At 45.8% G+C, this 60,948-nt stretch overlaps 1 protein-coding gene and 1 long non-coding RNA gene across 2 annotated transcripts in view; both read left to right on the plus strand.

Moving 5' to 3' along the window:
- Window positions 1-8,907, plus strand: part of NTMT2 (N-terminal Xaa-Pro-Lys N-methyltransferase 2) — a 16,733-nt gene extending 7,826 nt beyond the window's left edge. The window contains exons 3-4 of the mRNA XM_042031067.1: window positions 5,473-5,722; window positions 8,108-8,907. Of these exons, the coding sequence (XP_041887001.1) occupies window positions 5,473-5,722; window positions 8,108-8,382 (525 nt within the window). The 3' untranslated portion in view covers window positions 8,383-8,907. The remainder of the gene's footprint in view (window positions 1-5,472; window positions 5,723-8,107) is intronic.
- Window positions 8,908-19,309: 10,402 nt separating this feature from the next.
- LOC121666014 lies at window positions 19,310-37,891 on the plus strand. The gene is made up of 4 exons (XR_006016533.1): window positions 19,310-19,430; window positions 32,863-33,031; window positions 35,972-36,029; window positions 36,138-37,891. It is a non-coding gene; the product is annotated as an uncharacterized LOC121666014 (long non-coding RNA).
- Window positions 37,892-60,948: the final 23,057 nt, after the last annotated feature.

Genomic DNA, 60,948 nt, shown 5'->3' on the forward strand with positions numbered 1-60,948 from the left:
CATTTAATCTCATCTTCTGCAAGAAGCAGTGGATGTGTCAAAAATTATGTGCACGGTGTCCAGCCACATCTAATTTAAGTGGCACCATGTGTCACATTTGATTCGCAGTCACAGGTCACCACTGTTGTTGGGTCTAGTTGTGTTCTCCCAGGTCATGCATCAGCATGAATGCACATTTTGCCTGGTCTTACATCATTATTTACCTGTTTTACTTCCTTTCCTAATTCTCCAAAGCTGCAATGAGGATTGTGCAAGGAGTTCTTGTAGCTGGGTCTGGGTGAGGGATTAATTCTCAGTGCAGGACTGGGACCTTTCATGATAAAATCTTTGTTGGCTTCAGTGGCAGATTTGTCTGTGAAAATTCCTGCAGTCCATTTGGGAAACTAGATGAGACTGAATGCCCAGTTTCTGGTTTGTCTATTCATAGACATTTCTGAGAATGTTGCAACAAACCCCCCCATATCCCACACACTGGAATTATATAGAATAAGTTACACACTAGGCATAATATTTTTCCTTAAATATTCCAGTGTCACTGAACACCTTTTCAGGCAGATTACTAAAGGTCTGTAAACATCTTCAAAGGTCTGCTTTGACCTGAATTGTGAGGAGATGCCAAGTGGGATTTTAAGAGCAGTATCACTTTGGTCCTTAGGTTTCTGGAAATCCTGTTGAGTCCTAAATGCGTCTTTGGAAATCTGAAAATCTTTAGAAGTGTGGTCTGATGGTTTTCTGACTGCCCTTCCCTCCTCCCAGGGAAAGAGCCCACTAAACAGCTCGATAACAGTATTAAATGTTAAAGAATCCACAAAACTACAGCAAAACAAATTTGTTAAGTTCTCCTGCTGACAAAATGACTAGTTCTATATAATGCTACCATAGATCTTTAATTTCCTTCTCAAATGTACAAATTTGGGATAGCCAGATAACTTTTTTTTAGCCTTAATGATCCACTGTGGGAAGAAAGCTCAATAGGTTAATTAGATGTTGTGGATGGAAATAAAAAAGGCACAGTTTAAATGGATTGGGATGGAAAATGAGTGTGGCTTGACAACAGATAGAAATCATGCAGAGCAGTGAAGGCCAAGTGATGGCAAAGTTTGCTGTACCTGATAGAGGGAGACTTTGGGGCTGTGAGTCAGCAAAACACAAGTGAATGGCTGCATTTTTTAGTATCAACAGTCATTTGTATTAATGCTGATGCAAAAAAGGCTTCTCAGAGCCTCACTGTATCATGCTGTCAACAAACACAAAATGTGAAAATAAAAAAGGAGGTTCAGTAAGGAGATGAACCTGATGTTTTCTGAATGACATTTCTGAAAATGGCATTTTCAGAAAAAAATGAAATGCAGTCGAGGCACATTCCTTAAATTTTATTTAAGTCTTGATTTAAGGACATTTGGGGAATTCAAGTGGTACATAAGTGTGTACTCAGGGGAAGATTTCACCCTGCCTAGACATCACATAGATGCAGTTTCCTGCAGCAGGTCTGTGTCACACTGTTACACCTTCTCCTCTCCAAGACCCAAAAAGGAAAGAAGTACAGTCTGTAAGAGAGTTTCACATATGAAAGAGGAATCATACCCAATGCATCAGGTGTGATGACAGATACAAAATACTCCAGAGCAGAACTCCTACTCCTATAATTAGCCAGGGATAGAAAGGATACTCTGAATGGCCAAGATCAAACAAGACAAAAAATAAAAAAGGAACACAAAGGAGTCTGCACTTTTTGCTAATTCTGATTTAGTTTGTTAAAGCCTCTCTTGAGATGCAGTCAATTGATTATGCTATTTGTGGTTTATTTTCCTTTCTTATGACTGAAATTGGAATCCTGCTCAACCAGATACAAATATTTAGTGTCTTTCTGCAGCAGTGACTTTATAATAAAGCTAATGAATTGTCTTTCCAAGTTTATGGCTCTATGAATATTTTTTTTAACCAATAGGGTGATCAAGATAGAAAAAACCAATTGCTCTAATATACTTTCTCTTTTTTTAAGAGAAGTTTAAGAAAATTGGAAACTAGGAAAATTAGTTTCAGATCAACTGAACAATTTTTTATTGTTTCACCCTCTGAAAAACTTCTCCCTTTGTTTTCAAGAGTTCAAGTTAGCTCCAAAATAAAAAATGCTCTTTAGAAATGAAAAGTTGACAAGTTTGGTTTCTTTTTTCCTTGAAAGTTATGAAAAAAGAAGTACTTTGACATTTTCAACATTCTTTCCCATGTTTTTTTGGCTAAAACTATTCTCTAGATTTGAAATACCAATTTCACAGAGAGTTTTATTCATCTAAAACTTTATATTCTGGCAAAACCAGTGTTCCCTAAAAAAAAAAACTAGTTGCCCGGTTCCACTCAAATTACTCCTCTTGAGTTAGTTTGGCTGGCGTGGAAATGCCACACAGTGACATTTCCCTTACATGACTGATGTTGCATACCTTCAGGTATGGCATTTCTTAGCATGATTCTTAGCACCACTGTAAACTGAGCTACAGATTTCTTTACCATTGGAGAATTTATCTTGCCTGGGCACATGGAAGGAATTACAGAAAGGACTAAGGACTTTACTTATATTTTAGCCTGTCTCCTTCCCAGGCAAGTCAAACAGAGTTGAAAGTGCCACTGTGTTCGAGTTAAGAGGTTTTATGTGTGTGTGGGCAGAACTCAAACCAAAAGCAACATGGCTTGAGCCAACAGTGCTGTGCAGACAAGCTCAAGGCTGTCTCAGGTACAGCCATGGGGAAGGGTTATCAGCAGAGCTACAGCCCTGCATATTTATGGCAGTGTGCTAATGCCTTGATGTCCACACAGACACTGTGTTTCCAAGCGCCTAATCTGGAGGTAGCGAGTAAAAAAGAAAATTAAAAAAAACAAAGAAAGCATTAATTCAGGATCAGGTGTGAGCTGTAGGTGTGTAAAATTATACAGATGGAGATTATATTGACTTTACAGCTCCCTCTCTGCCCTAAATGCTTTATCCCTTTCTTGCCCCCAACTCACCTGCATGATTGGTCACTTGCTGAATGAAAACATCTTGAAAGTGATTTTTCTCCTGTTTGGTCAGGGTGATAGAAGAGATGTTGTTGAAAACATGCTCTTTTAAAATTTATTTAGAAGGAAAACCACTGTGATTTTTATCTGTTTCTTGAACTCTGATTCCTTTTTTTTGTCCTGCTTAGCTTCGCTGCCTTCCTGCTCTTCCAAGACCTGAAGTAGCCCCAGGAACATATCCCACAGCTCTTTTATTCCGAATGAAATTTATGAGTGCCCTATTCAGCTTTACAGAACAATCTTGGGGTGTATATGTGTCCTAAAGGACAGTGATTCTGAGTAATGGGAAGCAAATAGTCAGAGGAGCAGTCAGTCTTAAATTTTGAAGCCTGTTCTGGCTTACAGTTTTCACTTATACTGTTTTTTTAAATAAGGAGTCTGATTTTCAACTCAATTAGACTTTTGGGAAAATGTTTGCCTTCCAAAGAAAATGTTAATACTCTGTCAAAGCCCTGAGCACTTCCAAACTGAAAATATATTAGCTGAACATGGAATTATGTCAACATTTTCATTACAAATGGACCTGTGGTGTTTCACAGGGGTTCTCAACTGACTGCCCGAAGCTCTCGCTCCTTTTCAGCCAGCGAAGTGTGGGATCGAACTTCATCTCCCATGACTGTTCCCTTTCCTTCTTCTCAATGGCACACGGAGATGTGTCATTGGAGGTCCTTGCTGTGATGTATCATGGGAGATGAATTCCCTGTTTTGAGCAAGGTCCTGTGGCTGTCGATTCTGTGAAACACAAATGTTGGAGGAGATACCTGGCTTTTTGTCGAATTCTGTTGATGGTTTTGGTAAATCATCCTGATTTTCTCACCAGCTTTCTCAAAGATTTTTAGTTAATCCCATCAGTGTAGACCTGTATGTATGCGCCAGCCAGCAATGTGGAAATCCACCTTGTAAAGATCCAAGACACAGTTCCTTCGCCTTTCCTGAACTCCTTGTTACTTCTTAGTCTGGTCCTCAGTAAAAGCCATGTGCTCCTAAGTGCAGCCTGTGGATGAGGAATGGCTCCCATTTTCCAGCTAACTACGAACAGGTAGTCTCCAGAGTCCAATAGGGTTGAAGGTTTGTGGACTCTTGCACACATCAGGAGATTAATCTTCCTGGGTATACAAATTGGGAGCAGCAGCCCTGGAGACTGGTGAGAGCCCTTGAGGGCCGTGTGCTCTTTCTACAGTTACTCCGTGTAATCAGATGCTCGGCTGGGCTATTCATAGTCATGTCATTGACAGTACTGTCCTTTGACCTTAATAATCTACTGAATTACCCACTGAAGCCAGGCCAAAAAAGTGTGAGTTACATGATTTATGCTTGGTTCATTACAAAGGGGGGGTCTCCCAATAAGCAGGAAGAGCAAGACCCTTCCTGGGCTTATTTCCTTTGAGAGCACTGAAGTTGCCGCAGGGACTTTGGCCCATAGCTTTCACTTCAACACTCAGTTCCAGGGGACAGGGAAAAGGTGTTTACATTTGCTTTTAATATATTTGTTTAACAGATAACTTTGGCCAGGGGAGCTCCTATCCCACAGTCAGTGCATTTGTAGACTTGGAATTTCTGTTTTACAGAACAGCAGCAGGCTCTTAAGAGCCTTTTTATAGCTAGAATGGAAGCTTTAGGGGTGAAATACAGCTTTCATTATAAAGCTTCTTTTACAGCCCCTCATTATTTTCTCATAGTCACAGCCTTTGTGCCATGTTTCTTTGTGTCTGATCTCTGTCCAAAGATGACATTTATGAAGAAAAAAGGAACAGTTAAGCAAAATCTAGTCAATCATCTTTCTTGTCTCTATGCCTAAAAGAGAAATTCTGTATATGCTCCAGCCCAAACTTCTTGAGTTGTCATAAGTTACCTACCACTCCAAGATCTTTGTTCAAACACAATTTGTTTTGAGAACTGCACTTTGATCCCAGGGATTCTATGTATCTACAGAAATGCCTGTGGGCACCTTGGGAGTTCTGCGCTGCAGAAGTTACTGCCTGAATGCAGTATTTGGTGTATGCTTCCTTTTTTATTAGGCCTTCACAGGGTGCAGAATGAGGCTTATCTAGCCAAGCAGTTGCTTTTGAGGTGTGAATATTTGAAGTTGCAAGGACTTTACAAAGAGCTGTGGATCTTCTGAGAAAGCTAGGAGCTTGTGAAAGACTCTGTCTCTTCTTACACCAAGCAAAAACTTACTGTACAGCAGTAAATGCAGTAAGAAGTCCCAGCAGCAGCAGCCTGGGAATGTGACAGCCCAGCTCAGCTCAGACAATGGTACCCAAAGCCGTGCTGATTCTTATCAATCTTGCAACAGCCCTGCACAGATAAGGAGAGAAGACACTAGGCTGGCTGGACTAAAGGCTGTAGTGGGTAACACGTTTGCTGTGATTTTTCAGGTGGTATTTTTCAGATTTCAGATGATTTTCTTGTATCCCACAGGGGGTGGGGAAAGCTGGCACCAACCGCGCCCTGGACTGTGGCTCTGGGATAGGTCGGATCAGCAAGCACGTCCTGTTGCCGGTTTTCAAGAGTGTGGAACTGGTGGATATGATGGAGAATTTCCTGGCTGAGGTCCCAAACTACCTGCAGGGCAAGGAGGACAGAGTGGAGATGTATTACTGCAAAAGCCTCCAGGAATTCACACCAGCCCCACAAAGATACGATGTCATCTGGATTCAGTGGGTTTCAGGTTAGTTCTGTGTGATTCTTCTAGCCTGACATCTCACAGAATAGACAGCCTGTGGTCAAAGGAAGTTCTCAAATCTTTGGGACTGCTTCCTAAAACATCACAAGAGACTTCTGAGAGTTCCCCCAAGCCACATGCACAGTGGGTACAAATCAAGTTGTTTTTGTCAGGTCATGTGTTGGAGAAAAGTACCAGTTCCTGGAGAGCAGCCTGCATGCAAAGGTGCAGCTGAGGAGGAGGCTTTACATGTGGATTTTCTTGAGCAGGAATACTCTTTCTTAGTTACCAGTGGTGCAGAGAGAAACACGGGGCTGGCCTCACTTGTGAACAATGATTTCTGAGTCAGCTGATTATCCAGACTTGGAGGTATTTCAGGAAACAATCAGGAAAAAAGCCAGAGTGGAATCGCCATTACCTGTAAATCAGATCATGTCTTATTACATGCACTGATGTTTATCAAACAGGTTCCCTTAGCTATGTCCCACAGTAGCCCCTCTTATAAGGAATATCTGCTTCTTCTCCTGCAGCCACCCCAGTGAATACCCTGCAGCATTTACAGCAACAGACTGGCAATCAGATAATGCAGGTTATGTACCTTACCAAAAAAAAAAAAAAAAAAATCTGCTGCAGTGGAAAGAAGGTTTTCTCCTAATCTGTGAACCAAAGTGCCCATGGTGCAGTTTCAGAAGGCAGAAGGAATTATTTAAGAGGCGGTCTGAACAAATTGCTTTAGACCAGCATAATTTTCCTTTGTATTTTTGCTTTTCTTTAATAATGAGTCATTGCAGTAAACATAACTCCTGCCTCAGCTTTTGAGCAAATCCAAGTCAAAATGAGGATGAATGAGCTCAGACCTGTGTAAGGCTGTGTTGGTCAGATATGTGGCTCCTAATTAAGGGAACATATCCTCTTCTCAGCATAGACACAGATCTGAATCTTCTTTCTCCATCGATGTCAAGGAAATAGGGAGTGATCTTAATAAGTAATCAAACTTCTACCCCATCTTGAATTTGGCTGAAATATGCTAACAAGTTCATTTGATAGAGCGAGGGCAGGACTGTCTGCTAGAGAGCAACACCTTGAAGATCTCATTTTCTTAGGAAACTACACTAAAAGCCAAGAGAAAAATAAGTTCCAAATTAGGTGTTCAAAAGCTTCAGTGAATCTTGCCAATGAAATCTTGATTTGTCTTATGCATGCATAAGTATGTGAACCCTGGCAGTCATTTTGTAAAAAAAATAAAAGTGCAATCTTACATTTCATATAGAAATTACCATTTTCCTTCATCTTGAAAGGTATTCAGCTTTAGGTTTTGGGGATTTTTTATTTTTAGGGTTTTTTGTTAGGAGTGGTTAAAGAAACTTGACATGCTATGTCAGAATGTGGTTTTGATGACAACTTCCATTTCTAGAAGTTTAAATCTTCCATCAAGAAAATGAAATATTTTGAGTAGAAAATACAAATGATGATTTTTTTCCAAGTTTTTCATTCAGTTTCTGATCACTTGTCCTTGTTAATTCATGTTAGATGTTTCACACATGGGAGTTCTCATTTTGCTCTTCTCTGAGCTCTACACCACTGTTCTTAACGTAACAGAAGTCCTGATCTTTGAGAAGGAAGGATAAGAAACGGAATCTCAATAACATATTGACAAAAGTACTATTTTAAAATATAAACATACCTGCAAAAATCCCATGGGGTATGGAGTAACACAAGGAGTTTAACTGGCATTGTGGAAGGTCTAGCACTCTTTGCTGGATCTTTGATCCAGAACTCCTTTGGTGGGTACATAGTGCTACACAAAGTTACAGAGATTTTTAGCAATAAAAGACAGAGGGGACTGTGATTATCTAGTTTGACCTACTCCATATCACAAGCTCTTCTATTCATTCCTTTACCCTTATGCCAAGCCTGTGGTTTGTGTTCAATTAAAACATATCTTGAGAGATTCAACCACACTTGGTTCGAGAACTTCAAGAGGTGGTAAACCCCAGTGTTGGTAGTTTCCAATGGGTAATTGCTTACACTGTTAAACAGTTGTCACTTATTCCCAATATGAATTTGTTTGGCTCCAGCTTCCTGCCACTGATTCTTATTATGACTTAAACCACCAGATTGAAGAACCCTTCAGCACCCAGTATTTTCTCCACTCTCCTCAGTGGCTTCTGTCCACATCTCTTGCTGCTACCAATATGGATCCTAAATATTGATTGGAGTTTGTATTTATTGATCTTGTTGATTTGCCCAAGATTTCATAGTTAAATCTGGCAGGACTAGAACTTCTGCAGTGAACAGGGTATGGAGACTCAGATCAAGGCACTGTTCTGACATGTACAGAGGGAGTCTGAATAGTTAATAGTGATCTATTTTCCATCTTTTCATCTGTAGGATATCTGACAGATAAAGATCTCCTGGAGTTTCTCATCCGGTGCCAGGATGGCTTGAAGGATAATGGTGTTATCATTCTGAAGGACAATGTGGCCAGGGAGGGCTGTACCCTGGACTGTCTGGACAGCAGCGTGATCCGAGACCTGAACATCCTGCACAGCCTTATTGAAATGAGCGGACTCACCGTCCTTCGAGAGGAGAGGCAGGAGGGGTTCCCTGAGCAATGTGTCCCTGTCTGGATGCTAGCCATGCAGAAAGGCCCTGCCCATTCCTGATTGCCCAATGACACTGCAGAGACTGGACTATGGATGAACCATGGGACCGGGAAGGAGAAAAGCGCCCACTGGAATCCTCCTAACCATGCACTGGTCTAGGGCAGCAACTCCTAAAGGGTCAAGAGAGAATGGCAATGGAGCCAGCTCCTCCCAAGAATAGTCTGCTTCTAAATCCTGCCTGCTTCATCACTCTTTCCATTTTTAAAAGCTTTCCTAACCTCCTTGTCGGATCTCTCTCTCATTAAGGAGTCAATACTGGACAAAACTCATCTAGTAGAAAATAATTAGGTCTGAAGTTTCTGTAGTAGTTAATTCATTTTGGAGTGTTCTGTATGAAGTGTTAACAAACGAGCCTGGTTTTTACTATGGCACTTAAATCTTCTTGGAATTCAAAAAGGATCTGTCAGATCATTGAAGCAGGAAATCCAAGTAACTTCTGGAAAACTTCACCCAAATTTTGACTGTCCTCTCTACCTGTACTTTAAAATATTTGAACCAAGAATATAAGGAAAGTTTTATCTTTTTATTGGCATCAGCTATGCAGTTTGGTTTTTGTTTGTTTGCGTGTTTTGTTGGGGGTTTTTTTTGCATTTCTGTCAATTTGGACAATAAAGCGACCTGGTTAATTTTCCATTTTTAGGAGCTACTTAATCTTCCTGATGTTTCTGCCATAGAACAATAGTGGTACATAAGGGATTTCACACTCTGGGGGAAAACATGGCTGACAAATATCTGCATGTTTGCATTGAAATTTTGTGAAAAGCTTGCCCCACATATTACATTCTGGAAAATATTTTTTTTCAGAATGTTCACAGTGGAAACCACTTGAAAGCCTCTCTTTATTATTCATACCACTGTACATTTCTTTCTTTCCCACATTCAGAACAAGTCTGGCACCATATGCAGAGCTAATGGGATTTCACGGAGCGTTAATAGTAAGACTGTAAAAAGAACTAATACAGTATTGTATTAATTAACAACTGTGCTAAACTGCAGAGAGTGTTAGTGTAACCCAAAAGCTATGATTTATATTCAAAGAGCAGCTGTATAAGCCTGGATTTGAAAATACTAACATGCAGCCCATCTCCTTAAGGCTCACAGAAATTATACATTAAGCTTCTTGCCCTCTTGGTTGAGGCACAGAAAGTGCTGTGGAAGGACAGAAGTTCATTTTGCAAACAAATTCAGAATTTGAAATTCTGCTTCATTCTAAATGAAGATGTAAAGGGGGAATTTTGAAATTTGTTATGAGGGAAAGCCGCACAACCACAGTTTTCCAAATTGCTTAAAATTTTTTATCCAGACAAAATCCAATGTTTCTTTTGAATTGAACTTTTGACATAATTTGCACTTAAAATGTTATTAAGGCTTGTTCAAAAACCTAGAAATTAATGATAACATTAGAAACGTTCTGACTCTGTCAGAATTTTTATCACATCTTACTCCCCTGAGATGCAATTCTGGCAAAGGTTTTCAGACTTTGTAAAGAGTTGCACTATGACAAATCTCTGTGTGCTAGTGGAAAAGAGTTCTATAAAACATCCCTCACATGACTGGAGGCAGAACTGGCTGTGTCAAATATTGTCAGCTGTGTTAGATTAACTAAAAAAGAAGCCTGAAGATAACAAGACAAGGGAGCCTCTCAGCTGGGTTTTAGTACACATTGCTGTCCTTTGATAACAAATCTCCAATTTTAATTTTAATTGCACAACTCATCTTCTCTAGCAATATGTTTGCACATGTTGAGAATTACCAGTTTATGGCAGAAGGCTTTCTGCCATCAAATCTTATCCAGTAACTCTTCTGTTAATGTTCCATCGCTAATTGTAGCATTAAGGAAAACCACACTGGTGATTTGGTGAATATTCTGGCGTGTCTTGTAGCCTAGAAACCTATGGTTCCCATGACACATATGCTTCTGGAATGTTTTGACTAATTCTTCCACTCCAATCAGCTGGTATTGGATGCAAATTGAGTATATAACATTGTCAGAAACCTTAGGTGAACACTTGCATTCAGGATTTTTTCCCAGAACTAAAGACTTCAAATTCCCTCCAAGCCACCTACATTGCTTTCATTCTACCGAGGCTGCTAAAAACTGATGTGGTGTTTGTGTGCACAGGAGTATGTGTAGATACCTGAAGGAGTCTTAGCATCATAGAATATCCTGAGTTGGAAGTGACCCACAAGAGTCATCAAAATCCAAGTCCTGGCCCTGCACAGGACAGTCCCAAGAATCCTACCATGTGCCTGAGAGCATTGTCCAAATGTTTCTTGAACTCTGGCAGCCTTGGTCACTTGTTTTTTTCAGGAAACAGGCATCAGTCCTATAATTAGTAACACTGATTAGCAAAAAGAGAGGAATATTTATGTATTTTCCTTTACATGTATTAAAAATTAATATGACCTTCACCACTTTTTCTTCCAGCCAGAGGCATCTGCCATGGTACAGAATACTTGGGGACTACTGGAGATCCTTGTACAGTGGTGTCTGTGCCAGGCAGACCTGAGTGGTGTTGGTCACTGCAATGGTGAAAGAATGGCATTGTGGAAACAGGGGAATAAAGAATTTTATACAAATCTAAACAGCTGCCACAGCTTACAGGGCACAATATATCAGCTGGCCATATGTACACCAGAGTGGGTGCAGTTCAGTAATGAGAGACGTGGTTCCAAGATGGATATCAAATGCAAAGTGGTTCAAGATGAAAAATGGAATATAAATGGTTGGTGTGGTTACCAGTGAAATACATTTTTCAATGTAAAAATGTTCTTCCTGTGTTTTGTATATCTTTCCTATCAGAATTTCCAGAATGTATATACATAAATATATAATGAAAATTGGTTCCCTTACCTATGTGAGAAGAGAGAAAAGTAAAATCTTAATTTAGTAGAAAAACCCATATTTCATGGTTTCCACATTCCTGGAAATTAATGTTTCGTGGTTGTGTTGCTTCCACAGTAAAATAGTGAAGCTTTTCTGGTGACATAATGAACCTCAAGAGTAAAGAAACACAAGCCCTTCAGGAGCTTAAATGCATGAGATTGCTTCAGACTGAATAATATTTTGGTTTCCTCCCTTTCTGAGGCATATTTTAATTCAAGAACTCCCAGTCATCCAGTACAGGCCACCCTTAAATGTTCCTTAATTTGGGTAAGGGCCATTCTTGGCTTAGAAATTCAGGGCTATCTGCATTTTACCAATAGTATATAATAATAAGTAATCACAAATTTCAAACAGAAGATTTTGCTTAGAAATCATCTATGTATCAGTTGTTCTTTGGTGTTCAAAGACTGGATAGTCAATTCAATGGCTCTGCCTCAACTTCCATTTAAATGATAATTTTAAAGAAGTTTTTAGCTTCTTGGGTTGCAGAGGGGGTTTGAATCCCATTTGTTTGGTGCTCATTTAAGACTTGTTCCCAATCTTGATGTTACCAGAAATTTAATCCAAGATCAAGACCCCATCTGCGTCAAGGCTCACAGAATACTGAGGGTCCTTCAAGCTCAAGTCCTCATTCACCACTAATCACAGGTGATTAGGGAAATACCCAACTTGCCCTTCAATCAGATCTTTCTCCCCAGCAACCACATCAAGTAAAGGCTTAGCCAAAGCACAGTAAATCCCATTTCTGCCATGCCTGGTGTCACTTGGTTTCCCCGTATCAGGTCCAGTGCTTCTATTCTGTGTGACTGAAGGTCAAGTATTACCTTTATTACTTGAATATGAGCCTCAAACCCTGACCGTAGCCTCCAAATGCCACTGCAGCCCAACAAAATGTAGGGGAACAATTGTTGCAGCATTCTGACAATCAATCCCTGCCATGCAGCTCCAGCAACCATCACAGCTCAAGCTGTTCATGTTCCAAAGGCAATTCAGACATTGCAAATGTCCTTTCATTCCTAACTGGAAGAGAGCACCATAGTTTTGAAACATACAGCTGAATGAATGTGCTAAAACGCTTCATTTCAGAAGTACTAAAATGATATTAGATATTTTTAGTTTGACTTTCTTGTTTGGATGTTTATATAAGCTAGTTTGAACGGACATGTTATGTGAGATGACGATGTAATACATTATATAGTATTGAAATAGTTGAAGTGAAACATCAGTTTCCTACGGAATACACTAATAAAATCAGCACATTCCCAGTCCCTAAATTTAGTGAAACAAGTCAGCAATTTCCAGAGGAAACTGATTTCAAGAGGAACAGCCCTGTCAAGAAGCCTTTCCCCAAGCTCACTTTGTCCAAATCTATTCCATCCACTCAGGCATCTCAGTATGCCTGGTCTAGGAAGCAGCTACTGCAGGCTCTTTGACACGTAAGACGAAGCTGACACCTCCAGAGCACTCTGACTACCTCCAAACTGGACTGGACTGAAATTAGAGCTTCCCCTCTCTCCAGGGGCTGTGCAGTGACAGTGCATCCTTGTTACAACCAATTCAGCATCCTCATTGTTAATGTCAAACAGGAGTGCAGTGTGTTCTGAGAAGCTGTGGCTGTCAAAAAGAAGGCATGGACTCGGATAACTAAACACCCACTGAAAATCAAAGTCGTGAAACCAGGATACTGCATTAAAGGGACAGTATAGCGCTGCCTAATGCCAAGTGGCAAAAGCTTTGCCAGTTAGTCTGCCAAAGAACCCTGAGTACCTTTGTGCCATTCACTTGGTTTAATCCATGCTCTTAATCCAGGCTCCCCAGAGCATTTACAATGGCATATCAGACATAGGCCTGTCTAGAGGAACTTCACTCTTATGTGTGATTAAAGCCATTTGTGCTGCGTGCCATCCTTCCCTTCCTTTGATGCTTCTTCCAACTTGCCAAAAATTATTTGTTTTCTGGGGACATCACCACATCTCACTGAAGTAAAACAGATTACCTTTGATTTTAAGAGGAGGTAATTCTGTTTGTCTGAGAGCAATAACAACATGCTGCATTTCAAACATGCAGGTTAATTCCTGTCTTTTCCAAAATAATGGCAAGTAGGCACCCCCAGACCACTGTACCATGCAAAGCTCACGTTCTCATCACCATAAATAATAATATTTGTATGACACTATGCACTCCTAGGCCATGACGAATGGGTTTTATTGTGTTTGGGAAAAGAAAACTGAGGTGCAAAAAGGTGATCTGGGCAGCATTACAGCTTTATCTAAGTGGTAGCTGTGAGTAGCACGTCTACAAACCAGGCCAGAATGTTTTGCAGGCGGACATAAACTCATACTGGCTGTGCTGGGAACAAATTGAAACAGCACAGTTGTGGTTAGCCTGCTTACTTGCCCAACCTGGAATGGTCTTCAAACAGAGGGCTCAGGCCTCTGATTGTGCTCAGGAATAGTAACAGCTTCTTTTCCTTTCAAAGCATTGAAACAGCAACCAAGTTTCAAGTTTTTTGCCTGCAGCAAAAATAAAAACATAAAATTGGTGAAAAGTCTCTCTTCCCTGTATCTCTCTTCAAAGAAATGTTGGATTTGCAGGCATTTCAACCTGTTGTGGTATCTTCAGACTCCTGAGATTAAGATTTTTAGAGGCCTTTGAAAATGCACAAGTCTCGTAAATGCACTGTGGCTTAGCAGATACCCATTGGCATCGTTGGATGCCTGTAAGGCTCTGAAGGATTGGCTTGTAGGAACCTCAGCTTCACACAAGACCACATTTTCAGAATTTTCTAGGAGACCATGTTTGAAAGCCATTAAGTGCCTGTCAGTGAAGGCTGGCATCTAGAGATATTTCATTTAGAGGTCTTTCTAAAGCATTTGGCCAATTCAATCTGAGTTTAGCACTAGCATGTCTTTGCAAACCCCTCAGGGAGATGTAGGCATCTTAGGTACAAGTAATCTCACTTGATTTAAGACATCTAAATACAGATATCTCATCTAAGGTAATTGTTTAGGCCCTCTTTGCAGTCAGTGGAGAAGAACAGGGACATGCAGGAGACCTGGCAGGCCTGTGTGTTCATCCCTTTCTAAACAGATGTATTAAAGATCCCAGTGATAGCAAAGTCCTTCTGAAAGCTCCATTCTACTGTGCCTCTTCACAGTGACTTGAATTGATTAGTAGGTACATTGTGCCTGATTGTTCCTTTCTCCCTCATCAAGTCAAAAATCACAGATCTAGGTTCAAAATCTTTGGATTATTCCCCTCTGTGGGCACAGACATGGTAACAGTTTTACCTATGTACACCCCTATACATAGAATATATGCAGTTTGTACTGGCCAAGGTGACCTGTGGTCCTGGGAATACGTGTGGCTTGCCAGCTTTTCACAAGGCATCTGCTGCAGTGGAACAGGGACTGCTGCGTGACCTGGATCCCCAGCCATGCAAAGTAATGGTCCAGAACTGTTTGCCAAGGGAACTGTTGCTGGATGAGCATGGGATGTCATCTGCTCAACCTGGCTCCATCCCAGGACTCCATGGCAAATCCCCTGGGTGAAAGCTGACATGTCTCACTTGTAAAACCCCCTCAGATCTGTCTCAGCCTCTTTGAATTAAGGCTGCTTGCATCTTAAGCCTCTCAGTCATGTGAGGATTTTGTAATGTGGGACACAGCATCAGCTAAATTGACCTGAGCACCTTGTGGCTCCCTTCCCCATGGGTGCACGTGGTCACTGGGCACACCAGGGGGGAGGTGCTTCTCACCTGATTTGGACATCTAAGAGAAACTCATCTGGGGTTAAGGCAATTGTCAAGATTTCCCACAATTTTCATTGGGGAGTAATCAGCTCCTCCCAGAAAGCTGCTTCCCTCCTATGATGGCTGTCCCAAGGTTATCCCATACATGCAGCTGTAGAAGAAGCCCAAGGAACTGTCTTAGGTCCAGACAAGTAATTCTTAGGTGTCTAAGAGAGGTGAGGTGAATTTCAGCTCCAGTGTATGGAAATTCAGGGACCCTGCTGTGAGACTTCAGTGCATTCAAGTCTGTTCTTTCTCCCACAGATGCAAACTTGGATCTGCAGCCCCAGCTGTAAAAATCTTGCAACTCTGAAAGTCTCTCCAGAGGTCTGAAGTAAAGGCTGTTAGAAATTACTCCATCTTGGACCTTTTAGCATTTTTCTTTCGGAAGGTATGGGCACAGAAACTCCTGAAAACTCAGTGGAGTACAAATCACACTGATATTTGGCTGGTACCTCCCTCAGGTAGACATGATGAGTTTCCTTAGAGGTGCTTTTTGCACTCTGGATTGATCAGTTTACCAGTGAACCAGGGCTGACCTTCTGTTGGGTCTTATTAAATAACACTCTAGTTTTCTTTATGGATCAGTATGTGAGTGCATTGCTAAATAAACAAATGACTTCTCCTAAAATTGGGGTACAATTGGCAAACTCTTAAAAATCCAACCCATAAAATAAACAGACTCCAGGAGTTACCTCTTACTCCCCCCGCTGCAGGAACTTCAAGGTAACAAGAAGTCAATAAACCCCCATCAACAAAATCCCCACCGGGATCCAGGCAACTGAGACTCTGAAGCAGCACTCATCAAGAGAAACTAAGTGATCCAGTAAAACATTAGAGTTCCCAGAGGACCCATATTTGCCTTGGTTTGAGGCAGTCCTGACCACTTACCAAGGGCAAGGAGGCTCCTGTTGGATGGTGTCTGTAGAGTCACTCTGCTTTCTGATGTGCTCCCTGCCTGTGATTAGTCTGTGTTTCACCCATAACTGTCTGGATGCCAAGGCAGAGGGACCCTGAACAATGAGAGCTTTCTCACACCAAATCATTTCACTGCTCAGGTAGGATTCAGTCCCTGTTGCTCTGTTCTCCTCAGTCTTGTAGACCCTCAAGTTGATGTCTGATAACACCTTCAGTTTGTAACATGAAGCAATGCTGGTTTCTATAGGCAGAGCAAACCTGGCCTTGGCCCTATTGCAGCTGAGATCAGGAACTAATGATCCTCTTTTTCTGGGCTCTTTCAGCACAGGCAGCTTCATCCTGCCTCCCCCAATAGACTGTAATCTCTACAGCAAGGAGAGAAATACCACTTCACAAAAGATGGCATAGAGCACCATGGAGATCCAAATCAGTTATACAACAGCCAGGACAGGTATATGTACCAAACAGAAAGGATTTAGGAATCAGTGGATTACTTTCCACCACTGCCTTCTCAGGTAGGGAGATCTGCTTCCAGTCAGGCTTTTATAGCCTTCAGCATTTCAGCATTAGAACAGGTTGTAATAATTAGGATCTTTTCCACCCCACTGTCAGGTGGGGAAGGACTAGGTAGCTTCATTGCATGTATGGGAAGCCCAAAAAGCAGAGTACATTCTTCTTGTCTTAATTCAGCTGTTTAGTCCAACGGGTTATTACAGCTGCCTAATAATCAGGGAAGCAAGGCCAGTTCCTTTGCAAGACTTGTCAGTACGTCTGGTGCTATTGGACAAATCTGACATTAGGAATATCCTGTCTTTCACTGCTGATGAGTGGTTTGGTCTTCAGCTGGGACCAAATTCAACCAAATGGGTTTAATCTCATCTTGAGGGAAGAAAGGCCTGAGAGAGCTGTATGAGTTAGAGCAGGGAACAAACCTAGCTCTCCTTAGTCACAGCCATGTGCTCATGCCACTGAGCCATTTTCTCTTTATTTGTGTAAACCAAAGGGATTTGGGTTTCCAAGATGGTAAACAAGGATTTAATTACTTCCTCCCTTTTCCCAAATAACTTTCCCTGAAACTAACATGGTAAACAGAGCCCCTGTTCTCAAAAAAAGCCTTTCTGCTTGGTGTTGTTTTTGTAACTGATCTTCTGCTGGAAAACAAGCAGAAGATTCACATTTCTGCTAAAAACAACCCAAGGGAACCTTTTAATAATAACATTACATGCAGTCTTACACCCTGCTCCACTGGGCCCTGTGGCAAAAGAATGGATACCCATCCATGGATGGGTTTGCAATCCTGTGGAATAAAGAAGCTGTGGGGCAGCTGGCAGCACACAGCACTCGCTCCCCTCCTGCTTTGTGCCTTGTTTGGCAGTCAGAGTGGACAGAACAGCATCTATCTCCTGGCATTAGGAGTCAGAAAGAAAAAGTGGCCTCATGCCATGTGTGAATTGCAAATATGGTGGTGGGAAAGGAGGGGGATGTTTGATGTAGAAAGCCAGAGAGTTGACAGGCTGGAGTATTTTCATCCTCAAACACCCTATGGTAATAACGGCTTTCACATAATGACATTTTAGAAGATAATTATCTTGTGTTTTTAGTTAACACCATTTAAGGCTTAATTCCATGGTGAAGGTTAGAAAAGTGTTCTTTCAAAATGAAAATTCTTATATAACTCGAGAATGCAGAAGTGGATCCAACTGGCCTTTGCAGATTGTCCTTCCTTACTGTCCCATAACTGTGAGTGCACACAAGTAGCCTGATGTATCCATAGAAACACAGTGGCAGAAAACAAAGATCAAGACAAAATGGAGGAAAAGGCAGAGTCATAGATGAGAAAAACAGGACTGTGCTACTCCTTTTACCTGGAGAATAATGAGAAACTTCCTGTCTATCACATAGTCTAGGAATATGTTTGGAACTGTGCCTTCTAAATGTCTTTACTTAAGACTAGGCCTAAAAGCACAGAGTAGCTTACAGTGATTTCATACATAGGTCTCAAAGGTGCAGTGCAGAGAGAAGCAAAAGTAATCCCTACTGTGGAAGGGAAACTGATAGCCCAGAGCATCAGATCACTGAGCAGGCAAGCTGGGAATCCCTCCTGAATCAATCCTGCCTCCAGACAAAGCTGTTCCTTCCTTATGTGTACAACAGGTAAGTTTTTCACAGACTAGGGCTGGGTTTTCTTTGACATACTATGCACCTTTCCTTCCCGAGGGAGCTGAAATGAGAGCACACAACCAGCCCTCGGCCAGGGCCTCACTGCTGTGAGAGGCAGAGCAGGGCCTGCAAGGAGAGTGTCTTGGTATGGTAGGACAGCAGCTCCAGCCAGGACAGCTGAGGTGAAAATCCTGCACAAATCCATATGAGACACCCTTGCACCTCAAGACATCCATCAGCTAATCCTCCCCTTGGCAATCTCCCCACTTCCATCAAAGGAGTTTGGATTACGACAGCTGCTGTCTTAATGAGTGTGATTCTGAGGAGGATGACTTCTCCAGGACAAAAATAGAGTACTTTACACTGCCTTGGTCACCTTGCCTCTTAAGAGAACTGGGCACTTAACAAACTGCTGCTGAGCCTCAGGAGGGAGGCGAGTCCTCACCCAGGGAGCTGTGCATGCAGAGGAGTTGGGATGGAGGGAAGCCAAGTGCCTGCCCCATGCTGCAAAGTAATCCTGACCTGAACTGTGCATCTCCCGCCTTGCAGATTTTTAAGCAGTTTGTGAGGCCAAGGCCCTGGCCCAGGCCATTCACTGTCACACAGACCTAGTAGTGTTCTTACTTTGGTAGACGGACGGTGGCTAACTCCCGTTTCCTGGCCACACTTAAATTTGGCTGACTGTATTTTTACTTTCTGATACTCCTGCCCCACCCAACCAACCAGTTTGACCATTTGCTAATTCCCCTCATCACTTGTTCCTGTTGGTTGTGGAGTGGCTCCTCTTTCACCCTGGAGCTCACTGCATTGTGCTGCATAAATGACCTCAGGTTCTAAGCTTACCTACAGTGACATTCCCCGTTCCGGAGAAGCAAGTTTGCGAGATGGGTTCCCCCCATTCCTTTCCAACCCTTAGAAGTATAGCTGTCACAAGAAGGGTGGTGGAATGGGGTGGTCTCGTGTTGCAGAGCTGATGTGCTTTGAGAGGGCTTTCCAGTTTCTCATTCCTTTTTTCCCTGTAACTATTGGAACAAACTGGCCATGCCCCTCTAATCAAAGAAATGTGAGGTTAGCAAGAGGCTCCAAAAACATTTCCTGGCAACAAGACAAAAGTAAGTCTACTGAGAAGTTTATGCAGAGGGAATATTTCTATTATATACAGTTGTGTCTTGTTCTCAGATGCCCATACCAAAGCAATTACTCTATGGGAGATGCCGACTGGCTGGAAGAACCTGTTCATTCTGGGTCTGTAATGGAGTCTGTGAGGAGCTCAGCTTCCTGGGGTGGAAGAAGGTAAGTGTGTGTGAGGAAGGGAGGCTGGGACATGTTTATTTGGGAGGGTAACCTTTCTGGGCTGGGAGCCTACTTCTTAATTTATTTGGTGGTCCAGGAAAATTTGTCACATCACATTCTTCAGCTCCCATTTGCACTGAGGTGATTACATCACCCCAGAGCCTTAGGTAGCTAACAGGGATACAGCTGTATAAAGAGCAGGCTGGCCCTCTCATGATGGCAGTGATGTGGTTTGTCCCTAAGACAAACAAAGTTGCACAGGAAAGGTACAAGTCTGGGTCCAGTCAAGGAACTGCAGATTCAAGGCCAACTCTGAACTTTGAGCCAGCTCACAGTTGGTATTTTTCATGTGTACTTTTACCCCACTCATGAGCTCCTCACATGAGATTCACAGACACATTATGGCCTCTATGTTCCTGCAAGCACAAGGGCTGTCATTTCTGGGTTCTTGGAAGAAATGCCAGCACCAGTACCAAGGCTTTCCCAATGATAACGCCAATGGTCTGAGCAGCATTTTGGTGGTCTGGAGTTGCAAGGCATCTTGGCTTCTTTACAGCACTGTATTTTGCAAAACAAGAGCAAAGGATCAAGGTCCATAGGAGTTGGGGCAAAAACAGACACAGAGCTGTGGAAAAGTGCTGAGGACAGCGGAAAGGGAGAGCTCCAGAGTGTGGAGTTTCCATGGCAGAGAATCTGTGGCTCTCCCATCACATACTCCCTTTTTGGTGTCATCCCGTATACAAGTGGGAATACAGAACACTTAGTGTTCTTGGGTCACAAGCCTTTGCTTTGGCAAGCTTGGGATTGGACTCAGTGATCAAAGGGACATTGGGGTATTTACTCATGGAGTCCCACAGCACCTCTGAGAGGTGTACAAGTATTTCACCCCTGATTTGCTCACAGCAGTGGTAAAGCAGTGCAGGGAATCGCCTTTCACAGCAGAAAGTGCAGCAGTGTCAGAGCCAGGCTGCCTGATGCTCAGCTCACTGTGTTCTCCTCCAGATCCTATGCTTCCTCTGTGGAATGCTGCATCTCTCATGTTTCTGGTCTATCTCTACACCAAATCTTAACTGCTGTTTAAAACTGGCATAATCGGTTTTGATAAAATGTACCTCCAAGATCTTCCAGGCAGGGATTCTGCAAGACATCCAAGATTTTGGATATCTCCAAAAGCTGAACCATTCCTCTTGCCACACAAAGCAACTGTACTTTCAGAGAGTTAATAAATCCATGCAAGCTCTTTAAAAGAAGAAATCAGGAGGATTTTTTTAGACATTTTTAGACAAAGGTTCTTTTTTTTCCATGCAGCCTCCTTGGTAACCAGCTAAAACAAATTCCTCCAGACTGTAAACTAGAGATAATGGAGTGCCCCTTTAATCTCTGTCCGCTACAGATCAAGTTACCTCTTACTTATCCTGGCCAAGCAAATGAATTGGAATTGATGTTCTTAATTGTTTTCTAAATTGCTGTTCCCCACTCCCTTCCTCCCCTTCTCTGCACACAGCTGTTTTGCATCAGAGTCTAGTCTAATGGGTACTGTCACTCACACGAGGGGGTGAAGTCATGTGGTCATAAAAGAGAAAGATTGGGGGAAGAGAAGGAAATACCACCCAGTGCATTATCTGGCTGTGACACACACAAACTGAATAGAAATAATTCCTCCTAGGGGGCTAGTCCCAACAATGGACACAGTGCTGTCTTGGGCTAGAAAAATGTGGGGACTCACTGCGTTCTCTGATATTTGTTTCTCTCTCATAGAGAAGGAAGATGATTAAAGTGCTAGTTTGGGACACAGGAAACCTGAGTTGAAACTGCTGACTCTGCAGCAATCTCCTTTGTCTGGTTTTGTGCAAGTTGCTTTGTTTATGCCTTAGTGGCTGCAATTGTAATGCATAAATAATACAATTCCCTTCCATTCTCCTCGGGGCAACAGTGGTCTTTCATTAGCTGTATCTTACAGAACAGCTTAACCTGCTTGCCCTCTCCAAAATGTGCTCCAGTGCTCCTGTGTTTATAGATATTAGTCTCCATTTCACTTGGAACTTGCACTGCAGAGCCTTTGGGCTCTGGGAGCATCAGGCCAGGACTTAACACCAGAATCCCATTCCTCTCTATCCTCTAAAGTGGGCACAGATCTCAAGTCTTAAGCAGGACTCATCCCCTGAAGACATTTTGCTCCTATAAAATTCATTCTTGCATGTGAAATGTATGCAAACAAATTATTCCACCAACTTCCCTGTCCTGACGCTATGTTCTCTCCCAACCTATAAATGACCAATAATTCCAGTTTTGCTGCCAGCAGTTTTCCAGAACTCAGCTGTTCCCTTTTAGACCTTGTAGTTCCATGGACTAATGACTGTTTGCATGGACTGACAACTCTCTGCTCATCAGTCCATCCAGAGTAGAACCCAAAAGAACAGTGGTTGTCCACTTCTTACTGTCTCCCAGAAGGTCTTTCTTGACAAACAACAGTCTACCACTTACTCTTGTTATAATGTCAGATCAGTTTTCTGAGGGAGATCAGAGATTCAGAGAATTTGCTGCCCACATAAAGTCCTGAAATGCCTGCTGGAAAAGCAGCAGACTCTTGGATACCGGCTTGTAATATCTGAGAACACTGTGTAGGATAGATCTGAGATAAAATGGCAGGAAAGGAGTTTGATACAGAATGAGTTAAAAATCATGCTAACTGCTGCTAATGGTGAGGAAACCTGACTATGTCAGGGTGAAGTTTCTTCCCCTCCTGTTCAGTAAGGAAAACACAGATTTCTGAGCTGGTCACTGTGCTGGAAGGGAGGGATTTAAATGTGCAGGTGTTGGGTGTTGTGAGTGAGATTTTCAAAAGACTGAATATGAGTTAGGAGCACAGCTTCCAAGTTGTGTGAATCAGGTACACCTAATTGTCTAAGTGTAGGGTTCATTCAGCTGCCCAATAGGTTAAGTGCCCGGTTCAAAGCTAGGAAGAAAAGCAGACAAAAGGTGTTTAGAGCAATGCTCAGGAAGGGACTCTGACCTTCTCATCACAGCTTCCTCTTATCGCAGGAGGATTTTCATAGCTGTTGGAGCTATAAGCTGAGCTCCTGTACTTTTTGCTTCTTATCACACTAGCAGTAATGAAGAATCTGCAATCTGCATTTCGTTGGAGAGGTGCCAGGAAGAAAGGATCCTGACGTGCTTTGTCTGTAGCAGCGTGTGCTAATAGGAGAAAAAACTCATTTATGTCAATGGAGAGAACAGCTGTGAGCCTTAGATGGTGCTACCCTTGCTGACATGAGGTACTTGCTGACTCCTTGAATAGCTCCATTCAAATCAATATAACTGCTCTTGGAGTGAGGTTCTGCTCAGTGTTAATGAAGATGTCAGAATCTGGCCCACAGGGAATAAATGCATTGAGCAAGAAGGAGCTCTTTTATAACCTCTTTCCTAGAACGTGTTTGGAGGCCTACATTTGCAGCTGGTTCCTATCTCAAAGCCAGGCCAAACCAAGCTCCCCCTCACCAGAAGATGCAAGCATGCCCAGACTTTTGGAAGTTCAGCTCCAGATCCAAACATAGGCCTGATCCAAAGCTGATAGACTCCCACTGACCTAAACAGACACTTGGCCTGAGTCCCATTACTTGGGCCCATCTTGCCACAAAGCAATACACCACACACCAACACTACTGGCATGTCTGGACTCATGTCTGTATGAATATGATCCCTTTTCTCTTTTTATCCCTCTTGCTTTAACATTTTTTTAGGGAAGGGATTGGTCTCAGGGAGGCATAAACTCCCTTCTTTTCCATCCCTGACAGAGTATCAAACTCCTCCACTGAGATTTCTCCATGGAGACATTGGGTTTTCCTGGCAGGCAGGGCTGCAAACTACTCAGCGGAATGTCTACAGCTCTGCAGCTCAAGAGGAGCCAGGAGGCTGGGCATCCCAGCCAAGGGAAATACTGCTGTCGTCCCAAGAACACTTTCATGGAGACTGAGGTGCATACTGGATTAGAGGCAGCTAAGCTGGGGTCTTGTGTTTTTTTCTCGGTTTCCTTTTCCCCCTTGAAAACCTAAAGCACGGGGAAGAGAAGTCCACAGACAAGAAATCTGGGCATCCTGGTGGATGTTGAAAAATGTGGTTTGTTAATGGATCTTTTTATTTCTGGTACTTCTGGCTTGTTCAACACATACACACACAAACACACATACAGAGAATAACTTGGCAAGCTCATGTTTTCGTGGCACAGCACCAGGAAATGGGAGTTCCCCTCCCAACAGAGAAGATCAGGGCCATGAGGCAAAGGTGGGGAATCAGACCCAGCCTGAGTCTCAGTGGAGCGCCGGCCCGGACAACTCTTACACAAATAATCTCCAGGAGCTCTGAACCCATGCTTCATTGTGGACACAGACAGTGCTGTAGAAAAAACAGACTGAAATTGCTTCTTTTTCATGGCATCTGTAGTGTAAAAACGGTTTTCGTCCAAGACATTTGTGGTCGGAAAATCCTGACACCTCATAAATTATCTTAGAGGCGCAACAAAGCTTCAAAAAGATGAAACTCAATGCTGAGGTCAGCAGGAATTTTTTTTGCATCTTCTGCAGTGGAGGAGCGTTTTCAGTCTCAGGAAAACCACCACAAAAAGAGGCAGCAAGAAGCAAGAATATTTCTTGGCATGAGAGCCTCAGTGCTCAGGGGAGTCAGGCATCTTCTAGTATTTATTTTTGGCCACCTTTGTGTTCACACATCATCAGAACATGATCCAAGCAACCAGGGGTACCCGATAGTGAGGTGGCTGCTGCAGTTACGCGACACCTCCAGGTCCACCCAAACACTCAGGCTAATTACCCTTGCATAGTGCTGGGGGCTGCACAGGTTGAGCACCTCCAGGATTGGTCTGACAACACTTTATAGGTGAGGTGGGTGTGGGATAGGGCTGAAGTACTGCAAAACCACAGTCACCTTCAGTGTGAGCTTGCAGAGAGCATGGAACAGTGTTGTGAGGAATGGTTTATGGTCCCTATCAGCTCATACCCACAAGCAGACAGCTGGCGTTTTTTAAAGCTGTTTTCCTATTCCTCCTGACTACAAATGCAACCCCACTGCTGGAGCTCTGCTGCCCTGCTGTGTGAGGTTGAACAGGCTGCTTAATCCCTCACACCTCCCCAGACTACAGCTAGTCTGAATGAGGATGACTGCCTAGCATCTTCCTTTGCTCTCTGCTTGGATATTTCTTCTTTGTTACACAGAGGAGAGTTTCCTTCTACCAGACAAGAACTAGGCGGAGAAAGATGACCCTGAGGGCGAAGTTACACACAGCCTTTTTTGACACAAGAGCCTCTGCAGCTTAGTTACCACACGTGGTATTAGGGTGACACCCAAATGTCCTCTGCAGCACATTAAACCCCAAGTTGCTCAAAACAGAGGAAAACTGAGGTGGTGTTTGAAAGAAGAACAGAAACATGACATCCAGGATGGCCTGTGGTTCCCCTGCTGTGGTGTGTGGCAGGAAGGACCTAGCCAAAGCCAGGGAGTTCAGGAAAGAAGGGCTTTTTCTGCAGGGTGAAAAGTGGAAGAGATGTTTCTAAGAAGGCAGAGACCCTTGTCTCTGTCAGGAAGAAATCATCTGTCCTGTAGCAGGCCCTGTCGCTGCTCCCAACCGCTGCCATCCTTATCCATGCCTGGCCTTGCCCTGCAGTGCTCCTGGCAGGAGGTCTGGAGTGCTGCAGCGTGCTGGAGCTGTGCCTGCAGCCTCCTGAGGGCTGCTTGGGAAAGGCAGTGCCCAGGCTGTGACAGCCAGCCCTCCTGCAGGGCCCCAGAGCAGGGGGAATGCTGCCAATGGAAAGCCAGTTTTGCAGACAGACCCAGTCCCTTCTGGGACACACAGTGGGGTTTTGGGTCGTTCTTTATCCCCTTTACTGAGAAGTCATCAAAATGGCTCCATTTAATCTCTAGCATTGCTTTTATGCGTCTTAGTTTGGAGAGTGAAGTTACAAGGTAAGATATGAACTGCTCTCCACTTCTGTGGGTGGACAAAACTTTCAGATTTAAAACTTCTCTCCATCTGTTCAGCTCTCTGAGTCCCTTGCAGGATCTGACCTCCCTGCCCACTTAGTAAATCAACGGTTTCTAAGGCATGTATAACTGATTTTATGGCAGCAAGATGCATTTCACTAGATTTATGTTATTAAACTGGAGGGGGGAAGCCTCCTTTTATTTGGGGCAGTCCTTGAGTTTTACAGGCTTGTTTGAGTAAGTAATTATTTTGGTAATGCTGGGGCCTCCTTTATTGAATCGTAAATGCATCCTGAACAGCTCTCGGAATATAACAAGCAGACCTTTCCCTGAAAGGCTAAGGATTGCCTTGATTAGCAAATCTGAACATTACTAGTTTACTTTGCGATTAGCTTTGCTGCTGAGAGCTGCCTTGGTTCATTTCTCTGGGACTACGCACAGGATTAAGAGTGTGTGTAAATGTTTGCAGGATCAGTGTCACAAATGAAAAAAACCCAACCCAAAAGCCGTTTCTTTGGAAACATCCTCTCTGACCATGTTAGGGAAAAGGATCAGATAATTGGGATCTTTATGCTGCTTATTATAAAAAATGCTTTGGAACTAGTTCAAGCACCAATCAGAAACCACATTGTTCCACTAAATCACTTTCAGATGCCATTTCAGATACGGAATACAATTACTCCTAGTTTAAAAATGTAAATGTTCCCTTCATAAAACACACACACTCACACACTCACACACAACTATTTAAATTTCTTTTATTTTTATCTGTCTTGGCTGGAGTTCAGGCCTTCCACAGATGATCTATCAACACTTTTTGTGCCATTTCTTTCTGCCAGGCGTCGCGCAGAGCCCATGTACAGTGCAGAAGAGCTGTGACGTGGACTTTAGGGCTTTACAGTCAAAAGAGCTCTTGCACAAGCCGGGAAGCTGGAGGCCCAGGCTTGGATGTCTGTGTGCTTAAGAAATCATTTCAAAGCAAAACCTGGAACAAAAATTCTGCCTGAGTGTTGCATTAAAAACCCACCCGAGATGCCTGGAGGGGTTCCTGGCCTGTCACTTTTGGTTATTGGATAGCTATGGGTTTGGGGAAGCAAACTCTATGGGGTGGCTGCCGCCCACGTGCTCTCCTGATTGTTGGGGGAGCATGAGGCCCTTCTGTGATTAGATCAAACTGGGAGTCTGGCCCTGCTGGTGATGGGGACCCACGTGCCGGCCCTGCTGCTCATGTGTGAGCACAGGCTCAAGGGGAGGTGGGAAAAAGCTGGAGAAGGAAAAGGCTGTTCCACTGGGGGCTGGATGGGCCAGGCACCCTCTGCTCGCTGGAGTCAGCACAGCATGAGCACTGCCCCAGCACAGCCCCCGGGTAAGACGTTTAGTGTTGGCAGCACACATATCTCCTTCCTTCTGAGCCAACACCCAGGCAACTCCAGAGGATTCCTCAGCCTCTCTGTAAGGTGTGACTCATTTCACAGGAGGCAGCATCCCTGCAGAGAGGTAGGGAGGGAGCCAGAATAACAGCTGACCCCAAGTCTTGGGCAGGCAGTAGGAGGCTTGGCAAAGGTCCCAGTCTGCCCAGCAGCAGCCTTGAGGCAGGGTCCTGAGCCCCAGGCTCTCATGGTGTAGCTGCTGGGCTGTGCAGAGAACTTTTTCACCTCTGCCAGCACACCATGTTGACTCTAGGCTGGGACTGTCTGGAACATGGGTAATGGAAATCTCTCATTGTTGTCAGGAAGTTATCCTTCGTCACTGCTGAAATCCTCTAGAGTGGTTCTGTTTTGGTGAGCCCAGCCATGAGTCTGTGGGAGCGCAGCCCGCGCTCCTGGCAGACGGATGCTGTGTTTTCCAGGGCTTGGGGCCCCTGTGCTGTGTTCAGTCCTGCTGTGGGACAGGAAGCCCACAGACACCCGGGAGTGTTGCCCTAGAATCCAGACAAAACCCCCAGAGATGCCAGACCCCCAACAACCTGGCAAGAAGCCGTGGGAACCTGGGATCAAAACAGGGATAACAAGGCTTCGGGATGCTTGAAGATGCTGCCGTTTTTCAGACAGTCCATGGGCCGTCTTTTTTTTTTTAATTTTTCTGGGGCAAGCAGAGGGATTTCTCAGCATCAGAGCAACATGAGACTCTTGAGGGCTGAATTTTGGAAAAAGTATATGGAAACATTTTCATACTTTCCAAAACAAAAGATGCTAAGGGCTTTGCTACTAAGGGAAAATTCCTTCACTGGTTTTGCAGAGGCTGAGATTTCTGAGTTTCCTTAGCACGGCTCATGGCTTCTTTAGGAGGGCTTTAGTCTGACACTGAGAGGAATGGCCTTTGAACTCTGTGGTAGCTTAAATGCAATGAAATCCTGGCCCCACAGAAAGCAGTGGGCTCCCAATGACTAGCACCTGCAAGTGAGATCAGGAGCTCAGGCACAATGCCTTAGCTGACATTGCTGGAGCCTCATGGTGGAGTAAGGGATCTGCTCTGAGCCAAAATTTTGGCAGGCATGACCGAAGACCACTTTACTTCCATGTCTCCAATGGCTGGGAGGCACAGTTTGGATGGAGAACAAAGCCATTTCTGAGGAAGGGATGTTAAGACTGATGTATGAATTGAAGAAGCATTTTAGAGCAGTCTGAAATAAATCCAAGAGAGGGGATTTTCAGAAGCACTGGCTGTTCTTCCTAACACCAGTGACTGATTTTACGGTGGGAGCAGAGTCAGGCTGATGTAAGGTAGCTGTGGAAATTGGACCATCAGTGCTCTGATTTTTAGTGTTTCTGACCAGAAAACTGGAGCTCTTGCTGAGATGTGATTACTTTTGTGATGTTTGGTTCTTACAAAAGGGTCACAGCCTTGTTCAAAGGCCAGAACCTCCCTGTAGCTTGCTGCATCCCTAAAGAACATCCCATTGATTCAACTGGGCAATACCCTACCCAAGTAAAGAGCAGCCCACAATCCATTTCTATGAGTATTGTTTAATTATTACATATTAGTGTCATTAATAATTTTGGTTTTCAACAAGATGGTTGTGGCATTTGCTGCAACGTGCAGATTTCTATTTAAAAGAGATACTGCTGACAAATGTTTCCCAGCCCTTGTGTTAAGATGTGCTTCTTACCTCAGGGATAGAAGTTTGCTCTGCAAACAGGAAATATTTTTCACTGATGGGATGGAGAAATGTTACAGGTCCTGATATTGTGAACTAGAGAGGCATTAGTGATGGGACGAGTGGGAATGGATTGAAATTAAAAGAAAGTAGATTTATATTGGATGTTGGGAGGAAGTTCTTCACCCAGTGAATGCCTATGTCATGATTTTGGAAAAGGATGATCTTTGAGGTCCCTTCCAGCCCAAACCATTCTGTGACACTGATTTGATGATCAGGTTTGGGGTACTAGTCATTGGTAGCATGTGATTATTTAAACCTCTCAGGTTTTCTTTTTTCCAAGGTTATACTCCTTGCCCATCTGATTGCAGAAAAATTTCTAGAACAGTGGGACAATTGCATCTGAAAGCCTGACAAAACCTAGACACTCAATAAAAACATGCCACATTTCTTGGTCTATTCTCTCTTTTCCTTTCTTCTCTTCCTTTTCATGGCTGCCTCCTGATTCAATAGTGAGGCTTGGAGGCACAGAAAACTACAGTGGGAAGAAAGCAAATATTGCTTGTTCAGATGGACTTAAGCTCTGGTATCAGAGGTGCAGCTCCAGCCTCAGATCCAAATATCATCAGCATTCAGTTTCCGCTCACTCTGACGGTCTTCTGCACAACAAAGAAAACTCCATTCACCTATTTGGAGGTGTGGAAGCCCAAGTGTCAGTAATTATTAGCAGTGGCAAGACAAGTGACATGTTTCTAGGTATGTGCCTCTTCTGGGGCTCACTCCTCATTCCACAGCAACATTGAGAACGCCAGAGGAAGCAGAAGCAGCGGGAGCAGAGCTAATGGGCTCAGGATGGTGCCAGAATGCCACGGGTGAGTTTTCTTGCAAGCTGCCCATGGAGAGGGCCCGTCAGCCTGCACCAACAGAGCCATATTTCATTTACACATAAGAACCTGGGATTGTCCTGGGAGGCTGTGTAAGAAATGAGGCTGCATGGTTGGTGAGAAACCAATAACAAATACTACGTTGCCTCCTGCCAAGCGACTGGAGAGCAGAGGGAGGCCTGTGGCAGAGGAGAGCTGGGACAAGCACAGAGCAGCAAAGAATGTTTGTTAGTTCTTCCCTGTATCACTTATCAAGCATAACCAACCTTGCCACCATCAAAAGAGATTGTGACCATGGAATGAACCCATCTCCGGGACCCACTGGACATTTTTCATTAGGAAATTGTTTAAATAAGGTATGCTATTTTTTGTGCAAACATTTAAAAAGTACCTATTTTGAATATTTTTTCTGGGGAAAAGAAAAGCAAAGAAAACCCAGTCTTTCCCCAAAATGAAACACTTTTATAACATGAGAAAGTTCTGTTTCCACAGCTTTTGAATGTTCTGAACTTTCTTATTTTCCAATATGAAATGTATTTGATAAATTTTTCTCAATGTTTCAGAAAACCAGTGTCCAATTGAAACATGTACTCATATATCTGTCTATACAGTTTGATTATGAGAAGTTTATTTCTAAAATATTAACTTATCACCAATATAAAATGTTATTATCTGCTCTGGAAGAGCAAAGGAATTCAAAATTATGGAAAAAGCTCATGAGATGGAGGACCAGAAAGAAGAGGAAGGTAGATGGCAATGAAGAGGAGCAGAGGAAAAGACTTTAGGAAGGAAGCAGAGGCCATTCAGTGAAGAACCACCGAGGTTAAAAATGGAGAAAAGCAGGATAAAGCTGCTTGCAGAATAGATTCCCTGGTGCGGAGAAGTGCTGCATAGGGGGACGACTCTGGACAGTTCACAGGCCTTGATCCAAGTTCAAGAGATTGTGCAAGGATAATGACGACAAGGAAGATGGGGATGTGCTGAACTCTATGCTCTGTTTGGATCTATCTTAAAGTTTCATGCAGCCTGCCATAAAAAGTAACAGTATTAAAGATTTTTGCAAAACCTGCGTGTTGTGGGCTTCGCCTGTCCTGTGTCACTGGAGAGCATGAGCAAGACACAGAGGCCTGGGGGTCTGGTTTCCATGGGATGGTATCAGAGCTCCTGGGTTCAGGATGTGCAGGGAGGGCCCCCCTAGGAGGCAGCGCTGGTGGCTCAGGAAACCCAAGGAACACTGTTCCTGTGCACCGCAGGGAGCCTGGAGATCAGCCAGAATAGAGGCAGAGTCTAACTTGCAGCAGGACTTTTCCACAGCCACATACCAGACAAAGGAGGAGGAAGAAGATGACATGCTTTACCCCCAGCACCTCTCTGTCGCTGGCAGGCAAACTTGTCGCCAAGGGCAATCCTGCAGAGCCAGCTGCAGCCAACCCCTTCCACCAAACATGCTGGTGTGGGCTTTCAGACACTTGCAGGGGCTTTGAAAACCACCTCTTGGGTGTGCTCCAATCTTGAGTAAACAGTTCAAGGACACCAACGAGGTTCCCTGCCTCTCAGGCAGCATGAGCCAAAGTGATAAAAATTGACATAAAACCCCCAAAACAAAGGCAGAGGAAAGAGGGAGAAAAAGCTGTGAGGCCCAAAGGGCTGAGGATGTGGGTACTGCTGGGCTTGATTGTCTTCTGTGCTGTGCAAGGAAGAATGTTCCTGGGACAACATTGCCGACTTTTGGATTGTTACTGGTTGGGTTTTTTATAATATTATTTTCTTCCCCCAAAGCCAACAGGCAAGTGACATAAAGCAACTGGAATTGCTTTCTGAAGCTGGGAAAGTCAGAGATGATCCCTGGCTGGAAAATCCAGATCTGGGTTTTCAACTCCTTGTGTTGCACAAGACCATGAAGGCCTTCAGCTGGGTTAGGTCTGCCACGTGCAGAGGGGGCGAGTGGCCAACTTCAGAGTCAGGTTCAGGTTTGGATTCTGAAACACACCCCCTTGCCAAAAGTCCAGGGTCGATCCCAGAGGCTTAGGAGGGAAGAGCCAATTCCAGCCCATCTCCTCTAACAATTCATCTGGGCATCTAATGAGGAAAGCTGTCTTCTTTGTTCTGACAGTTAAATATGCGCTCAGGCTCATTCCTCCATCAAAAGTTTACATTATATCAGGTTTAAATTATTTTTGTGCTGTGGTTGCACCCTCATTTCACAAACCTTTCAGCCTATTGTGGTTTGGAACTTGGAGAACTTCTAAAGATCATGAATTAAAGCAGGAAGATGTCTTTTCACAACCTGTGACCTTGTTTCCATTATCAGCCGTGAATCCACACCATTGACTTGTCTGCAGGGACATGAGGGGCTGGAAACATCCAGGAAGGACACATAAAACAAAAGCTTTGAGCTCAAATAATCACAGCAAATCTGTGATTAATCCTTAGTTTGAAAGCTGGAGTTCTCCCCAAACTCATGGGCTGACTGGACCATCCATCAGATCATTGGAAAGGAAGCAGCTAGGATTTGATCAATATTTCAAACCAAATCAGTGAGGTTGATTAAAAGTGAACTCTGAACTCCAAGAGCTTTTTCACATCATGGGTTCTCTTCAAAAGAGATTGCTCTGAGCTCCTCAGCCATGAGAAAGTGCTACAAGTCAGTCATGCCTCCTCACCCACATGGCCTCCACAGGCACAGATTTGAAGGGCATTTCAAGGAGATGGCATGAAGTAACCCCAGATTCTGTGATTGACTCAGGTTGGTGAAAGGGGAGTAAAGGGAGTACAGTTACTGGGTAGGAAATAGGGTTCATGAAGCATGCAGGGGTCTCAGACACTGGGATTTTTTGCAACATTTATTGGAACAGACAGGCTAAGAGCACTGAGGGATAAAGGATCCCAAATCAAACAGGCTAATTGGTCTCAAATGGAGTGACTAAGGAACTCTCTCCATTCCAAAATGGGTCAAATTGCATTTTAGAAGGAGATGTCTGAAATTTGAGTGGGAGGCCTGGATAGAAAAATGAATGGATGAACTCATAATTGACATGGATTCCATTATGGCTAATACCTGTGTCAGAGCTGCCACCGAATATGGCCTGCAAATCCAGTCTGGGGGAATTCCCTTTAGAGATATGACCCAGGTGAAGCAGACTATTTGCCATGAGCCTGTGAGGAACTGAGACTTTAATTGCAAACATATGGCTGGGTAGCTTTCCAACAAGTGAAACCTGGGGGATAGAGGGAGATCTGCTCTGAAACAGATGATCCAGAAAGGCTTTCACTATCTCCGGCAATGGGTTTCTGTGTTCTCCTATCACTTTGTGCTGAACAGAAAATTGTAAAGAAAGGAAAATTATGCTGAAATATAACAATGGCAAAAGGAGCCCTGTGATTTTAGGAAGAATAAGGGTGAAATTAAGTTTCCCATGAATTTACTGTGACATCATTCCCTGTTTTTGTCTTTTAAAAGGCAGCGGTCTGATCTTCAGCTTGTTCCTGTACTGGAGAAGATATAAGGTGGTTTGTGTCATGAACAGTTGTGCCTGGACTCAGTTCCAACCTGAGAAGATGGCCTAGAGGACAAGAGTGTCATCCACTTGTGATGGACAGCTTGAATTGCCTGTCTTGGTGTTCAGCAGGTAGGGAGAGTGCATCGTAGAAAGGATGTCAGCACCAGCTCCTGGATCTGATTGCTTCAGGGACAATACGGAACACCTCACCCCCCACATCCAGGATCAGGATCAACAGGGTGTATGAGCACAGGCAAACTGACAAGACCAAGAGCCTGAGTTAAAAGGCAGCTCCCATGGGAGTTGGGGAAGAGTCCTGTAAGGGCTGCTTGATGATATTTCACGTTACTTCTCTTGGCAGTGTGATCCCAGCTTGCAGTAGCACCCTATCAGAGCTGGTCTGTAGAATAGGCAGCCAAACCCCAAGGGAAGGGGAGAGGCTGCAGAGTTTTCAGTACAGTCAGGGCCTGGGGAAAGCAGACTGTGCGGTTAATCTTATCTATTGCTATCTCTTCAGACTGTCCCAAAGGTTTTCCGTGCTTCGCAGAATACCTTTTAATACTAGGAACTCCAGGCGTGTTTGTGCTTTCCTCTGGGACCTGGAAGCATGACTTTATGCATAATGAGAGGCAAAGAACTATTGTCTGTGTGACTGGGAAAGTGAAGGGGAATGTGGGCTGGCATTGATCCCAAGAACAGGATGGCTGAGCTCAAGGGAGTTTACTTTTCTGGAGGTGTTTTTGTTTGTCCCTGAGAGGACACAAACTTAACAAGGCAGAAGCTGCCCTGTGGTGGCTGGACAGGAAGGTAGCTGGGCCAGTCAAGTTTTGTAAGGTAGAACAGCACCTTCTGGGTCCTGGCCTGGGAGAGGCAGCTCCTTGGTGTCCCAGATGGCCAGTCCATGGGGAGCTTGGGCCTTTGCAGGGCTGGAGGATTTTGACTCCTGAATGTTGGAGGTTCAAGTTCTGGACAAAATTGAGGAAGGCCTGTACTTGCTGTGGGAAAGGGATTTCTCCCTCCTGGAGCAGGCATCCAGGTGACATGAGCAACACCTCAAATGTCAGCTGGGAGGTTGGCTTTTGGAAGAGAACCAAAGATGAGTTTGAACAAACACAGCAACCTGTGAGTGCTGGTTTTGTGTCCATAACTGCACTTTTCCATGTGACCTAAACATTAAGGTTTGAGGAGGCAAAGATTGTAAGTAACTAACAGACAAATTGCTGCTTTGTGATGATGTTTAGCAGTTCACACAGACCAAAGCACCAATTTTTGGTCAGGATAATTTTTTTTAAGGCAGTGTCTGAGACATCTGTGGCAAAGGCTCTGGTTATGCCAAGGAGTTCCTGAGAATGAAACCAAGAAAAATTGGGTCTGCAAAAACTGAAGCATTTCCCAGTAAATATTCCCTTAACCAGTGACCACATGTCTGAAAAGGAAGATCTATGCAAAATGGGAAGGGAAGTCTCACAACAGCACTCTGTAATAAAATAACAACAGCGATGTATGCACACATGTACACACACAGTCGTTCCAGATAAAATCAAATATCCTGCACTCCAAAGTTGGTACACTTCTATTTATTTTTATCCTTATGACTATGAAATATATTTTTCCTTGGACTAACAGTTCCAGACAGAAGTGCTGTAGACAACTCTATCAGCTGCTGCTGCGGGTGAGCTCTCTACTCTGCCTGTATCAATGGATCTACTCCAGGTCTTTCCTGCCTGTAATCCTTCTTGCAAATCCCAGTCCTCTGCTCCCTCAAGTCCTGCCCTCTTTGCTTTATGCATCCCTTTCCAGGACACTGGAATGCATCTCCACTTAGATGTTCTGTTGCCAGTGATTTTAGCAGATAACATCGAGGCACACATTGGAGCAGAGCCATTGAAGCAATAGTGGGATCTGTTGGAAGGAAGGAAGTGCAGACAGGAGAGAGAAAAGAAGGCAAAAAGATAGAAGGAAGGAGAAGTGAAAAGCAGAAGGTGAAGAGAAAGAAAGGAGAGAAAAAGCAAGGATCCGAAAGAATGACAAATTACTCCTCTGGGCCATGTTATATGCTGCATAATTTACAGTAAAATGAAATACTGTTAATCCATAAAGGCTGTATTGTTCTCTCTTTCTCTTGGCCAGCTACTGCTGATGTAAGCAGAAACTCTGTTCTGGGCTGAAGCAGTCAAGAGCCTTGCAAGAGAGCCTGGTGCCCAGACTGGAGCTGGAAGAGGGATTTGGCCTCTGCTATGAAGATTTTGAGGACACAGGCTTAGAGGAACCCAGGGAATGTGAGGATGTTGAGCAAGCTTCAGGAGCTTTTAGTCAGTGTTTCTTCTACCAAAGCTAATAAAAATCCATCTTTAAATCTTGTTCAGGAAGATGTCAGAGCTCTCCTGCAGAGTTAGTATGCCTAACACAGAGACTAGCTTAGTCATGACAGGATAAGGCATAGTCCTGCTAAGAGTTCATATATCCTGCAGGCTCACTCCATGAGATGTATAAATGTGTGTGGGTGTGTATATATATGTATATCTATATATATCTATATATATCTGTGTGTGTGTGTGTGTATCACTGTGTATAAGCTTATGCAGGTATCTGTTTTCTCCCAATAACTCAGTAACTCTGCCTGCAGCTTTCCAGACTCCAGGATCCTGGCCAGCTGGAGCAGGAGAGGCTGCCAAGTCCATCAGGTTGATGGAGCCAGCAGGCTGCTCCACCTGACTGTCTGGAAGCATTCTTTTGCTCTCTTGGGAGCTTCCCAGCACATCTCCATTTCCTCTGAAAGAAGGTTTGCCCATGGCTGCCAGCATCTGTGGCAGGTCTTCTTTCCATGGCTGGTGTGGCTGCAAAACCCAGAGACCCGTGGCCCTTCTTAGCACTGCTTTAGCCATCTCCCAGCTGCACCAGTCCTGAAAATTTCCAAAATGTAGTTCATGAAGCAAATGAGAAGACACAGGCTCTTTGCTGGTGCATAGCTGCTTTATAGGGATAGAGGGGATGATCTCATTAAGAATTCTGTATATGCCACAACCTGGTGAAAACAGTAATAAATCATGGTTTTCTTTTCTTTTAAAGGAAAACTTCATTGTCAGCAACTGAGAAGATGCTGAAGAGTTCCAAGGTGCACGAGGAGGTAACAAGGGGACAGCTAAAATTTGTATTTATTGTTATGTTTCTATGCTAATATCAAGAATGACCCTACTGAGAAAGTAAATTCTTTGCTCATGAATCTGTTATACAGGCGTCTTGCAGGAGCAACGCAGAGACACAGAGAAGATTTTCACCACTTGATCTCAGCATGTGGCTCTCATCTGGTGCTGTGCTCCGTCTGCTCTTTGCCTGGGACAGTGTCAGAACAAGTGGGGGTTTCAAAAGTGGTCTGTATGAGGGAGAGCAAGAGAAGTTCTGTTTTCCTCACTGCCCAGACTAAACAGGTTGCTCCAACTACACCTCCCCTTCTGGGTCCTCTTTCCAAGGAGAGGTTCTTAGCAAGACTTGGAAGCAGAGGCTTGCACAGCACTTGCATTGACAGTCTGCAGTTATGCCCTGCTCTTTCATTGTCCAACGGATGGTGGTGTCTCTTCCTGCTTCAGGCTTGTTTTATACCTGGAAGAGCCATCCCAAATGTGGGCACGGTAGTGAGGTGGAGCCCTGAAGTGAGAGAGGGACAGCAGAGAGATAGGAGAGGTGGAAAAAAGCACCAGCAACTCGCCCAGGATGTCCAGTGGATCCATAAGCAGGTACCATCACTGTGTGTTTGTGAAACAAGCCAAGACAGGAGTATCCTCACTGATTCTGGCTGACTCAAGCAATGGGTCTCTTCTCCCTGTCCTGAAGTGTGAGGTGTTCACCCTGGCAAGGAATCCATCACTCTTTGTTCAACTCACTGTAGCTTATCCTACAGAGAAAAGGCATGCAACCCCATGCTCTTTCTCTCTTCCTTAACACAGAGGTCCCCAAGCTATGACAAAGAACCCTGACAACCTTCTTTATGTCTTTTGGAGCACTTATACTTATTGTTCAACTTTGAATAGAGAGTTTTTAAAAATAGTTGGTTCTCCAGACCAACTACAGACTTTTATAACCTTGCCAGCCAACCACGGATCAAGGGTGGGAAGTGCTATTTTGGCAAAAAAGGTGCCAGTTTTTTCTTATTTTCTCTCTGTTGGTTTGGGTTTTTTTTTAATATAACAAGAATTCAGATAAAGAAGAACTGCATGTATAAAGGAGGTGAGGATTAGTGAAGAAGCAAACAAGAGATTTTTTTTGCTTATGTGGAAGGGGAGAAAAAATAAGACAGCTTCTTGTGGAAACATGGAAGGTCTCCACTGTAATGAATAATAATTTCAAATATATTTTCTGAGATCCGAACAGTATTTATAGGCAAATACTGTCTCAGAAGGTAGTGGGAAAAAGACAACAGTTTTCCTAACATTGGCTGCGAAACAAAATTTGCAGTTCTGGAAGACTTGCCATTTCCATAGGAACCAGATGAGATGAAGCAGAAAGACTTAACAGAGGTGATTAGAAAGTATTTTATACTGAAAACAAACTTTCTAGCTGAATGACATAAATTACTTTTAAGGGAGCAAATGGCTTTCTAGCAAATTTAAAAAAACAAGTATCTGCCCTTTAGTAACTGTCTTAGAGAGCCTTGGAGAGCAACAAGCTCAGCTGTGGAGTACAACATTAGAGGAACCATGGGGATCTTTGGGGTGGCACATTGAGGTGCTGAAAATCTAGTTTATGCTACCAGAATTTTGAAAGTCCTATTAAAATTTAAATACATACAAAAAACCCCTACATGCTTCATAAATCAAGAAAGGACCTTCACTATTTTGCACTGCTCTGAACAGAGATTGGAGGTGAGTGATGTGGGCAGAACAGTTCATCCCACTGTTTGGTGTTTGGGAATTTTAACAAGAGAAATAATTATGGGTGATATCCTGCCTAATTTAAGGTTTTGTATTTTAACAAAAAAGATCTGCCTACTTTTGTGTTTTGTTTTGGTTATTTTAGCAGTAATAATTTTGTGGTTTCTGTAGTCACCTTCCCAAAGAAGGGAGCCATCACAAACAAACGAGCTACTTCCTCTGCAGTGCTATTTCTGTTTTGGTTTATTAGGGAGCTAAAAAAAAGCTTTGATCTACCCTCCAGCTTGATATGTTATGAAATATTTTCATCAAACTCTGCCCTTAATTGAACTCATATTAATCTCAGCAAGATTAATGCGGATCTATATTCTTATGGGTTTCTGGACAGTCAGATGAGATCTTGCAGTTCGACCTCGCTGGTTTTGAGTTCAGTGGACACCACTGGAGGGGCAGAGATATTTCTATAGAAACTTCATTGCAGGACTGGGGATAAGGGCAAATGCATTTGGCCTGAAGCACAATTAATGCATTGCCTAAAGTTTGCCAGTATGTGTTGGTCCTTCTCCCATTGAAGTTGATGGCAAAACTCCCATGGAATTCAGCAAAGTGGGGTGGAATCTATACAGAGATTATTTTTCCCAGAAGAGCTTTGCAATAACCAGTGGATTTGCAAACTCCTCACTCTGACACATTGAAATAATTTGGGACTTTCATTCCATTTTGCTTTAATTGGGCTTACTCTGCATCTGAGTCTTCCTAAGTGGGTTGCTGTGCCTAAAATATGTGCAGGCATGTTTGCACTCTCTGAGGGAACATGGAAGTTAAACTGGAAGGGGAGGTTATGTTAGCAAGGATATTTTATTTTATACTGCTTCCAAAGGCAACCCTGTTTTGTGCTCACCACTTTGCCTTGACTGCTCTGTGCCTCTCCATACCAAATTGTGCTGGGATTTGATGATAAAGCACATCCTCTTTCCAGGAGCCCTGCCAACCCCTACATCCTAATTCACTGGTGTTCTGGTACCTTAGGCACTTTGTGGTCAGAAGGCAGACTGCAAATGTGGATACGTCCAAACCCTCCGGAGGAAGAGAAGAAATTTCTTACAGAGCTGCTGTTGTCCATTTAATTCCCAGTTCCTTTGTTTTAGTGTTTCTCAGGCAGTGCCAGCTGAGACAGCTCTTAGCTGGATACCAGCACTTGCAGGGCCTGATTTGGTTCATGTCTTCTATAAAAGTTTTCCATCTCTGACCAAGGTATTTCACATCAGGGTAAAAATGTGAGTAAATCAGAGCTGGCATCTATCCCAGACATATCAATTCCCTTAATTCCCTTCTTCCTGTGGCTTTGGGACAATCAAAATAGGGAATGTTTCCATTGCTATACCTTTATGAAAGTACAACATGTGAACGCCATATCCTGAGTGCATCCAGTGCATTTCCCTGCCTTGGTCGCTACCAACTGCACAGCTTTCCCTGGCAATTACGTGAAACAGAGCACGGCAGTGGAGTCAGTCTCTTGGCAGGGCTTGGTTCCAGGGAAGATCAAAGCCCCTAACATGACAATTAGTGAAACAAGGAGAAAGAAGATGGAAGCTGTCACTCCCAGCCGGCCAACACTAACACAGTCTGAGGGCAACGGGAGGTGCCAAAGTGTCCGCTTGAAAAATTTGGAGAGCTGGGGGTGGGTCAGAAAGAAGGCTGCTCCGAGGCCAGTTTTCTTGGCAGGAAAAGCCATTTGCAGTAATGGAGGAGCAGTGGAGGCAACTCATCTTCTCTGAGGGGACATGCACTGTCTTTTCTAAGATCCAGGACAAGCTGGCATTATTTTGCATCCCTGGGGCAGTGGTACTTTGCCATGGAGCTGAGCTGGGTGGAGTGCACACAGCATGGCATGGATCCAGGGGTATAAACTGATGGCACAGGAATTACCAGGACAGGGTGGCATGAATGGACCTGTGCAGGGGAGGCAGCCAGTGCCCTTGGGTGGATAAGGGAGCTAAAGACAGAATGTGGAGTCTGCTGCAGCATGGGCTAGAAGGCAGAGCAGAGAGCCAGGCCTGCCTGTAACGAGCCTGTTTATCTCCAAAGCAGTTTTTCTCAGACCCTGATCCACGGGCCTTTGGTGGGCAATAAAACATCCAGCAGTGGCTCATGAAACAATACTAAACCCTCTCTTTCCCCTCCAGCAGCCACGGAAGCAAGCACACAAACAAAATGGGAGAAAATAAAAGCTACTATAGATTAGCTTTCAAATTTTAGTCTTTTGTTTATTTGACTTGATATATAAAAAATATACAAGTTGGTCTTCTGATTATTGTGCTTTTCTGAAAAAGGTTAATCCTTGGACTTGAGAAGTTTAAAAAATGTGGCTCTGAGGATGCTATTTTTGGAGCCAATTACAACAGCACTGAAATGTTGAAAGATTCCTTTTGTTTGTTGAAAGATTAGGCTGAAGCCCTTCAGTCTATAAAAGAATAATAAACCCTAGCAGGATAAAATCCTTCATTGCAACGAGTATACAAAAGCCACCTCACAGTGGTATGTGGCCTGGGTGGAAGCACAGGGCTGGCAGAGCTGGCACTGAGAATTACTAAAGTTATCAGTGCCCAGAAAAAAAGACTGTGATCTCTTGCTTCATTCATACATAACTTCATCCTCCACCTCCTGCCATCATCTTGGACAGCATCTGCAAAATGAGATGTGTTCACACAGTGTGTCCAGTCCCTTTTAGTATCCTTCAGTCTTGTACAATCCACTCTGAAATGAGTTGTTAGAATGGAAGGATTGGCAAATTCTTGCCTCCTGAAGTCCTGGAGAGAAAATGAACTCCATTGCTCTTTTCTTCCTGGCAAGTATTGCCATCTGGGCTGATTGGGGTTTGGGACCAGGCACGTATATCCTTCAACTGAGTAGAGTTTGCTGCTCAGATAATCCCACTTAGATGAGTGGTTTCTGGGTTATTTGTAAAACACCTTGAGAGTCATCACCAGGACAGAGGGTTATGTAGCTGTGCCTGCCACTGATTTCATGCACATTGGCTACATATGCAGGAGAGTATGGCTGAGCTGAGGAGCTTTCCAAAGGAATGCTAGGTTTGAGGACAGTCCAGGGTGCAGAGATGAAATGGGAAAATAAACCTGCACATGAAGACCAGGCACACCTTTGTCTCGTCTGCCTGAAAAAACACAAATTCAGCAGTGGGAATGGCAAAAAACACCTCGGGGCAAGGGGTGGGGGCTGTGTGTGACACAAACAGCAGGTGATAACGGTGTCCTGGGTTCTGGGCTGAGAGCCACTTGTCCCTGCAGTCACAAGGAACAAGAACTTCTCAACCACTGAACAAGCCTGAGGCCTGATGGCAGCTGTGGGTCATGTCCAGCTATCTCAGTCACAGTGTTGCTTTTGGAAGTTCTGTCCAGCCCTTTCCCTCCCAAATGGAGTACTGATCCTGCCATCCCAGCCTGCTCTGCTGGGATGCTGCATTACCTGTCACTCTGGAGTATTAGTGGAGCCCCAACAGAGCCTGATGAAAATCACATGGTGCCTTTCACTGTTGCCTTAGCCAAGTTTCAGTGTGATTAATCACACTGTTCCTGCCTAAAGTTCCCCTCCATCACCAAGATTTTAATTCCTTTCATTTAATTTCTGGCTGGTGTGTTACATGGAGCAGCACTGTTCTCATCTGTTAAATGACTCAGTTTCACCCCAGAAAGTGCCCCCACTCCATAGCAAATGAGGTGATTCCCCTGTGTCTCTTATTTCTTCCCAGGACCGTGGTGAGGATTAATAAGCAAGTATTTGCAAAGCACTGTGTGATCCTCTGAGTAAAGGGTTTATACAGGGGTGAGGTGTTGCCCTTAACAGAGGTGGTGTGTGTAACCAGGTCAGCCCAAAGCTGAATGTGCCTTTGGGGCTGTCAGCAGGCACTGTGTGTCATGAGCACAGAAAGGAGAAGCTGTCTTCATTCCCCAACCACGACCCATTTATATCTCACGTATCCCTGGCATGGAAACTTGGCTGATGGGGATGAATATCTCTCAACACCCCAGGAGGGTGACATACAGCTGGGGTCCATGGCACGTTCAGGTCTTACAAAATCAGCTGCACTGGGGGTTTGCGAGGTGAAAGGAAATCCGCCTACCCTTGGGTCTGCAAATTTGTCATCAGAGTGGAGGGGCTTCGGGGCAATGGGGGAGAAAAATAAACTCTTAAGAAACTGCTTTCTACCCCAGGTAGTAATTCCAGCAGAAAGGGAAAACAAGTCTAATCAGAAAGATCCCTCAAAGCAAAAAACCTGAAGCTCCTGCTCATGTGGTGTTTCTGCCTAATGTTTGGAAGGCTGTTTTGGGCAGTTGTTCCCTACTGATGTAACCATCCTCATCCATTTCTCACCAGCGGGCTGATGGTGAACTAAGGCTAAGTGTATGATGTTTGGATGGCTGCAGTTTTGTGGACAGGTCATACTTTTATCAGGATGTAGGGGTGGTGCTCCAGGGGCAGCCAGGAGTCACATGTCTAACTCTGACCTTTCAGATTTAGAGGATTTGGGATTTCAAAGCGGTCTGATGAATCAGAACAGACTGTAACTTCCTGCCACGTCTCCTCCTGGTGCCAGCTCAGCACATGGAAACACACATACAGACGTGGAGATGCAAATCTGGGGCTGTTTGATCGACCCTCTTGAAGACTGCAAAGCACAGCCCTTCCTGGGTGACGGAGTCAATCACCTCGGCAAGGAGGAGCCATGGCCATAGAGATGCAGGATGAGTCAGACACTTTGCCAGGGCCTGGGAAATCAGAGCGGAAGGCAGGGGTTTCCAGGACTCAGATTAATTGCCGGAGGGGGTTTTCATGGAAGAAGGAGAGGTCAGTTACACTGGATAATGCTTTGGCTTCAACTTTTCCAGGAAGCTGCAGCCCAGAAGATGTCTTTTCCCTGCCAAACAAGGGCCAGTACAATGACACCCTTCCCCCAGGCCTCCACCCACTGTAATGTAATCATTGAAAAGGAAGATTATTTCTTCTGTGCCACACATTAACACTGGAGCTGCCAGAGCAGCGTTCCCATGCTGGATCTGTGCTGCCATGGCACACTGGCAGTGCCAAGGGGGAATGCACTGCAGCCTTAGGCCTGCTCCCAGCTCCAGGAATGCAGGGGTCAGTGAATGGGGCAGTACCATGTTGGCCCCCAAAAACTGCTGTGCTGGAGACAGTATCAAAGGGTGGGAGCTGCCTCTCTGCAGCTCACATCTCTATCCCCTTAGCTCATAGTCATTGAGCTCTGCCTTTTCCGCTGTGCTCTTTCCTCCCCTGTTGCCTTCCCTGCCCTTTTTATCACTCCAGTGGGTCCAGGCTGCAGAGATCAGATGGGCAATCTGCTCAGAATTAACACCACCCCATGGAGGCTGCAGCTCAACCCCTGGCAGAGTCAGGTTTGCAGGGCAGTGAGGTTTTTCTCTCCTATGTGACTTCCAAAGATGCAAGCCAAGCCCAGCTCCTCATAACCATCTGAGGGGTCCTGACAGAAGATAGAAGATCCACCCACAAGGACTGAAGCCTGGCAGGGGGCTCTTTGGAGAAGGCCGCTCTCCTCCTGCCTGTGGGGGATGCAGAGAGCCACGGGAGAAGGTGCCTCTCAGGCACCAGAGAATCATCACCTGGTGACACCACGTCTTTAATTTCCCCACTCTGTCCCAGCACTCTTTTTAGGGAGCTGAGAAGAGGTGAACGCCTGGGTGGCTGCTACTGTCCGCTCAAAGAGCAGCTGATCCCTATGTTTCATTTCAAAGCAAGGTCCTCTCCAGGGCACTCTGTGGGTACATGAAAATACCCTAAAGCCTTTGCAATGGCAAAGCACTACATGGCTACTGTGCAAAGAAATGAGATTCACCCCTGACAGCTGCCCCCATGGAGAGCTCCTCAAAACACTGTCAGGCTTGCACCAGTACCTCTGAGGGGAAGCAGCTGCAATTGTTCTCTCTGTGCTCAGAGGTCCCCAGGCAGCAGCCATGCAGCCCAAGTGCTGCCCATTTTGTCATGTGCCATCCATCACACTGGAGGGATGGGCAGTAATGTCATTGTGGACACCCCTGGTGTGTCACAGCCACTGGGACTCCTTCCATGCAGTTCCTTGGGACCCACTGCAGGACGGGCAAGGGTGGAAGCTGACTCCGCTGCTGCTTGTGGCAAGTGATGCTTTCATCATCAAAGCAGGATCTCTGGCAGCATTTGTGGGGATTAACAACAGATCCTGTGCTTGAACCAGCAGCTTCAAGTTCTCCCAGCTCCATTCTGTCACCTTCTTCAGCTGTGTGTGCCTGAACTGAGCTGCCGCTTTCCTGGAATGAAGCAGGATCACTGCAAGCTTCCTGGGCCCGGCCACCCAAACACACGCAGGGATGAAGACTCCATTCCCCATCTCCAAGTGGGACAAGGCAGCAGTGCGAAAGGGTTAAGCCGTGTTGTTGATTGTCACATGGTGCTGGGAATGCAAAGGGAGCGAGAGAGGCAGCAGCACATCTTGAGTGCACATGTGGCCTCTACCACAAACACTTCAAAGTGCTTCCCTCAGACTGACGGAACAGCCTGACGCCGACTGTAAATGCCCTTGACACGCAGAGTGGAAAATATCAAACGCTCCGGCGTTCCCCCCGAAACGCGGCCTGTTCTCGCTGGGGAAGGCCTTAATGAACCTGTGCGGGAGAGGAGGCGGGAGGACAGGAGGTGTTACGGGTGGTTCTCATTTAGACCATGTATGGGTACATGCCAGCCCGGGCAACTGGACTTAATCTGAGGCAAATCCAAGTGCTCAAGGACATTTTAAAAGAGGCTGGGACATCAGCTTGAGGCAGCTCCATGTCAAGATCCCACCACACCTTCCCCCTGCCTTGTTGCCTGCCCCAAATCGTGCCAGGAGGAGCAAAAGGGTTTCCAGGCTGGAGGTTTGTCCTTTTCCCCAAGGAACCTCCATCTCTTCTCAACCCAGTGCTAACTCCACTCCACCAGCCCCAGCCCTGAAATGCCCTCCCTGATCAGGTGCTTTTGTGACACTGGAATCTTCCCCAGCCTTGGCATAGAGCAAATGGCAGAGGAAACCTTATGGTGGCCATGTCCCTCTCCTGGGCCTGTGAGATGGGGAAGACCTCTTTGCCTCATCTTCTCCAAGCAGAGCAGGCCTCTCCTGGGACATGGTCCTGCTCTGATGGGGAGGAAAAGCCTTGAGGATTGCAAGAACAGATCTCAATCACCGGCAGCATCATGGAGTCCCTGGGGGTTTTCTGCTGTAACCTTGTCTGGGGCATCATCTGTCCCTGGTCACATTTGACTGGCCAGGACATGCAGCCCTGGTGGCTTTGGCTGCTGTGTAGGTAGGTGACATCAGCCAGCAGTGCAAGAGAGCAGGGGAATGTGTCCCAAAGCTTTGAGGCCATTTCCCTAGGATGGGGGCCGAGCAGGGACCCTGATACAGGGAGAAAGCACCACATTCTCCTTGCTGCATGGAAACCTGCGGGCAGAGGCCAAGGCTCTGCCTGTGCTGGTGGAGATGCCATGAGGTACTGAAGAGTGGCCAAGATACAATAGCTCTTGACCCTAGCCCAGCATGAGAGAGACACAAATAGTCTCTGATGGCCCCTTTTGACCATGATCGCTGCAGACTTAAGGGGAGTATGAGCACGAGTGATGGCAATGGACCAAATGTGCACAGACAGATACAAATCTTTTGCCCAGCAGAAGAAGGGACAGAAAGACAACGAGCCTGTGTGCGGTCTCCTTGGCTCCAGCACAGCACACATCACTGAGAGGCTGAGCAGGGCCGTGATGACTGTAGGCAGGGATCCATTGGTTATGACACATTTGGCATGAATGAAATTGCCTCATAAAATACTTCTCAGATCAGCAAGAACTTGAAGGATCTTGGGAGAGAATTGAAGGAGAGGAAAGTTCAGACGGTCAACAGCAAGACCCCTCCTTGCATCTTGGAAGCAAAAGCAGACGAAGAAGGAGACCACCAAGGGGCAAAAGGTGTAAAATGGAGGTAGAATGGAAGTGTTTCAGGTCATGGAGCACTGGGTCCGCTTCCTGAGGGATCATATGAGCTGGACCACCTCCATCTCTCTGGGAGAGCAACCAATTTTCTGGATAACAAACAAGGTAGAGTAATTAAGAGGGTTTTAATAGAACATCTTTGGGGAACAGTATTAAGAGGGTAAACAGAACATGTAGATGCCACCATAAACTGCTGAGTCGTAGCAGCACAGATATTAAAAAGCAAATCCAGAAGCCTGCAGTAAACAACAGGAGGTGGAAACCTCCACTGATGGAAAAAAAAGGGAATGGCTTGGAATTTATGAAACCTCCTGGGAAGGTTTATACCCCAGTAAGCTCTTGGTGTCCCCTCTGCTTGGAAAGGATGTTATTGCCTTCTTTAGAGTTGTTGGTTTCTTGGAAGGGCAGGAGGTGGAGTGCTCACTCTCTGATAGATCATGGGAGGAGACTTTGAGGGTGACTTGGCTCAGCTGACTATAGAACATGCTGGGGAGCTTGAGGGGGTGGTGCCTGGGATAATGGGACACAGCTCTGAGGGAATGGGCAGCAAGGGAGATTGGGTCCAGCACCGGTGACCCTCCTGGGTGCCACCAGGGCTGGCAAGGATGGCAGGGGACAGTGGGCTGGCACAGCCAGGGGCCTCCCGCACCGTCCCCACAGTGACGGAGAAAGATGAATTGATCGCTGAGTTGTGGATTGATGACTGCTGTCAGCTGGTGGCCTGCCTTGCCTGCCATGGAACGGAAGCAGACTCCATGCCCAGTCTCTTTAAAGGCTTTTTGCCTCAGGATATGATTTATTGTTAGAAAACAAAGGATGTTTAAGGAAAAAAAGCCAACACAAAATAAAACATCACAATTGATGAAAGCTGTCTTTGGTCCCCAGTGGCTTTTTCCCCTCTTGTTAGCCTGGGAGCAGAGAGGGGATACATCCCCCCACAAATAACCGTAAACCAGCTTCCTCTGCATTTTAGGTATGCAACTCTCTAGTCCCGTGATGGACAGGGACTCCATAACCTATTCCCAGGCTGTCTCCCTGCCAGCAAGCATGACACTATGTGCAAACACAGAAAAGCCCTGACCAGAGCTATTTATACGTGATGAGGGACCAGATTTTTAAAAGCACAGAGGTGCCCAACTCTAGTCCCTGGTTCTGGAAAAAGAACAGCTTCCCTGGGCTAAAAATAGTTAGGAGTACAATTAAGGAGTGGAAGGAATTATTTAAACAAAATTGAATGGATGATAATCAGGGAGTGTTTGAGGCTGTTTGGTGAGATGCTAAGATCAGTGCTATCCTGGAAGGCTGAACACTGTTTTGCAGAAGCCAGCCCCGCTAGGAGGGAATGTGGAAGCAGGAGTATTGTAGGTTTAACATATATATCTATGTATACATAGATAAATAGCATTATGGGCATAAATATGTGGCAGTGAAGTGCATATTGATGCTAATGACAAATACAAAAGGAGGAATCTGATAGTGATGAGTAGAAATCCATGAGAATGTGGGAAGAGAAGTTAAAGGTAGGAGTGAAAAGCCTCTTGCCACTAGAGTTAGTGATAATTATTTTAATGTATCAAAAAAAGCCAAATCCTGTAATGAGATCCCAGACAATAATGGGAAAATATTCATCCTGTGTGTAGAAGAGACAAAGTTATTTGTTCAACATTTATTTTTCTCTTTGGAAAGAAGTGGAATGACACATCCATACTTCATGGAGATAATGAAATATTTTGTGTTCTAGAAGTGATGAAGCTGAATGTTAAAGAGCAGTGATTAAAGTTAGACATTCTGCAGGATCAGATAACTTGCATCAAAGGATAAAAAAATTGGCCTGAGAGCTCTCTGAACCATTAGTGTCGATTTTTAAACAAATCTGGGAACTCTGGGGAAGTTCCAGAGGACTGGGGGAAAAATCTAACACCAGGCTAATAAGGCAATAAATAAGATGGGCTATGAAAACAAGCGGTGTTTGGCAGGACGTGGATCCAGAAAGACTGATCATAAGAAAAACCTTTACGGAACACAGTCCATATGGACTCACAGTATGTTGCATAATTAACATCAATCAGCTATGGCTTGCAGAAAATAAAGACTTTTTACTGTCTGTGAGGGGGTAATGACCTTAATTTACAAGGTGGCATCATCCATGTAGGTTTTTACGTGATGCTTGACTTACATCAGCATGGCATCTCAAGGGAAAAAGGAAAGAAAATCATCCCTGTATGAAACCAGTGCCATTGGGATTGGTTTTACTGCCCTATAACGGAGTTGGTTGGAAATCTGGAGATGTTGTCTGGTGGGGTTGTTTCGTATGAGACCTTGCAGGACTCTGATTAATGAGAGGGCTGATCATTGCTGGAGAAGCAGGCCGGCAGTCAGGAGAGGGCTGGAGCTCTTCATGGGCAGGCAGGTCCCTGAGCTCTGTCTGTGCTCACCAGTCCTTGTGTCATGGTCCCCAGCCCCTGCAGGGGAGGGAGCTCTTGCAATGTGCCAGCATTCCCATCTGGATTTCCTCTCTCTAAGACTCTGGGGTTGCTGTACATACCCAATCTGGAGCTGGGATGCAGCCAAAGCATGCCTCTAGATCTGATACTTGGGAAGCATTCTGGGATAACCTCATCTAGGCACAGCTTGGGTCCCTTGGCCAGGAGGACTCCCCTCAACAGTGTGTGTCTTAACCCAGCTGCATGCAGCGTCTTCTGCAGCTGGAAGGTTTGACCAGCTGGAATCATGGCAAGTCAGCCCAGATCCTTGGAGCAGCCTCTTGGGCTCATGAGCTACAGGATCCATCAGCCAGAGCAAAGGTGCGTGTGACAGCAAGGGCTGCGCATCCTTCCTGGGGCTGCCCCACAGCTCCAAACCAGCTGTTCCCAGTCAGAGCCACTTATCCTTCCAAGTGGTGGTAAGGATCGTCTCCGTTGCAGTGTGTGACAGTCTGTCTGTTCCCTTCAGCCAAGTTTCCACAGCAGCGGTATTTACAATCAAGTGCTCACACCCAGAGACGCTGAAATGCGGAGACAAATGCTCATGGAACCTGAGATTAGTAATTCCAGCTCTGTTGTTTTCAACCTGCTATGGTTTTTTTGAGTTCTGAATCTTTTTCTTGAGTGTTAAAGACCCCTCTAGACATTTCTAATCTGCATGTAATTGCCAAGCACTTATGAACTCTCATTCCTTATTCACTGTAGGAGTGGCTTGCAGTGTCTTGACTAGGTCATGGGGCACAGGTCATAGCCCCTGGTTTAAAAAAGGGAATTGCTGACCCTGCAGGGCATGGAGATGGTCAGGCTGGGAAGCAGCTCGGGTTTTACACAGTGCCTTTGAGCCTGGGGCTTTTGGCAGTCTGACATTTTAGAGATACCTCTCTATGCATGGCTGGGGCACATCTGCCCACGTTGGGAAGCAAATGCAAGGGGAAAGTTGGGTCAGAAGAAGGTGGCTAACCCAGCACAGCACCTCCCTTAGGGTGACCTCCTTCCCTCAAGGAATGGCCTGGCCCAGAGCAGTGTCATTTCTGGGGGATGGTGGCCATGACCATCTGGCTCTGTGGTGCCTTTCTGGGGTCAGCAGAACAGGAAACCAAATTCCCTTTCCTTTGGTGAGCTTTGTGCTCCATAGCTCAGGAATGTGAACCACGACATGTTTGGCTGAAAAATGATCATTCTCAGGAAGGGAACAGGTCTATCATGGTAACGGAAGGGTACAACTCAAAGCATGACATGCAGAAATGACACCTCAGGGCTTCAAATTTGTTCCCTGTCAATGCAGAGGAAGAAAACTGACCTAGACGCTGTTGAGGTTGACAAGTCTTAAATTTAATCTGCTCTAAAGGCAAGATGTGTCCCTGTGTTCCTGTGCACTGTAAGGCTGCAGCTGTTCTACCCATTGGCTTTTCCTGCTCTCTGGCCACCTCACAACCTCTCCAGCAGAGTGGAGAAATATTCCTGTCTGTGCATTGTCAAATGTGGGCTTCAGCTAGGACCTTCCGATCAGAAACTCAGCTCCAGGGAGGGGGCTGTTGCCAGAGGATGCCATCCCTTCTAGGACCCGTCTGTTCTCTGCTGCACAGGAGCCTGTCTCCAAGCACTGTGGTTTTCTTGCCTCCATTGCCCAAAGGAGGTACAGCAAAAACCCTCCGGTCTTGCTGAGCCAGGCTTTTTCAGAGCCCTCCCTCAGCCTTCCTTGAGGTAGGCACATTTCTTCCCTTTTCATTTTCCTGGAGCCCCAAGCTGGGATTTTTGGGGTTGGTTTGTCTGCTGTTGCTGCTTTTGCCTTTTTCTTCCTCTTTGTTACACATCATCAGGCAATTTTAGTTTCAGACCTTGGTTCCTGCAACCAAACCTGGACTCTCAATCCAGTCAGAGCTGTGCCAGGGGGTCTGACCCCCATGATCCCAGGGCGTTATTTCTGGAGGTCTGTACAATGCTCAGGGACCTGCAAGAACAAGACCTGGCTGGTGGTACCATGGGGCCCCCCAGGTTTTGCAGGCATGAAGATTACCTGGATCATTCTCCAGCTGCAGCCACTGGAATAATGATTGGGTTTTTTAGTTTTGCCAGTGCAGCCAAAGCCTTGAAGAAGAAAAGGCCCTGCCAAGCCAGCAGAACACATCCATCTTCCCAGTGAAGCAAACAAAAACCAGTTTCAGGTTAATCGATCTGTCCCAAACAAAGCGTTTTGGTTTGGCCTTCCTCACTTCCCCGTCTCCTCCTCTCTTCTCCCATTGCAACTGTTTGGATCTAGGATCTGCTGGATTCAACCCAAAGCCACAGAGGGGTCCAGTCCACTTGAGTTAGTACTTCCCTGCAGACAAAATCCATATCTGAAAACTTGCGTGTGCTTTTAAGTTCAATAATTTCCCCCATCATGAATTCTCTCCTTTGACGTTGGTCCAAATACTTGAGCTCGGCAGGACCTTTGTTTATTCGCATAAGATGCTCTTCTCTTTCAGCGCCGATTGTTCATCAAGGCAAGGACTATATTTAAGCTGTACCCTGTGTTTACACAGTTGGCCAATGTGTTGTTGTGAAACCGTTGATTGAGGCCCGTTGGAAGATGGGGAGCGCTTGGCACAGACGGATTTTGTGCTTCATCCATCTGCCAAACACCAACCAACCTCTGCTGTTTCACAGACTCGTGATCTGACCAACTCTGGGCACTGTCACGGGGATGGAGAAAGGCCCAGCTTCTCACTCAAGGGACACATCTTGCCAGGCCTGGAGGCAGTCCTGCTTCCCAGTAAAATGGTTGTAATAATGTTTTAGCATGGGCAAGAGAAAAAATAAAGAAAGAAAGGACCTCCCTAAAACTCGTTCAAAGGGCTGGTGGAAATGGAGTCATGGAATTTTTTTTACAAATACAAAACAAAACACAGCCTGAGGCAGAAACCCAGCATGGAAAATTGGAGCCCGTTTAAAGTCTGGCAAAACTGTAAGTGGAGAAACTTCTATTCTCTTCTATCCTGATCTTAAAAAGCTGCCTGATGTCTCTTCTCAGCTGGGAGGAGAGAGTAGGGGAATGGTGGGTACTCACCTCAGAATGCAACTGGAATGTGTTAGCATTCATCATAGGGATGATGATAAAAGAGGACTGGAGAACAGAAGAGTGTGAGATGTTCCCAGGGGTCGGAGGCATTGTGGAGGTAGCAGAAAATGAAGAAACACAAAGGCCCAGCTCTGGTTCAGCCACTGATCCCATGGTACCAAGGAAAACATCAGAATTCACCTTTCTGCCTTCCCTCCTGACTCTCCTTTGGACATGAACTATGGAAAGGACCTTCCTGTCTTCCTGGGGCTGGTTTGCAGAACTGGTGTGCAGGTGGGGCAGGAGAGGACTTCAGGCATGGCCACAGCCCTGTGGGCATCTGTGCCACCATGCAAACTACACACCCCATCCCCCAGCACGTCAAGAAGGAAGGGTGGGGGCAAAAACTGTGTAAGGGTTGTGGCAGAGGGGATCTACTTAGTAAATTCAGGAGGAAATGTAGTTTATCACTATAGGGAGGTAGAAGGACCAAATAATTTTCCCTGCTGGGATCTCTGGGCAGTGCCATGTGCTCATAGTGAGCAGGGAGGGCTGTGAGTGCTGCAGTACAGAAACTGTGCCCCAGGCCAGGCTGGCCATGTCCTACTTTCTCCAGCTGGGACATCCCTGGCCACTGGCTCAGGCCCTAAGGGATGTGGGTCTGAGCCACTTCCCCTCAGCCATCTGGGGAGCATCCTCTCCCCACAAGTCATCCTCATGAGGCCGAAACCTGCTGCATCCTTTGCCGCCATGGACCTTGGCAGGTCTGCTTCAGGCACATCCACACATGGTGTCCCTCTGCCTTCCGCCTCCACAGCTGTGTCCAGAGCTCCTGGCTTGTCCTGCATGGATTCAATCGTGGCTGGACTGCTCCATCACCCTGATAAAAAGAGACAACTCTCTTGTTGTCCCAAATCTGGGCCTGGGGGAGTCAGTCACAGGAAGAGACTGGAAAGAAACAGCAAGCCGCATGTGGCCACGGGACATCTCAACCCTTAGAGAGAAGAATCTGGGGGACCCCCAAATCTGCCTGGACTGGGGAAGGTGAGACAGCAGAGAAGGCATGGCTTCTGTGGATGGATGCACAAATAGGTCAGAAGAACTGGTAAACAGGGCAACCTGTCATTGCAGAGCGCCAGAGTGAACCCAGTTGAGGCCCATATAAGACTTGGTGGCTGCCTTTTCACAGAGCGTTTGGGTTTGTGTCTCATGTTCAGGTAAATCTGGATTGAAGCCAGCACATTGCTATTTGAGCTACTCCAAATGCTGCAGCATATGAGGATGAAAATCAATTATCAGTCTCCTGGCTGTTTAGGCCCTGGGAATAGAAAGCTTTTTAAGAATAAACTTAGGAGCTTTACTTGCAGTCTCACATTTTTTAGGTTCCAGTGTTCAGCTCCACAAACAGGTTAAAAGTCCATCTACTGGAGAGCTTTTATGGACTCCCTAGATCCAGGAATGAGTTTCTGCTTCTTTTTTTTGTTTACTTAGGACATTTATTCGGCATTGTCCTGACCAGCCAGGAGGACTGGGCCAATTCTTGGTGCTTTTTTGACAAAACCATCATTTAGTCTCAGGTACCTCCTGGCTGTTGGCCACTGGGATGAAGACAGTGGAATCTGAGTGCAGACATACCAGAAGCTGTCTGTTGTACCTGGTCTGGATTGAAGGGGGACAGGCTGCCAGCTACAGCGCCTGGACAGACATGCTGTGGTTAGAGTAGTTTTGATTTTTAGATGGCAGTGGTATTAAATGTGTGTAAAGCAGACAGACTGGTGCTAAAGCACTTACTGGGAACAGTAGTACACCATGGACCACCCTTCCTGATCATATGATGTGGTTCTGTCTATAGGCAAGATATGTAAAAACAATTTAAAATTAATTTAGCTTTTAAACCTTTTAAAAACATATAAACCCCCCAAACTTTTGATATGGGATTGGGCTGCTTTTCCAAGTGGGAAAATGTTCACATCAGGATTGATTTAATTTTTTTCCCCCTTTTAAATCATAAACAGTCCTGGTACAAGAAACAGTAGCTGTTATTGATTAAAAGTTCATTTGCCTTGTCTTTGCTGATGACTGATATTTGGTAAGGAAGGATAGAAGAAGGGAAGGGTGTTGTACTTTGGAGAGCAAAAGAAAATGTGTCACATGTTACCTGCATCTTAGAATAATGTTAGTGTTGGAAGGCACATTATCCTGAAGAATAACAATTGTTTTAGGGTTCAGCAGCTCCTGGTGCTTTCTGCGTGTGCGCGTGTGTTTGACCGTGTCAGACGCGCCCTCTTTAAAAAGCAATGTGATGCAGGAGGGGAGCAAGGCAACTGCAATCCCAAATGGGATTTTTATGGCCCATTGAAGGAAAGCAGCTCCCCACTGGATCACACCGCACTGTTTCCAGTGGCAGGCTGTAAAGGCTTCCTTTTGGGAGCGCGTGTGCCGTGCTGTCAAGTGGGCAGCAAGCGTGGGAGGTGCTCAGGAGCTGGCAGGTTTTCCTTGACACCTCAGAATTTTTATTGGGCTCCCCAAAACCCCCAAACTGCTGTGACAAGCTGGGAGTGCAGGGTACAGCTGGCGAGCAGCCCAGCCACAACCCAGGCTGAGATGGTCCCTGCAGGGATAGTGGCATTGGTTCTTCCCCCCAGGAACGGTGGGCGTGGGTGCTCCCACTGCCCTGCGTGCTGCTCTGCAGGTGGTAAGTGGGTAGTCCACAGGTTTTATAAAATCTCTGACCTTCTAGAAATCTCTGGTTTCAGACAGTTTACATGGAAACCACACCAGGATGCTGGAGGTAGAAAACCCCTTCACTCTTAGGCCTTCAGAGGATTTAGACTCAATGGGGCAGGAAAGGCATTTCTCTGTCAAAACATTTTCCAGGCAAAAAGGGTTGGATTCAGAGAAGATGAAATTCTGTGAATTCATCTCCATTCCTCAAATTGTTGAATTGGGGAAGAGGGGGAAAAGGAAATGTTTTACTGAGACGTTTTCAAAGCAGAATGTTTCTGAGGTTTCCTTTCTTGGCCCAGTCTTTGGTTTCAGGACCTCCTTCAGTTTCAGTAAAAAATAAAATTCTTAAAAAAATATTTAAAACATCTGTCAAAACAGCAACTTCTCAGTAGAACCGAAATCTGCTTTTTCCAAGACTTCATAATTTGCTGAAAATATTTGTGGCAAATTTTCTTCCCAGCTCATTCCCAGTGCTAAATGCCTGTGAACTGGCAGGGCATGAGCACACCCTGATTTGCAGAGCTCCTGGGCAGCTTTTCCCAGCACTTCTCTGAAGGTGCCTCAATGTGTGAAGAAACTGTGGCAAAAAAACCCCAACCAAAAACCAACAAACAACGAATTTTCCAGTAAAGGAGCACCAGGGTTGCATCACATGTACTTTCAGACTTTTTAATGGAAATGTATTGATTATAAATAGATATGTGATCCCAGGGGAAGATGGGACTTGTCTCCATCGGCTTGGCTTTCTTAAAAGTTAAAGACTTCGTGGAGGTTTTGCTGTCTTGAGTGTTCCTGCCCACCCTGGTGTTCATGTTTAAGGGTCATGGGGTGACGCGCTGCACTCTCCCATGGCAGCAGGGAGCGGATCCTATGGGGGATGATATTCAGGCAGATGGTTCTGTGATGATCCTGACGTGTTACCCTCCTAATGCACCCATCATTGGCACTGATTTACACCTCAGCATAACGAGGATGTTTTCTGGTCCACTACCTGTGTAAGGGCAGGTTTCTTTACAGCCTCCTGATTTTACTACTGGCTTTCCCATAAACAATGTGCCCTGCTACTATTCTCTTATCCTGGGAATGCCATCTGGCTCTTCTGAAGCAGTTACAGTGGCAGGAAGCAGGAATCCATCTGAGACACAGATCCAGAGCCAGGGTCTCTCCAAGGATCAAGTCTGCCCTCATCCCAGTGGCATTGGACAAGGGGGCAGATCCTCTGCCATTAAAATTGATTATTTACAGCAATGCAGCCATGCTCATCCATGGGAGAGAGGGCTTGGCCACATCTTTTCACAGGCCTGAACCTCTCCCAGTTTATTTAGATGATGCAAAATCCCAGCCCACAGGGGTCCAGGGTCTGGGATTTTTCAAAATAGGAGAAGTTGGACCAGAAGAGCTTGGGAAGACCCCTCCCCTCCAGCTCATTAATGACTGTGTCGATTACCATTAACCCCTTGCATGGCCTGGCATCATTCCCAGTGCCTTTCATCCCACAGCACCTCGATTGTGTCCACACTGCAGCGTCCCTCTGCATCCAGCATTGCATCCTTTGTGTCATCCTATCCAGTCACCCCCAGAGACAGAGCAAAGCAAGGATGAGAGATCCCACCTTCCACTGGGTGGGTCTCAGTCCTACAGGCAGACACGGGATCTGGGCAGGAGCGACAGGGGACAAAGTGACACAGGCGAGACACTCCCTCTGCAAGGCATCGCCCTGTCGCTGCCCTGTGCCCAAGGGGCTGGCACCAAACCCGACCTGCCAGGACATCACCCCCCAGTCCCCTCCCTCTCCAAGGGATGGAGTTTCAGGCTTTGCAGCACATCCACCCTTGCCAACTCCCCTCTCCAATGCAGGCGTGCCTAATCACACATAAATACGGCAGTGGATACAGCCGTCTGTGTTGCTCCAGAGAGAGCCTTTGATCCTGGATTGAGAGCTCATGTTTCAGGTGTTTGGGCAAATCAAAGGTACAAAATAGAAACTCCAAATTGCCTTGTAATTTTTAAGAGGCAGATCAGGAAGACACTGCTTGCTGGATGGAGAACAGATGTCTCCCTGCTGGCTTCACCGCTGTCCGGAGCTGGGAAACAGCGTGGCTCCCTTTTCTATGGGTGCCTGCAAGCAGGGATGGAGGGGGTTTGGGGAACGTGTCTCAGAGATTTATGGATCCTGTCTGGGGAGGGAGCAAGTCTTTTTCTGTCTGTTCAAGCCCCAGCTTTGGTTCAGTGCTAGCCCTGCCATCCTCCTCCTTTTCGCCTATGTTGTTTTGGGACTGGAGCCCACCGACAACACTGCAGGCCTTTGTCCCAGGGGTGTCACCTGGGAATCAAGTCCACCTGGGGAGTAAATCAACTCCCTGTGAAGCAGGCGGGGTTAGCAGCTGGATGGTCCCTGAGCCAGGCAGCAGGTAGAGGCTGATGGAGCCACCTGAGGGATGCTATAAAAGGGAAGGGGGGAGCTTCTATTCTCTTTTAGCTCCAGCAACAGTGGGAGCTGGGGGGGGGGAAGGAGTGAGGAGGGTTACAGCCAGCATCACTGGGGAGGGCAGCATATGGCTTATTTCCAGTGTCATTTTGTGGGCTTTGCCTCTCTGGAAGGGGAGACCTTATTTAGAGATGGTCTTGTTTGTAAGCTCCCTCCACCAGCCTGGGAGGATGCAGAAGGGGCACCCCATGGCAGGGGCTGTCCAGTGATGCCTTGAGGATGCAGGTATGTGAAGTGGGGGTGCACCAATGGGGCCAGCTGGCTGTGTTGGAGGCAGAAAATGTATGGGGTGAAGTACCTGGACCCCATTACTGTTTGGTGATTGCTCCCTGTGCCAGCAGTGCTGGCACAACCTGGTGACCAGATGATGCCCCAGAGCTGAGCCAGCTGAGCCCCCTGGGGTGAGCCTGAGGCTGGTAGTCAGGCTGGATGCTCCAGGGAGCATGGTGCCTAAATCCCTTTGCTTTGGTGCCTTGGCTGGATCCCCAAACCACTTGAAAGGCACCGAGGCTGGTGCCTGAGTCAGAGGAGGAGGCAGGCAGGAGCCTGAGGTTAGGGCAGAGTCTGTGAGTCACAGCTGCTGGAGCCACTGGGGCAGCAGCCGGAGGCCAAGATCACTTTTGACAGAAAAGAGCAAAAAACTGCATTTGGCATTGAGAGTAAACCTGACCAGGGCCAGACCAAGAGGCTACTTAGGAGATGGGACAGTTGGGTTTCCCCCTGAAGGCTGGTGGCCAAGGGACGTCTTGGTACCTGGACAGTCCTGAGCTGCCTTGGTGTTGGTGTGGCAAAGGGTTTCCTTGGGCAGGTGGATGCATGGGGCCTTCTGCATCCATGGGGCTGGCCCTTACCTAGGCAGGAATGTGGGGGAAGATTTTCTAGCAGTAATGGTTATTTTCTTCCCTTTGCATGAGACTCTTGGCTGTGTAATTCCCCAAGACATGAGATGCACTGAATAACCCAGCACACAGTAAAGGTGCCTGAAAGCAGGGACTGGCCTTGCCGATGCTGTGGAGGGGGTGTGGAGGTGGTCCAGGGCCAAGCAGTGAGCAAAGGTCTTCTGGGCTGGACTTGGGTTGTGGATGGGGTGAAGGCAGAAGCCAGGCCCTGGAAATGGTGTTTGCTCTGGCAGAGCTGGTGGCCATCAACACTGGGGTCCTTGGATGGCTTTTAAGGAGGTGTTGGGAAACCAGTGGTGCAGGGTTGGTCTCAGAATATCCCTAATGATATCAAGAGAGTTTCAGGGAAATTCCTAGGTTAAGCTGGAGAGGAGCACCATCAGCCTCATCCCCTGTGTGGCACCCACTGCTTGGGGTGTTAAGGAGCTTGGGTCCATCTTGCCTGACTGTGGCTCAGTCCTCTTCATCACCCCTCTGCCTACCACCCTGCAGCCTCCCTGTCAAGAGAAGTGCAGTGCTGTCTGCAACCCCCAGAGCATGGAATGGATCTGCTCGTGCTTTGGCCTTCAGCATCTGAGATTTATGCTCCAGGCAGGGAGTCTGTCACCGAGAGCACAGCTTGGCCACAGTCCCTTGGCTGGGTGCACACCGAGTGTCTCATGCCATGTCTGACTTCAAGTTGATAGGTGCCAGCTCCAGCACTGTGTTTGAGACTTCAGTGCTGTGTTCCCCTAAATCCTCCCAAGAGTGGGGAGGGGGATGTGGGATGTGATGGGGCAGCTGCTGTCAATTAGTCCTCTCTGCTAAATTGCTTTTGAGCCCACTCCCTCCCTCTCTCCAAAAAGCAAGCTGCAAACCCCTCTGAGTTTATGATCTGTGAGTTCATGCAGCCTCCATTAATTTTATGAGTAGATTTTCCTATATCTCCTCTCATATATCAGCCCCGGGAGCAGGAGGTGGTGGTGGCAGGGGAGTGTGATGTAACCTGCTCTGACACACATCACTGCTGGGAGGGAGGGTGTGTGAGCGCCCGGCCCCGGGGTGAGCATCACTCCTGCCTCTGCCAGTCTTCCCACCTTTTCCCACAGCTCCAGGGAAGCTTTGGGCCTCTTCAGGCAGAAAGGAACACTTCTGAAGTTCCTGTGGAGGAAGAGCAGCTTGCTGCCTGAGGAGCACTGGGAAGGGGCCCTTGGTGCTGTTGGGTGAGGGACTATAGAAAACTCCATCCCTGATCCAGTCAGCATAAGGAATGGGAAAAGACCATACATCACTCAGGAAAGCAATACAGTTGGGAACCCAAAAGGCTCCAAGTCCCAGAGCATGGATTGCTGACCTAAGCCCCCTCTGAGCAGGGCCAGCTTTTGCTCAGCTGAAGGGATGTGACTTGTGCATGCTGTCCGTGTGTCTTCAGAAAGACTGAGATATCACGGGAAGCTGGGATGAGGTACTGAGTCTGGAGTGTCTGCTGGAGGCGATGAACTGGGAACTCGCCATGGAAGCCAAATGGGTGGTACAGATTGGTTTACATTCCTTAGAAAACCTTGAGACCCTTCCCCAGTGAGTAACAAGAAGGGGCTGGGAAAATGCCCCTTTTCTGCTTTAATTTGACCAGTGAAGGCAGGGTAGGTGCCTCTGGCATGCAGGGAGGGTTATCCCCAGAGCCCCTGGGGGCAATGGGCTGCTGGGGCAGAATGAAAGAGGGATGTAAACCATCAGAGGTCCCTATAAATTTGTGAGGTAATTGGCAGCATTGCACTTGTGATGAAATCCAAGAAGGAGCTAAGCCCTCAAACAGGGAAGAGCTTTGGGAGGAGGGTGCAAGGGAGCCTGATGGAAACCCTGGCTGTATTTCAGGCTTGGGTTCTCTTTTGCTTTCTGCTGGGGACCAGCTGCTTGTATGGGTCCAGCCCAGGTGGGACTTGTTCCCCATCCTGGAGAGCTGCAGCTGGGGATGCAGGAGTGGGGACCCCTGATGTGGGTCCTATGTCCCGAGAATTGTCTGAAGCTTTGATTTCTCAAATCACTCCATGTCTGAGGTTAATCCATCAGTAAATGCTGTTTAAAGTTTTAGGGCAGTAATTTGTTCTGGCTGAGTTGTTCCAAGAGGAACCCATGGGGCTGCCAGGAGCCTGGGGTGGGCTGAGGCAGGTTATGGGGTTGCAGCCCCAGAGCTGGGAGAAGGTGTTTGGCTTTGCTCCATGGCCTTTGCCCAGGCCAGCTCTAAGGTGGTGCAGAGCCCTCTCCATGCTGCTGGAGTCATTCTTTTTGAACAAAATCTGACCATTTTTGTTCATCTTGCCAGTGCTTTGTGTCTGCTTCCCAGTTGGCAACACTTGGGAATTTTTTTTCAACTTTCTGTTGAAAGACTTTGGGAATTTTTTTCCCCCCAGGATCAATTTTGCAGTGGAAAAATCCCATTTTTCAGCTACCGCTCCACATGGCCTCTGACAGAGCACCCTCTCCCAAACCAACAGTAACCAGACCACAAAAATTGTTCTCAAAGAAGCAATTAAAAGGAAAGAAAAGGGCACCAACCAAGATCTTTCTATATTCTGAGAAAGCATGTGAATTTCCCTGCTTCCAATTCTTCCCAGAACATCGTAGTAATGTTACAAATTTAGTCATAAAGCTGCGGTTGAATTATAGTTATCATTGTAAAACAATAATAACTATGCAGATCCTTATTATGGTGCATTAAGTTACAATGACAGTAAATCTGTCACAATAACCATGGCAACTCTCTTAGGCACGCAGCGGGGCTCTGTGATGTTATTGATAAAATCTGCTGAACTCTGCTGTCTTACCCTCCGCAGAGCTGCAGGGCCGGTTTATTGGGGATGGTGATTAAGTGATGCAAACCATCTCTCTCTCCCCTGGCACTCATTTGTTCTCCTCGTTTGTGTGGAGCCCTGAGGACGAGGCATTAAACGCTCTGTCAAGGGGCATGGGGGAGCAGTGATAATGGGGGACCCCGGTGAGACTCGTGTTTGTAGGATGGGTCAGGCTGGAAGGAATGGGATGTGGGAAAGGGTGGGTTTGGCTTGCTGAATGCTTTTTTGGGGATGGCTGATGTTTGGCTGGTCTGCATGGGATTTCTGGGATCGTGGTGGTGTTGGGTGGGCTCTGGGCCAGCTGCTCCCAGGGGTGGCTTTGTTGGGTAGTTGGTGCCTGTACCTGAAAGCAGAAAGTGGCAAGCAGGGGGGTGCCCCCCAAACCAGCATTTCATGTGGAAGATGCTGAGCCCTCCCTCGGGCTGGAGAGGGTTAATGGCACTGGGCTGCCTGGGCCAGAGCTGGGAGTGTGCCGGAGGCAGGTCAGTGGATGGGCTGACTCAGGCTGTGGTCAGGCTTGAGCACCCAGCACAGAGACTCTCATCGTGCGGCTGCTGCTCTGACATGTTTTATGGCCTTGTGTCATCGTACTCCTGGTCCTGTCCAGCCCCACTGCTGCCAGAATAACCCACAAGAAAGGCTGTTCTCATGAATTTCCCTGACT

This window comes from Corvus kubaryi, unplaced genomic scaffold, assembly GCF_017639235.1.
Source record: "Corvus kubaryi isolate FWS band 111438036 unplaced genomic scaffold, C.kubaryi_AGA036_p1.0 37334, whole genome shotgun sequence".
NCBI classification, from domain to species: Eukaryota; Metazoa; Chordata; class Aves; order Passeriformes; family Corvidae; genus Corvus; species Corvus kubaryi.